The 70,506-nt window shown below is 56.9% G+C and overlaps 1 protein-coding gene across 1 annotated transcript; it reads left to right on the top strand.

Moving 5' to 3' along the window:
- Positions 1-59,562: 59,562 nt before the first annotated feature.
- LOC148162007 (testis-specific Y-encoded protein 1-like) lies at positions 59,563-62,018 on the top strand. Its single transcript, XM_088020451.1, has 6 exons — positions 59,563-59,666; positions 59,953-60,067; positions 61,169-61,275; positions 61,472-61,548; positions 61,876-61,895; positions 61,998-62,018. The coding sequence occupies exons 1-6, from the start codon at positions 59,563-59,565 to the stop codon at positions 62,016-62,018; spliced, it is 444 nt and encodes a 147-aa protein (XP_087876577.1).
- Positions 62,019-70,506: the final 8,488 nt, after the last annotated feature.

Raw genomic sequence — 70,506 nt, 5'->3', positions numbered from 1 at the left:
AGAACCAGCTCCTAGTTTCGTTGATCTGTTCTACTGTTCTTTTGGTTTCTAGTTCATTGATTTCTGCTCTGATCTTTATGATTTCTCTTCTCCTGCTGGGTTTAGGCTTTCTTTGCTGTTCTTTCTCCAGCTCCTTTAGGTGTAGGGTTAGGTTGTGTATTTGAGACCTTTCTTGTTTCTTGAGAAAGGCTTGTATTGGTATATACCTTCCTCTCAGGACTGCCTTTGCTGTATCCCAAAGATTTTGAACAGTTGTGTTTTCATTTTCATTGGTTTCCATGAATTTTTTTAATTCTTCTTTAATTTCTTGGTTGACCCATTCATTCTTTAGTAGGATGCTCTTTAGCCTCCATGTATTTGAGTTCTTTCCGACTTTCCTCTTGTGGTTGAGTTCTAGTTTCAAAGCATTGTGGTCTGAAAATATGCAGGGAATGATCCCAATCTTTTGGTACCGATTGAGACCTGATTTCTGACCTAGGATGTGATCAATTCTGGAGAATGTTCCATGGGCACTAGAGAAGAATGTGTATTCCGTTGCTTTGGGATGGAATGTTCTGAATATGTCTGTGAAGTCCATTTGGTCCAGTGTGTCATTTAAAGTCTTTATTTCCTTGTTGATCTTTTGCTTAGATGATCTGTCCATTTCAGTCAGGGGGGTGTTAAAGTCCCCCACTATTATTGTATTGTTGTCAATGTGTTTCTTTGCTTTTGTTATTAATTGCCTTATATAATTGGCTGCTCCCATGTTCGGGGCATAGATATTTACAATTGTTAGATCTTCTTGTTGGATAGACCCTTTAAGTAGGATATAGTGTCCTTCCTCATCTCTTATTACAGTCTTTGTTTTAAAATCTAGTTTGTCTGATATAAGGATTGCCACCCCAGCTTTCTTTTGGTGTCCATTAGCATGGTAAATGGTTTTCCACCCCCTCACTTTCAATCTGGGGGTGTCTTTGGGTCTAAAATGAGTCTCTTGCAGACAGCATATTGATGGGTCTTGTTTTTTAATCCAATCTGATAGCCTGTGTCTTTTGATTGGGGCATTTAGCCCATTTACATTCAGGGTAACTATTGAAAGGTATGAATTTAGTGCCATTGTATTACCTGTAAGGTGACTGTTAACTGTCTGTTGTCTGTGTTCGTTTCTGCTCTTTGCTGCTTTTAGGTTCTCTCTTTGCTTAGAGGACCCCTCTCAATATTTCTTGGAGGGCTGGTTTCGTGTTTGCAAATTCCTTTAGTTTTTGTTTGTTCTGGAAGATTTTTATCTCTCCTTCTATTTTCAGTGATAGCCTAGCTGGATATAGTATTCTTGGCTGCATATTTTTCTCGTTTAGTGCTCTGAAGATATCTTGCCAGTCCTTTCTGGCTTGCCAGGTCTCTGTGGATAGGTCTGTTGCCAATCTAATGTTTCTACCATTGTAGGTTACATATCTCTTCTCCCGAGCTGCTTTCAGGATTTTCTCTTTGTCTCTGAGACTCGTAAGTTTTACTATTAGATGTCGGGGTGTTGACCTATTTTTATTGATTTTGAGAGGGGTTCTCTGTGCCTCCTGGATTTTAATGCCTGTTTCCTTCCTCACATTAGGGAAGTTCTCTGCTATAATTTGCTCCAATATACCTTCTGCCCCTCTCTCTCTCTCTTCTTCTTCTGGGATCCCAATTATTCTAATGTTGTTTCGTCTTATCGTATCACTTATCTCTCGAATTCTGCCCTCGTGATCCTGTAGTTGTTTCTCTCTCTTTTTCTCAGCCTCTTTATTTTCTATCATTTGGTCTTCTATATCGCTGATTCTCTCTTCTGCCTCATTTATCCTAGCATTTAGTGCCCCCATTTTTGATTGCACCTCATCAATAGCCTTTTTGATTTCGATTTGGTTAGATTTTAGTTCTTTTATTTCTCCAGAAAGGGTTTCTCTAATAACTTCCACGCTTTTTTCAAGCCCAGCTAGTATCTTTAAAGTCATGATTCTGAACTCTAGGTCCGACATCGTACTAATGTCCGTATTGAGTAGGTCCCTGGCTGACGGTACTACCTCTTGTTCTTTTTGCTGAGGTGATTTCTTTCGTCTTGTCATTTTGTCCAGAGGAGAATAGATGAATGAGAGAACAAAAGGCTAACAGGTTTACAACGTCCCCAGCAAATATACTGTATACAAATCAGAAAAGACCTGAAACCCGGGGAAAAGAAAGGGAAAGAAAGAAAAAAGAAAGCGAAAAAGAATAAAAAAAGAAAAAAGATAAAAACAAAAACAAAACAATTCAAAAAAGGCAGAATATGATCAAATATGATCAGGCTAGTGCATAGATCAGTGCCACACACTAGATTTTGGGCGTATTTTGGTCTGTTAGAAAAAAGTGCCTCCTAAAATTTTAAAGGAAGAAAGACATATATGTACAAAATAAGGGTTGATACAATGAAGGGATGGAAGATGACTGTAAAGATGAAAATTATAAAAGATTTTATAAAAGGACTTGGTAAGATAAGTTGTTTGAAAAAAGAAAGGAGATTTAAGGAAAAAAAATAAAGGAAAAAGGGAGAGAATGTGATCAGGCAGGAGACTAGAACAAAGCCATACACTAGTGGTTTAGGGTATATTTTGATCTGTTAGAAGAAACTGTACCTCAAAATTTTAAAGAGAGAACAACTTATATATATATGCCAAAAACAAGGATAACTACTATGAAGGGATAAAATATGACTCTAAAAATGAAAAAAAAATAATAAATGTTTTTTTTTTTAAAAAAAGGGATTTATAAGATGTTGGTTGAAAAAGGGAAAAAGAAAAATAAAAAAAAAAGTCAACAAAAATTAACTTTGATGAAATAATGAATCATGGTAAAAAAAAAAAAAAAAAAAAGAAGCCATGAATCTATGTGCAGTATTCCCCTAGCGCTGGAGTTCTCCTATTCTCCTTGATCGATCAACTTGGTCTTGGCTTGCTGGCTGTTTGTGTTGATCTTCTGGGGGAGGGGCCTGTTGCTGTGGTTTCCAAATGTCTTTGCCGGAGGCGGAATTGCCCCGCCCTTGTCGGTCCGGGCTAAGGAAGCTGCTCCAGTTTGCTCTCAGGAGCTTTTGTTCCCTGCAAGCTCTCGGTACAGCTTTGGAGGACCAGGGCGAAAATGGCGGCCTCCCAGTCTCCGCCCGGAGGAGCCGAGAACTCGGGGCCCCACTCCTCAGTGCGCCCCCAGAGAAAAGCAGTCACTCCCGTGTCCCCGGTCTCTGGCCGCACTCCGTGCTCACCCGGCCTGTGATCGAGCGTTGCTATCTCTGGCACCTGACCCCGCTCGGAGTCTCCAAACCCAGCAGATCCCTGCAGTGTGTTCCCGCACCGCTCCTCCCCGGGAAGGAAGGGGAGTCTCCCCGGATCTGCTGCTTGTTGGGTCCTTGCTGGGGGAGCCGTGCCCCGACTGGGCCGCAGGTCACAGTTTATGGCAACCCCAAGCTGAGAGCCCGCGACTCTGCTCCGTATCTGCAGCCGGCTTCCCTGCTCTGATACCTGGGAGCTCTGCCGCACTCAGGCACCCCTGGTCTCTCTGTGATCCCAAGGGTCCTGAGACCACACTGTCCCGGGAGCATTCCACCCCCCCGCTTAGCCACTGCAGCGACGTCCCTCCGCCGAGCCAACTTTTAAAAGGTCCGATTTTGTACTCCGCGGCTCTAGCACTTGCCAGAAGCGGCCGGCAGAGGCCCCTACCCCGCCATCTATCCTCCCGAATATCGCCTCGGATTCACTTCTCCGCACGTCCTACCTTCCAGTAAGTGGTCGCTTCTCTGTTCAGAGAGTTGTTGCTACTCTCCTGTTTGATCTCCTGTTGAGTTCGTAGGTGTTCAGAATGGTTTGATCCCTATTCAGCTGAATTCCTGAGACCAGACAAAATCTAGGTCTCCTACTCCTCCGCCATCTTGCCGCTCCTTCCGTTCGCATGGATTTTAAAGCTGAAATAAAAACAAGGGTAAAGTCTAAGCCCGGTGCTCCTATGTCTGTAGGACCGCCGTCAGGGACGCAGAGCCGCGACATGGGCGTTCAGCAGGGCAAATTTTATTGAGCCAGAGTACAAAGCACCGTGAGACGGCTGCCTGGTTCCCGTTCAGACTTGGGGGTTCGTATATGCTCTTTCCAGGACCTTGAGAGTGGGCCCCCTGTGGATTTGCTGCCAAGGTGTTGCCATTCAGGGCTTGGATCACGCACCTGTCTCCCATGCTGATGGGTCTTGTGGGCTGACATCTGGAGATTTAGTGCCTCAGCTTGTGACAGTGACTGATGTTTCATGGTTAGTGGCTTTGTTTGGGGCCGTACTGCAAATGTCACCCCTGCAGAGCCTGCCAGACAGGATGCTATTGTGGTCTTGTCCTAGCAGTCAAACAGGTCGCTAGCGCGGTTTTTGTCTGAGCTGTCCTGGCTCCCCACTTACCTGTTGGGGACCCTGGCCCTGACGCCCTCAGTGTCCAATTGACTCCTGACACCTTGTGCTCCCTGATCTCCCAAAGCATCACCCCACCACCGCCTCACCCTTCTCTCTGGGCTGGGCCTCAACGTCACACCGTTCCCTGAGCGCTGGCCAGAGATTCTAAGAGGGGGGCCCTGTGCCCACCTCTCCCCCTAATCTTTACATCCTCAGCAACACCCTACCAAACGGCACAAGGGTAGAGGACTACCCTGCGGTCCCCTGAAATGTCCCAGCCTAGGACCCTTTCAGACCATGTGCCAACATGGGAGCTGTCCCGTTCCCGCTGCAGATTTTGATGTCACACTTTCATCTGAGCCGCTCAAGCAGAGCCAGTGGCCAGCAGGCGGGTACCCCAGCATTTACAGACCGAGAAGCTGAGAAGGCCAGTCTCCCCCGTAGTACAAGAGAGCCAAGCCTTCCCTCCTAGAGCCTCAGGTGCCTCCACACGCCCTGAAAGGGGCAAGGCTAGGGCCTACAGATCATCAAATCCACAACCTGACTCCAGACAGGCGATCTGTCCTGCATATTGAAAGGGACAAGGAGCATCCGTGCAGTTTGACTGCCAAACCCTCTGCCAGGAAAGGGCCGCCACACTTCCCGGAAGTTGTGGAGAGCGGAGCCTCATGGGGTGGGACACGGTGGGTGGCAGAAAACTTAGTACCACCCCGTCACCCTCTGGGCTGCTGCCCTTGTAGCCACTTTAGCTGGGGATGTAGAAGAGCCCCGTGGGGCAAACACTCATATCTCCCTACTCTACTGGCAGCGACTGGGTCTCTGCCAGCTTCCCTAGTCAGAGGCATCTCAGGAAAGCAGACGACTGCTTGGGGGAGGAGCACCCCAGGGGCTCACCTCACCGCCTTCCGGGTGCAGCTTGCAACAGGTGCTCTGTATGCTCCAGGTCTTTCCATGGACCTACACACAGAAGCCTAAGGGATATCAGCCCCAGAATCATCATGGGACAGACAGCCCACGGGTGCATGGCCTGGCCCTTGCACTTACCAACCATGCTACCCCGACCCCTCCCCTCTGATTGTCTGCAGTTTGGTGGACCCCAAATCAGGGCCCTAGGGAAACAGGGGGCTAGGGATCCTGGGGAAGCGTGGGTGCGTCAATGTGTGAGTGTCAGGATATGTGAGTGAAGGAGCCTGTGGGTGGGTGGGTGGGTGGGTGAGTGATTGTGTGCCTGAATGAGGGACTGAGTGGGCATATGTAAGGGTATGTGTGTAAGTGAAGGAGTGGGTGTGTGGGCGGTGAGTGAGAGTATGTCTGTCAGTGTGTGGGAGTGCCTAAATTGTGTGTGTGTGAGGGGGTGAATGATTGTGCACCTGAGTATGCATGTAAGAGTGTGTGTGTGCGTCTTTCCCCACAGATTAGACCCTCGCCCTGGCTCCTGTGCCCAAATGAGTGGGTCATCCTTCCTACCTTCCCACCTCACTCTGTCCCCTCTCCCACCATCCCTCCATAAAGCCTGATCCACACTCACTATCATTGCTGCTGGTCCTGAGAGGCTCACCTTGTCAGCAAGAGCCTGTGCGTGTTCATAGGACCAGGAGGAGCATCAGCCCTGGGTTCTACGGAGTAATAAAACGTGGGGTCTCCCCCTGCCTCCCCCATGGCGTGTGCAGTGGATGTGTCTGAGGACACCCACCAGGGAGCATCCCTGGATGACTGTCATCGCCATCCAGCAAACCTGGGTCCTGGACGCGTTCGGCCCTGTCTTGTCACTCCTTTTCCTTGAACTCTCTCATTCCCCAGGGAAGAAAAGGGCCCCAGCTAGATGGCCTTGGTCTCATTTCCTCTCCCTACCCAGCAGCCCCGCACCCCCAGGGGAAGGACCTCTGTCCCCTGGGATGCAGTCCCCAGGCGTGTGTTACTTAACCCTCTCGGCAAGCATACAGTCCCAGCCGTTCCACGGGCTGGCGATGCCCAGGCAGAGAAGTCAAACACCCACACAAGGCTGATGTGCTCACGCACTCCACCAACCCCCTTCCAAAATGGGACCACGTGCACCCAAGCGCCAGTGTGCATGCCCACACACACACACACACACACACACACACACACAAATACATGGCCCCTCCCACACAACGACACTCAAGGAACAAACACAGTCGTCAGTACACAGGCCTACACCGCTGGTCCCACAACCACAGACATGCACACACACACGAGCATATGCCAACACACGTACAAGCAATGAACACACAGCCACATGTGTTTTTGGCACCCAAGTTTGCACACATGAACACCCAAATACACATGCACTTGCTAAGACAACACACACCCAACAAGCATGCACACAGTCTCCAAATCTCCACACATGCACACACACACACAATCACCCAAAGGCCTGCAAACACAGACACATAACAGACGCCCTTGCGTATGCAAGCACACATACACTCAACTCTCACATGGAAGGTCTCTGGCACACGTCCACACATATGGAGCCCTGCAGATAATCACAAATCCAGGTGCACCTGAAAACACAGACACGCGCCATACACGCATGGACTAGCACACACAGCCAGGCAGAATTCTGTTCACATGCACACACACGTTCACGTGCACTGGGAAACACACACACCATGCAATACACACAAGTTTCCTGCACAGAGGCATGCACACTTGGCCGCACAAACACAGGCCACTGTGCGGGGGCAATGTCACACTCAGGAAATACACACCTAACACATTTGATCTCCAGTGCACAGCCATGCACACTTGACAGGAACACATACTGAGGTGCACAAGAAACACACAGAAACACACACTCACACAACACAGGGGAAATCATATTATCACTGGCACACAGACACACACACATGGCCACATACATACACACATATGCACACGTGTAAAGCCACACACACATGAAATAGAAACACACATGGTGCCCGCACAGTTATGTGCACTTGGTCATGCACACACACACACACACACGCACATCCTTGTACAAAAACACACTCAGGCAACACCCACCAACTCACAACGCCTGTGGCACACAAGCATGCACACGTGGCCACACACAACATGTACGTGGGCATGCAAACATGCAACACATAAACACCCAGAGTCCCTACACAGTGGCACACACATGTGGCCTTGCAAACACAACACCCGTGCACCTGCAAACACACCTTCCTGATACACACACCAAGACACATGGTCTTCGGTCCAGAGGCATGCACACTTGCCACACACACACGTGCGCATGCAAACTCCCATACACCGCACACACACACATGATCGCCGGCACAGAGGCATGTTCAGGTGGCCGCACGTGCAAGCAAACACACACACACAAACACACGCACAGCTGACGGCAGACCTACCTCACCCAGCCCACTCCCAAAGCCGCATTGCCTTCCACCACTCACACGAGCCTTCCCTCACACGTCCATGGATCTGTCACCTGTGAGCAGGTTTTGTGGTGTGGGACGGCGTGGGTCAGCAGGGACCACGAGGGATGGTCTCATCCTTAGTCCTCTTGGGACATGTGTGTTTTGCTGTTCTCCTGACTGAACGCATGCACAGCACCGCATCACTACAGTGTGGGGCATGCTTCCAGGAGAAAAGGTACTAGGACAAGCTCCCTAAGTGGTGTCAATGTGGAGGGACCAGGAGCCACCAGGCCACGATGGCCCCACTTGCGAGGACCCTTCCCCACCTGTGTGCCCTGACCTGAAAAATAAGACACCGTGAACAGAGCTGCCTTTTCCCGTCCTCCTCCTAGACGCTGCCTAGGATGTCCTCATGCCATGCCCCTCCCTGCCCTGCACCCACGCTGAACATCACCGCCACTCATACAATCCAACACTTCAGGAGTTGGTGGTTCCCACCAGGCATTCGCCTCTTTGCCATGTCCTGGGACCAAGAACAAACCCACACACAGATGCAAAGCCCTTCTTAACTTGTTTATGTCTCCTTTGCCGTCCCTTCAGATATGTGCTGGGTGAATATGAGGGAGCATTGCACTTGACCAACGCCAGTCCAAAAGCTTCAGATGGAGCCGAATGGTCGGGCAGTTTCCTCTGCACGGGAAGTAACTGAAGACTGTAGCTGGGGTGAAACATAGGGCAGATTGAGGCACCAGGAGTCCTGGAAAAATATTGAAAGGTTGATAAAGAAGGTCAAGTGTGCTTGTGTGTGTGTGTGTGTGTGTGCGCACGCGCGCGCGTGGGTGCGGGTGCTCAGGTGCGCACGCTCCCCTTAGTGGAAGGGGTTCAGGGGAGTGCCTGAGCACATCGGCCTCGTGTGGGTGTTTGACTGCTATAGATGGGCATCTCCAGCCCGTGGAATGGCTGGGCCTGTATGCTTGCCCAGAGGGCTAGGTCACACACACGCAGGGACTGCATCCCAGTGGGCAGAGGTCTTTCCCCTGGGGGTGCAGGGGCGCTGAGTAGGGAGAGGAAATGAGACCAAGGCCAGCTACCCGGGGCTCATCTCTTCCCTGGGGACATAAGGGAGTTCAAAGAAGGAGAGCGACAAGCCAGGGCCGAACGTATTCAGGACCCAGGTTCGCTGGATGGCGATGACAGTCCACCAGGGATGCTCCCTGGTGGGTGTCCTCAGACACATCACTCCACATGCCACGGGGGAGACAGGGGGAGAACCCAAGGTCCTTTATTCAGTTGTACCCAGCACCGTTGCTATTCCTGGTCCTAGAAATGCACACAGGCTCTTGCTAACAGGGTCAGCCTCTCAGGACCAGCAACAATGATAGTGAGTGTGGGTCAGGCCGTATGGAGGGACGGTGGGAGAGGGGACAGAGTGAAGTGGGAAGGTAGGAAGGATGACACTCTCATGTGGGCACAGGAGCCAGGGGAGGGTCTAATCTGTGGGGAAAGACACACAGACACACACACAGACACTCTCATATACACACTCAGGTGCACAATCACTCACCCCCCACACACACTCTTTCAGGCACTCCCACACACTGACACACTCACGCTCACTCACCGACCCCACACACACTCCTTCACTGACCCACATCCCCTGACATACGCCCACTCGGTCCCTCACTCAGGCACACGCTCACTCACCCACCCACCCACAGGCTTTCACTCACATGCCCTGACACTCACACACTGACCAACCCATGCTCCCCCAGATTCCCTAGCCCCCTGTTTCCCTAGAGTCCTCGTTAGGGGTCCACCAGATTGCAGACAGTCAGAGGGGAGGGGCAGGGGTAGCACAGTTGCTAAGTGCAAGGGCTGGGCCAACCTCGCGTGTGCTGTCTGTCCCATGATGACTCTGGGGCTGATATCCCTTAGCCTTCTGTGCGTAGGTCCATGGAAAGACCTGGAACATACAGAGTACCTGTCGCAAGTTGCACCTCGGAGGCGGTGAGGTGAGCCCCTGGGGCGCTCCTCCCCGGAGCGGATGACTGTTTGCCTGAGATGCCTCTGCCTGGGGAAGCTGGCAGAGGACTGAGTCCGCTGCCAGTAGAGTGGGAGATGTGAGTGTTTGACCCATGGGGCTCTTCTCCATCCCCAGCTAAGTTGGCTCAAGGGTAGCAGCCCTGTGGGGGACAGGGGAATACTAAACTTCCTGCCCCCCACCGCGCCCCACCCAGTGAGACTGCCCTCTCCACAACATCTGGGAAGTGCAGCGGCTCTTTCCCAGGGGAGGGTTTAGCAGTCAAACCTCAACCATGCTTCTTGTCCCTTTCAATATGCAGGACGGATCGCCTGTCCAGCGTCAGGTTGTGGATTTGATGATCTGTAGGACCTAGCCTTGCCCCTTCCAGGGTGGGCGGAGGCATCTGAGGCTCTAGGAGGGAAGGATTGGCTCTCTAGGACTGCGGGGGACACTGGTCTTCTCAGCCTCTTGGTCTGTAAGTGCCGGGATACCCGCCTGCTGAACACTGGCTCTGCTTGTGCGGCTCAGATGATCGTGTGATGTCAAAACCCACAGCAGGAGCAGGACAGCTCCCATGTTGGCTCATGGTCTGAAGGGGTCCTAGGCTGGGCCATTTCGGGGACCGCAGGGTAGTCTCTACATTTGTGCTGTTTTGGAGGGTGTGGCCAAGGACTAAAAGCTTGTGGGGAGAAGTGGGCACTGGTCCACCACCTCTTAGCATCTGTGGGCAGCGCTTGGACAACGGCGTGACGTTGAGGCCCGGCCTGGAGAGAAGGGTGAGGCATGGTTTGGGGCAGATGCTTTGGGAGATCAGGGAGCCCCAGATGTCAGGACTCAATTGGACGCTGAGGACGTCAGGGCCAGGGTCCCCAAGAGGAACACGGGGGGCCAGGATAGCTCAGACAAAACCGGGCTAGCGTCCCATTTGACTGCTCAGACAAGACCAGGATAGCATCCTGTCTAGCAGGCTCTGCAGGGGTGACCATTGCAGCACAACCTGAAACAAAGCCAGTAACCATGAAACATCAGTCGCTGTCACAACCTGAGGCACTAAGTCTCCAACTGTCAGTCCTCAAGACCCATCAGCACGAGAGATGGGGGCGTGATCCAAGCCCTGACTGGCAACACCTTGGCAGCGAATCCACAGGGGGCCACGCTCTAGGTCTTGGAAAGAGCTTATAAAAACCCCCAAGTTTGAACGGGAACCCGGCAGTCCTCTCGGGTCGCTTGGTACTTTGGCTCAATAAACTTTGCCCTGTTGTCCAGTGCTCTTTGTTTGGTCTTCCTCTCTCTTCCTCGAAGTGGCACGGCCAAGGCCCCAGGCACTAAGGGAACAAAACTCCTGTAACCCAGGGTGCTGTCTGATAGGAGAGGACCGCCTCAGGAGCTCATGAGCGTTCTGGCTCCATGGGTCTGTCCCATGTGCTTCAGTCCCTGGCATCTCTGGATCTTCGAGTTCTTATCTGCGTAAAGGGTGGATCGTGGGCGTCTCACTTTGCCCATGTTTCGGTGTCTTCCTGAGCGTGTCTTGCCTTGGCGTGTCTTGGCCTGGACCTGCCTGTGCCATCACTCTCTGTTCTCGCATCGGTGCCTGAGCCCTGGACGGGCACATCTGTGTCCCCATAAGTGCCTTTGCCTTTGCGAGTCTTGCGGCTTTCTTCCAGCTGCCGGGCTGTTGACCTGACTTGGGTCTGTTGTGAGAGTTCCTGTCTCTGAGTCTGTCTGCCTGTGGATTGGACCCCGTTCCTTCCATCTGGCGATCAGAATCCTGTCCTCCTCCAATGGGCAGTAGGGGTGGGGGTGGGGGCAGTGCGTTACTAGTCATTGGTGAGCAGCGAGGAGTCCTCCACTGCCCATACCATATCTTGTGCAGTGACGCCTCCTTGGGTACAGACAAGCAGCCACACACAGTACCACCAGTCAGCGAGGGGCAGGGATCCCAGCGGCCTCGCTTAGGGCATAAGGTCACTCCTCTTTTCTATCCTCCCGCTTCCAGCCACTCTGTGGCCTCGGGCCTAAAAGGTCAGTCTCTTACACAGAGCATAGACGTGGGCAGCTTTTCAAAGGCAGAACATTCTGCTGTCATGCAAACCTTACCGGGTTGCCGCCTAGTCACTTTGCTGACCAGGGCAGAGTGGCATCCGCCGCTGCACTACTTGGTTTCTGCGTACCCCGCCCCCTTTCCCATCCTCAATTCCTCTGTTACTTCCTCCTCTGGTGTCTGATTCATGTTTTCGGGACATGCGAACGCTGACACCTTTGACATCAATGGATTGAGCTCCGCTCGGCCTAGAAGTTAATTGTGTGCTGTGCGTGAGGGAGGTACTCAAGGTAGCATCAGGGACGTGTGGGTGTCCATCACGTACACGGGGTCCTTCCTGCCCCCTTCGTTCTGAAATCTCTCTGCAAACGCTTGGCTAATCCATACACTAGGGACACAGCCAAGTACGGTTTCCTGCAGGCCCCGGGCTCCTTAATTCAGCAGACCTCCTGAGCCTGGCGGAACTGGGTCTTCATATCCTTGGGCGACACCTCCCCCTAGCGCCCTCCCCCCCTCCCCCACCCCGTTCACACTGTAACCACAACTCTCCCCTCTGGTTGCTCGCATGCCTCGGACTTAACTTTCAGCTTCCACACACATGGGTGGTCCCTTCCAGTAGGCCTCCTTCTGGGGCTGGCTTCTTTTATTTTAGCACAGTGCTTTATTGCATCTACGTTGAACACACCTTCTTCGGGGCTCTCCCCACTCACAGTTGCAGCGAACACCTTAGCCTGGGGTGACCCAGTTTGGCCGATAACACGGACTTGGTCAGTGTAAGGCGCGAGGGGCCTGCACCCAGCTGGCTGTCATGATTCCATGGAAAGGCATTCTACAGCTTACAAGATACAGCTCTGTGCGTGCTCAGTCGAGGAACGCAAACAGATGCCTGCATGGACGCATTTGTCTTTGGGGCCACATTGGCAAAGCAGAGTACTTCCATACGCAAATCCTGCTCTGGTGTTTGTTATGTGTGTACTTTACAGGGATGTAAAGTACCAACTTCAAGGATGTGCTGTTTTTGGTGCACTATTTCCTCAGAACCCTCCTTCAGTGTCTTGGGCAAGTTTACAAGAGCTAATTCAGTTTGGACTGTAGCAGTAAACCCACTGACTGGGCTAGTCAGGGACAGTCTCAGAAAATTGTACTTCTCCCCCACAGACGGCAGGGCGTTCCTACCGTGCAGGGTCCCTCATTTGCGTTGACAAGTAGAGTTTGTAACAATGACACGCTACCACCCAGAGTCCTGCACTTCACCCCAAGGGGACTCCTCCGGCCTCTATCCCGTCAAAATCCCCCCTCCTGCCACGGGTGGCCGACCCATTCCTCTTACGTATGTGAGGCCCTCCCACGATGCAAAACCAAGGCCCTCGACCTTGCCATTCCCCACTGGGCCTTCCTCGAACCTCATGCAGCGTGCATCGTACACATTCCAGTATGCCTCCTTGCAGCAGACCGGCATGAGGTGTGGGACCTTCGCAAAGGACCTGGTGAGTACCGGAGAGAGGGCAGGGTGTCCTGCCAGTACTCACTTTGCCATCTCCTCCCTGGGTGGCACTCCAGTGACAGACAGACCAAGGAAGGACTTGCAGCAGGGCTGGGGCAGCCAAGAAAGACACAGCTCCACAGGAAGGCGGATAAAAGCAGGCTCCGCGGACCATTATGCTGGAGCTCGGACATCCCTGGCAGTTATGGTGAGGCGGGAAGGAAGACACAGGGAAAGGGAGCGCGGAAGTCAGACAAGGAGGGAGAAAGCAAAGATGAAGGGCCGGCAGAGGAAAGTACGGTGGGAACGAGTCCTACCAGTGGCTTTTACGAAAGAACACACCCAGAGTTACTCTTTCGGCTACCTTGCCAGCCCATTAGCATGCCACCGAGTCCCAATCGCGGACCTCACCGGGGCTGTGCCAGTGGTTGTGTAAGCACGGAGGTGGTCTTGGACATTGGCTCCTTGTTAATTTCAGGCCAATATCTGTGTGCAGTTCCTCTCTTTGTAGGAGAGGCGGGTCATTGGGGCGGGGATGTCCCTGCATCCCGGATTCTGCTGGGCCGCCTCCTGACTGCCTCCCGCATGGGCAGTTAAAGGGGGGAGAGCCATGTGGACAGCCATGTAGCAGTGGTTGGAGCACCAGCTGATGACTTCAGGACTTTCCCCCACTGTAAGAATGGGCCAGGAGCGGTTTCCAGGCAGGCGGCGGTAACCCTATTGAGATGCTGGGTTTGAATTCCCCGGTGGCAGTAGCTTGTTCCCAGGGGAACTGATGAGAAGGTGTACATGAGGTTTGTGATAGCAGGGACCTCCCAGGAATGGTCTGGGAGGTGTCAGCGAAGAAAATGGCCAGGGTCCAGGCACGGATGCCCCTGAGAGGATGCATGGGCGGGCTGGCCACGGCAAGGGCGAGGGCCGGGGCCGGCTGTGGCCACGCTCACCGCCAAGCCACTGATTGGTTCCGGGGCCAGTCAGCATCCTGGGATTGAGTCCGGGGTTGCATCCCGCCAAGGCCATTGCCCCCCCAGCCCCGCCACCCAGACGCCAAAAGGCCCCAAGACTTTGTGCGCATGCGTCCCCCAGGCCAGCAGCCTCGGCTAGGTGCTTGCCTCCAGCCGAGGGCACTAGAGTGTCACCTGTCGGCCGCTTGTGGGAGCCGCATGCTCACCCCGCCAGCTCCTTCCTTCCGTGGCTGCCACCTATCGGGTCCATGGCCCCATGGAGAGCGATCCTCGGCACCACCTACAAATAGAGAGCGAGGCGGGGTCCGGGAAGGCGGGGCATTCTTGGGAATGGCACTGGGCCATGGGCTGGGGGCTCGTGAGGCTCTCGCTGAGGAGGAAGACGGATCCCACCAGGACAGAGGACACCCTCAACACCGACTTGGCTATCATTGGCATTATGCAATTTCACGAATCCCTAACGTGTGTGTGTTTGTGTGTGTGTGCGTGCGTGCGTGTGTGTGTGTGTGCTTGCGCATGCAGCCACCTGAGCATGCCTCTGTGCCGGGGATCATGTGTGTTTGTTCGGTGTGTGTGAGTTTGCATGTGCACGTGTGTGTGTGGCAAGTGTGCATGACTCTGGCCCGAAGACCATGTGTCTTGGTGTGTGTATCGGGAGGGTGTGTTTGCAGGTGCACAGGTGTTGTGTTTGCGAGGCCATGTGTGTGTACCACTTTGTCAGGACCCTGGGTGTTTATGTGTTGTATCTGTGCATGCCCATGTATGTGTTGGTGTGTGTGGCCATTTGTGCATGCTTGTGTGCCACAGACGTTGTGAGTTGGTGGGTGTTGCTTGAGTGTGCGTTTGCACACAGATGGGCATGTGGGTGTGTGCGTTCACGGCCCAGTGCACATACCTGTGGGCGGGCACCATGTGTGATTCTATTTCATGTGTGTGCATTTTACATGAGTGCATATGTGTGTATTTCTGTGGCCATGTGTGCATGCCTGTGTGCCGGTGACAGTGTGTTCTTCCCAGGGTTGTGTGAGTGTGTGTTTGTGTGTGTTTCTTATGCACGTGAGTGTGTGTTCCTGTCAAGTGTGGATGCCTGTGCCCTGGAGATCATATGTGTGTGTTTCCTGAGTGTCTCATTGCCTGCGCACGCTGGTCTGTGTTTCTGTGGCCAAGTGTGCATGCCTGTGTGTGGGGACCTTGTGTGTGTTGTGTGGTGTGTATGTTTCCCAGTGCACGTGAACCTGTGTGTGCATGTGAGCAGAAATATGCATGGCTGTGTGTGCTAGTCCATGGGTGTATGGCATGTGTGTGTGTTTCCGGTGCACCTGGGTGTGTGACTCTCTGCGGGGCTTCATATGTATGGACGTGTGCCAGAGACCTTTCATGCGAGTGTTGAATGTGTGTGCTTGTGTGCACAAGGTGTCTGTTGTGTGTCAGTGTTTGCAGGCCTTTGAGTGTTTGTGTGTGTGAGTAGTGGGGGGGATGTGTGCGCACATCTGTACCACCTACTCATTCCTCAGTTTTGGAGACTGTGTGCATGCTTGGTGTGTGTGTGCTGTCTTAGAACATGTGTGTGTATTTGGGTCATCATGGGTGCAAACGTGTGTGCCGAAAACACATGTGGCTGTGTGTGTTTTGCATGTATGTGTGTTGGCATGAGCTCGTGTGTGTGTACGTGTCTGTGGGTGCGGGACCAGCGGTGTATGCCTGTGTACTGATGACTGGGTGTGTTCCTTGAGTGTCTGTGTGCAGTAGGGCCGTGTGTTTGTGTGTTTGTGTGTGTGTGTGTGTTTTTCCTAGCCCGATTGTGTATTCTTCTGTACTGGGGAATGTTTGTGTATGTTGTGGGTGTGGGACCTTATGAGCAAAGTGTGTGTGTGGGTTGGGAATGTCAGCGCATATGCCTTTGAGCCAGTGAGTTTGCTGGAGTGCGTGAGTGCAGGTTTGCGTGAGCACATGCATGTGTGTGTTTTGGTGCAGAGCAGTGTGCATTCCTGGGTGATGCAGACCGTGTTTCGGTTCCCTGTGGTTATCCTGATGGCAGGTGTGTGTGCGTGTGTTTCAGTGAGGAACGGTTGTGTATGCATATGTGCCTAAACCCATGTGTATTTGTTGAGCATGTGTGTGTGTGATTTCTAGGTCGGAGGGGGCATGTGTGATAGTGCCAGGTCACGCGTGTATGGCTGTGCCAGAGAACTTCTGTGAGTGTTGTGCATGTTTTCGCAAGTGCCACTTTGTATTTGCATGGGTAAGTGCACATGCCTGTGTGCAGGACGTGTGTGTTTGTGTGTTATGTGTTCTGAGTGTGTGCATGCACATGTGTGCTTGTAAGTGGGTGTGTGCAGCCATATGCATGCCTGTGGGCCGGAGATTGTGTGCATGTGTATGTCGCGTGAACATCTGTGGGAGAGAGAGAGAGAGCAGAGCCTGTCTGCGTGGGTTTTTGTTTGTGTGTGTGTGTGCGGCCATCTTCTTTCCCGTGTGTCGAGCCCGGGTGTGTGGGTGTGTGTCGTGTGCGTGCGTATGCATGAGCTCATGTGTGTGTTGTGTGTCTCTGAGTGTTTGCAGTCACGTGTTATGGTGATAGTGTGTGGCCACCAGTGCTTGCCTGTGTGTGGAGACCGTATGCATGTGTGTCATGTGTCCACATGTTTGAATGTGCACACGTGTGTATGAGTGTGTCTGTAGGTCCCGGGCAGTGAAGGAGAGGGACTTCGTGTTTTCCATCTCTGACGATAATGGAGAAAGAAGTGAGAGGCCGAGTGCATCCAAGTCCCCCTGAAACACAGGTCTCGTTTGCATTCATTGTTCTTCAGAGGTCTGTCTCTCCTGTCGATGCACAGATGCACAGGGGCCAAGGCAAGGAGGGACGGGTGGGAGTTGGCAGGTGGGTGTGAGGCACACGACCCTTCTGTGCTGCTTGCACGGATGGTCCCAGGTGTGGGAAATAGCTGGGGTTTCAGTCTCCTTCCCGGCCCGGACACCTCTAGTTGTGTTGCCCCTCTCACCTCCCATCCCCGGCAAGCACAATGCCAGACGTCTGTCATTACACGAATATCACCTGGGAGTGGGAGTGGACGTGGACAGCATCCACATGAAGGCCGAACAGATGGTAACCACGGTCCAAGACCGTGCGGTCGCATATGAAATCCACACTGGGGAAAACACATGGAGATCCCGGTGGGGACTATGCCTGTATATATGTGCACACGTCCCCTGACTGAAACGGGGGAGTGGGGGGCAAGAAAGAAGACCCTGCTTGTCCGTGATGCCTGGAGAGACTGGCTTGCCTTGGTGCCAGACCAATAGCCCCAAGTCTACTTTGCTGCCTCAAATACTCTCCAGAGCTGCCACTTGTGATCCTTTCCCCCATTTCTGTCTGTGCATTTCTGTGCAGGCAAAGCACCACCTACACTCGTCCACCCATCTCTCATAGCGGTGAATGTTTCCTCGACTTCATCTGGTTGGTCAGACTCTGATCTCTGCGTGGTCCACATCCACACAGCTACCGTGCCCCAGGTGCGCACGTACGTGTGCACAAACACACACACACAAACACACACACATGTTAGGGATTCGTGAAATTGCATAATGCAAAGGATACCCAAGGAGGGTTAAGGGCATCCCCTGTCCTCGTGGGATACTGTTCCTCCTCCCCTAGAGACTCAGGAGCCTCCAGCCCATGGCCCAGTGCCATTCCCAAGTATGGCCGTGCGGCTGTGGGAGGCCACGGGGTGGTCGGGAACATGGAGGGAAGTGGGGAACTCACGGCACAGGAGCGGGTTGGGACAAGGGAGCCCGGCTGTCTAGGGAACCAGCACTGGCTCTTCCGGTGGCAGCTCCTGCTGCTTCTCGTCCTGCTCGCCTCATGCCTCCTCCTCATCTTCCACCGCCACGACCTCCACCACCGCCATGATATCCTCCACCACCACGACCAACTCCTCCCCCGGGGCAGCCACGCCTCTGCACTGCCGGGGGTTACCTCTCGCACAGCCCGTGCCACCATGCCCCCTAACGTAGGGTGTTCGGCTCCCCTGCCTCGCCTCAGGCGCCTGCCTCCCCGTCGGCCCCCACCTCCCCACGACACCCTCCAAGGACTAAGGTGGTCCAGGATTCCGGGGCAGCCCGGGATGCCACAGACCACGCCTCGCTCTCCATTTGGACGTGGAGTCAAGCTTCAGCATCCAGCCGCGGCATTGGCCGCGGGAATGAGATGCAGGTGCGAACACGCAGCTTCTGCAAACAGCCGGCAGGTGGAGATTTGGTTACCAGGCCTAGAGGCGGGCACCTCTCACAGGCCGTATTCCTGCGGCATGCTTGCACACACTAGTTTGGTGCCAGGTGGCTTCTGCGTGGCGGGGGTGTGAGCTCCCGGGAAGCGACCATGGCTGGATGGAACCCCATGGCCAAGTCCAGGATGCTGACCAGACCCCGGGACCACCTAGTGGCAAGGCGGTGGTTGTGGCCATAACAGGCCCCTCCCCTCGCCCCAGTGGGAACCAGACAGCTGGGCAAGGAGCCCGACCATGTGCACCCACATGGGTGGCCTTGGCCTCCCAGTCGCACAACCACCCCTCGCACATGCACTCCCACGCCGCAACCCCACCCCCACCCACAATGCCGGCACGATCTGTTCCCGTGGCTCTGTCAGCTGCACCGTCTGCCTGAATTTGTACCGCCAATGGGAAGTGGTCCCTCTCCCTTCCCGAATAGATTCCTGTAAGACTCAGGACACTGTAAATAGCAACAGGAAGCCTGGTCGAGTGTACATGGAAATGTTCAGCCCAGACCCTGGAGTATGAATAGTGTGATACCAGGACAGAGGCCCAAAGCCATCTGTCTGCAAGGGGGAAATGTGCAGTTACATTTTGCCAGCAGGGTGAGACCTTGATCAGAACATCAAGCTGGGCATCCGCGTCCCCAGAGCTGGTAAGACATGTGGTGAGAGAATGCCCAAGTGTGGTTTCGAGCCCAGAACTTAGGATTGGGGCTTTTGGTCTGGGGCAATGAAGCCAATCTCTCCAGGCATCACCGACATGCTGGGGCTCCTTGCACACCCCCCACCCCCATCTCAGTTTGGAGAAGCGTGCACATATATCCAGGCATAGTCCCCGACAAAATCTCCACAAGTTTCCCCCTGAGTGGATTTCATATGCGCCCCCACGGGCTTCACCTTGGTTTCCATTTGTTCGACCTTCATGTGAATGCTGTCCACATCCACTCCCACTCCCAGGTGACATTTGTGCAATGAGAGACATCTGGCATTGTCTTTGCCAGGGAGGGAAGATGAGATTGGCCATAGGACAGGAGGTGTGCGGCCTGGGAAGGAGACTAAAACAAATAGCTATTTCCCACACCGGGGACAATTTGTGCAAGAAGTACAGATGGATGGTGCGCCTCACACCCACCAGACAACTCCAGCCCCTCCCTCCTTGCCTTGGCCCCTGTGCGTCTGTGCATCAACAGGGGAGAAAGACCTCTGAAGAACCACGGAATGCACATGAGACCTTTGTGTCGGGAGGGACGTGGCTGCACCCGGCTTCCTGCCTCTTTCCCCATAATCGGCAGAACTGGAAATCCTGCAGTCCCTCTCCTTTGCTGCCCGGGGCCTACACACACACTCATACACACGTGTGCACATGCCCACGTGTGGCCACATGACACACACGCATTTGGTCTCCACACAACGGCCTGCGCTGGTGGCCACACAATCTCACAATCACACGTGACTGGAAACACACAGATACATGCAACACCCACATGAGCTCATGCATACACACGCACACGACACACACCCAACTCGACACATGGGCAAGAAGACGGCCGCACGCATGCCCGCAAACACAAACCCATGCAGACAGACCCCCCCCTCTCTCTCTCTCTCCCACAGATGTACACATGCACACACACATGAACACAATCTGCGGCCAACAGGCATGCATGTGGCTGCACACACCCACTTACACGCACAAGTGTGCATGCACACACCCTCAGATCACATAACACACAAACAGACACGTCATTCACACAGGCATGCGCACTTGCCTATGCAAACACAAACAGCTGCGCTCACGAACACACGCACAACACTCACAGAATTCTCTGGCACAGCCATACAGTGTGACCCGGCACTATCACCCACACCCCCTTCTGTCCTAGAACTCACGCACACACAAGCGCAACAAATACACACAGGTTTAGGCACATATGCCTACACAACTGGCCCTCACCGAGACACAGGCACAACACCTGCCCTCATTATATCCACAGGGAACTGAATCACATGGCTTGCGTCACACAGGAATGCACACTGGTCTGCACCAACACACACAAAGCACATGCTCACGCAAACATACACTCACTCCAAACAGTCAGTGGCTCACTGGAATAGGCGCTGCTATTCCCAACCCACACACACAATTTTGCACGTGTAGTCCCACACCCACAACATACACAAACCTTCTCCAGTACAGAAGAATACACAATTGGCCCCCCAAAAACACACACAAACACACACACAAACACACAGCCTCTACCCCACACAAACACTCAAGGAACACACACAGTCGTCAGTACACAGGCCTATACAGCTGTTCCCACACCCACATAAATCACACACACATGAGCACATGCCAACACACCTACAAGCTATGCACAAACAGCCACACGTGTTTTCGGCACCCAAGTTGCACACATGACCACCCAAATACACATGCAGTTGCTAAGAAAACACACACCCAACAAGAATGCAGTCTCCAAAACTCCACACACACACACACACACACACACACACACACACACACAATCACCCAAAGTCCTGCAAACACAGACACACAAAAGACACCCTTGTGCATGCAAGCAGACATACACTCTACCTTTACACGGAAGGTCTCTGACACACATCCAACATATGTAGCCCCGCACAAAGTCACACACCCAGGTGGGCCGGAAAACACACTCACACGCCATACTCCATACTCCTATGGATTAGCACACACAACCTGCAGATTTCTGTTTGCATGCACACACTCGTTCACGTGCACTGGGAAACACACACACCAAGCAACACACACACACGGCCCCCACACAGAGGCATGCACACTTGGCCGAACAACTCAGACCATTGTGCGCAGGCAATGACAACCTCAGGAAATACACACCCCACATATACGATCTCCAGTGCACAGCCATGCACACTTGACAGGAACACAGACTGACGTGCACAAGAAACACACACAAACACACACTCACACAATGCTGGGAAGCACACACTGTCACCAGCACACAGGAACACACACGTGGCCACACACACCAATGTGTACGTGGGCATGTAAACATGCAACACATAAACACGCAGGGCCCCTGCACACTGGCATACACATGTGGCCTCTCAAACAGAACACACACACCTGTGCCCCTGCAAATACCCACTCTCGAAACACACACCAAGATACATGGTCTCCGGTTCACAGGCATGCACTCTTGACACACACTGATGTGTGCATGCAAACTCTCACACACTGCACAAACACACACGATCCCCGGCAAAGAGGCATGCTCAGGTGGCCGCACACACAGGCACACATACATGCATGCACATGCACATACACACACCCGAACGTGAACCTGGGCATGCAACTCCTTCACACACAGCCCACTCACAAAGCCACAGGGCCCAACACTCAAACCTGCCCTCCCTCACAAGTCCTTGGAACAGTTCCCCGTGGGCGGGTGATGCAGAGTGGGAGGGCACGGTTCCGCAGAGAGCACAAGGAATGGCCTCCTCCTTACTCTCTCTGGGACACGTGGGTTTTACAGTGTTCCTCACTAGACGCATGAATGGGACCGCATCACAGAAGGGTGGGGCACACTTCCAGGAGCAAGGCTATTGTGCCAAGCTCCCCAAGTGGTGACAAAGCGGCAGTACCAGGAGCCAGCAGGCCACGAGGGCCCCGCTTGCCAGGACCCTTCCCCGCCTGTGTGCCCTGCCATAAAATACAAGGCTCCCATGAAGAGAGGTCTGCCTATTTCCGTCCTCCTCATAGACCCTGCTTAGAAAGGGCGATGCTCTGTCCGCATGCCAAGCCCTGCCCTGACGTGCCCCCATGCTGAACATCACTGCGCCACATGGAATCACACAGGCCATGGTTTGGAGGGTCCCCCTAGGCTGACCACCTCCTCGTGATGTCCTGGCTCCGTGTACAATCCCACACACAGACACAAAGAGCTTCTTAACTTGTTTATGCCTCTCTCGTCATCCCTACGTAGGTGCTGGTTACTCTCCAGAGCAGCCACTGGTGATCCTTTCCCCCATTCTGTCTTGTGCAGGCAGAGCACCACATAGACTCGTCCACCCATCTATCACAGCGGTGGACACCTCCTCGACTGCTAGTTAGTCATATTCTGATGCTCTACAGTGTACACGTCCACACAGCTGCCATGGCCCCAACACACACACACACACACACACACACACACACACACACGTTAGGGATTCGTGAAATTGCATAATGCCAAGGATAGCCAAGGTGGTGTTGAGGGTCTCCTCTGTCCTCGTGGGATCCCTCTTCCTCCTCAGCTAGAGCCTCAGGAGCCCCAGCCCATGGCCCAGTGCCATTCCCAAGAATGGCGTGTGGCTGTGCGAGGCCACGGGGTGGTCGGGAACATGGAGGTAAGTCTGGGATTCTGGGCACAGGAGCGGGAATGGAGCAAGGGAGCCCCACTCCAAAGAGCGGCAGGAGGTCCCCAACTCAGCAAGTGGCAGGAGGCCTGAGAGAGGGTCGAAATCCAGAGCTGACAGTTCAGAGAACCGGGGTGGAGAACCCTCCCTTCTCCCGAGTGACCTGGAATGTTCCGGCTGCCAGCCTGGGGGGCCTAAACTTGCCCGCGTGGACGCAACAACTCAATGTGTGCCCTGAGTTCTTCCCGGTTCCCTTCTCAACCTGCCATCTGCTCCCTGGCAAGCTGGGGCCCAGGCTGCCCTGAGCCTCAGTTTCTCTGCTGCTAACCTGCCTGTCCCCCAGCAACTTCCACACACACATGTCAGGCCCTGCCCCCTGGCTCCTCACCGATAGGCCCTCCTCTCAGTTCATTCCCTTTGGCTGCCTTCCTGCCGTAGGTAGTACTGCAGGGGATTGGGCCACAATTCTTCGATGATGACCTGATAGGGGAAAGAGTCCAGCTGAGCGCAGGGCCCGGGCCCCATTCCCAAGCAGCTGGGCTCGGGCATCACCCCTGCTGAGAAAGGCCACAGGGGCCCCACCTCAGCGATCCTGTTAGACCCTGGGGAGCTAGGGTCAGACAACCAGTTGAAGATTTAAGGCTGGTAAGAATACTATATCCAGCTAGGCTGTCATTGAAAATAGAAGGAGAGATAAAATGCTTCCAGGACAAACAAACCTAAAGGAATTTGCAACCATGAAGCCAGCCCTCCATGAAATATTGAAAGGGGTCCTCTAAGCAAAGAGAGAGCCTAAAAGCAGCATAGAGCAGAAGGGAACGCAGACAATATACACTAACAGTCACCATACAGGCAATACAATGGCACTAAAATCCTATCTTTCAATAGTTACTCTGAATGTAAATGGGCTAAATACACTAAACAAAAGACACAGGCTATCAGATTGGATTAAAAAACAAGACCCATCGATATGCTGTCTGCAAGAGACTCATTTAGGACCCAAAGACAAACCCAGATTGAAAGTGAGGGGGTGGAAAACCATTTATCATGCTAATGGACACTAAAAGAAAGCTGGGTGGCAATCATTTATCAGACAAATTAGATTTTAAACAAAGATTGTAGTAAGAGATGAAGAAGGACACTATATCCTAATTAAAGGGTCTATCCAACAAAGAAATCTAACAATTGTAAATATCTATGCCCCCTAACATGGGAGCAGCCATTTATATAAGGCAATTAATAACAAAAGCAAAGAAACACAATGACAATGATACAAAAATAGTGGGGGACTTTAACACCCCCCTGACTAAAATGGACAGATCATCTAAGCAAAAGAACAACATGGAAATAAAGACTTTAAATGAATCACTGGACCAAATGGACTTAACAGACATATTCAGAACCTACACAGGGAGGAACGGACACAAGGGGAGGTGAGTGAGGACAGAGGGAGAGGCCGAGCGAGGACACAGAGGGGGAGAGAAGGGGAGGGAGGAAAGGCAAGTGTAGGCGCCTGGGCCTGGGACCTCATCCTGGCTGCCTAGGGCATGTAGAGACAGAGTTTGCAGCACCCCAGCAGCCTTGTGTCTGCGTTCCCGCGGTCTGCCAGGGTGAGGCGGCCCGCTGACTGACTTGGCAACCTGCGTGCGGACGAGAGAGTGGGTCTGCCCTGAACACTTTGGAAAACCGCGCAGGCTCTGAAGGACAGGGACGGGGGCAGGCAGCCTCTCCGCCTGGCCAGGTACCCATCAAATATTTCCTTCCAATATGTGCTCTGAGCCAAGGGTGCTTTGGGCTACACTACTTGGTGTAGAGTGTTGACCTGTGTTCCCTAAAGCCCGTAAGGCTGTCCGGAATGCTGCAGCCCCAAAGCTTTGGCCCACAATTTCTGCTCAGACACGGTCTGGACAGGTCTGAGAATCTACGTTCTCACCCCCACCGTACCATGTGCCTCGCCGCCCTCATTTGCTGTGAATTATAGGGATCATGGGCCCACACCACCGTCTTCCTGATGGTGGAGGGCAGCGCCCTTCTCCCCAGCGCTCATGGCCCTGGCTGTGTCTCTGCTCCTGCCCTCCTCCCGTCGTTCCTCCACAGCAGCCAAGCCCCAACATCTGGAGGAAGGATACGTCCGGGGCCCAGGATCTGGGGATGCACTGGATGATGGCCCTCCGGCGAGCCAGGTGAGAACTTCGCTTCTGATTCATCCTGCGCTTGAGCTGCACGTAGGCCCTTGTAGCTTGGGCATCCACTGAGCCCAGCGCTAACAGAGCAACGTCCAGTGTGGCAAGGGGGGCCCCAGCTGTCTTGGAACCAGGCACTGCCTCTTCCTGCGGGATCTCCTGCAGCATTTCATCTTGCTCGGCTTGGGCCACCTCCTCGTCTTCTGCCGCCACGAACTCCAAAACCACCATGATATTCTCCTCCGCGACGACCAACTCCTACCCCGGGCCGGCCTCACCACTGCACAGCCAGGCCTCAGCGTCCTGAATATCCTCTGCCACAATGCCCCATACCTACGCCCTGCGGCACCCCCTCCTCACCTGAGGTGCCTGCCTCCCCTTGGGTCCCCGCCTCTTCAGGTCCCCCTCTGCGGACTACGTTGGTCCAGGATTCTGGGGCAGCTCCGGTGTCCCCGGACCACGAGTCGCTGTCCATTTGGACGTGGAGCCCATCTCGGCACAGAGCCGCAGCAGCGGCAGAGGGAATGAGCTAGAGGTGTGAGCACGCATCCCCCGTAAGCAGCAGGTAGGTGGATATCTGGCGCCCAAGCCTAGAGGCAGGCAACACAAGAGGCTCTGTCTCTGGTGGTGAAGGCATTGGTGCTGCTTGTTCCCTGGATGCCGTCCTCAGCTCCTTGCCACCTGGGCTTCCAATGAGTGGGCACTGAGGTCACCGAGCCGGCGGACAGCATCCACCTGCCGCCCTCTCCAAAGGTTTGCCCAGAATTCCTCTTTAGGGAGGGGCATCTGGATCCCTTGGCTGTATTCTCTTGGCTCCAGGAAATGTATGCGTCCCTCTGTCCCCAATGCCAAGCACATTGCGTGTCATTGTGAGCGTGTGAGCGTGGGTTTGTGTCGCACCCAGCATGGCACCTTTTCGAGGCTCACCGGCCTGGCTACTGGTCCCAAAGCGGGAGAGGGATTTGAATTCCTGGGAAAAGAGCTGCTCAGAGACGCATCTGCATCTTCCTTTCCGGAAGCCTTTATGTTCCAGAGGCCGTGTGGCCCAAGGGGTTAGAGAAAAAGCGCCGGAAGAGAAATCAGAGAGGAGGATGGAGAGGAGAGCGTGAGGAAAGGAGAGTGAGACCAATGGCCAGAGAACTCGTTGTCGCTCTCCTCCTGACCAGCAGAGGGCATGCGCTGGGACAAAGTTTAGCCACACATTTTCCCCGAGCAGACAGACAGCTTCCGGGCCTCTGTGTCCTGGAATCGCACTATGAATACTCCAGGGCCTGGGCTCACCAATTCCACGCACACTGGACCAGACTTCCCGATGGTGCACACGGTGTCCTCAGTCTTAATGTAGTCTATTTCTGAAGGTACAAATACCAGGCAGGTGGCGTGCCCTACGGGGCCGTGGGAGCGTTTCACACGGGCTGTAAAGGTGGGGGTGCTGGTGCGGCATGGGAGGGGTGTGTGAGGGGTGTTCCATGGGGTAAAGGGGCGGGATCCCTGGCTGGCTGGCTGGCTCCTGCTAGGGCAGGGGCGGGGCCGGGTAAGGCCCCAACCACAGCCTTGCCCCTGGGTGGTCCCGGGCTCTGGACAGCATCCTGGGCTAGGCCATGGCGTTCCTTCCAGCCAAGGCAGCGAGCCAGGAGCCCACGCCCCTGCAACCCAGAAGTCACCTGGCCCCAAACCATTGTGTGCATGCATCCTACAGGTGCGTGGGCTTCAAAGGTGCCCGCGTCTAACCCTGAGCACCAGATCTCCACATGCCTGCTGCTTGAGGGATCCATGTACCCACACCTAAACCTCATTCCCTCTGCTGCTGCCGCGGCTTAGTGACGAGGATCGGCTCCATGTCTAAATGGATAGCAAGGCATGATCCAGGGACCCATGAGATGCCCCGGAATCCTGGACTACTTTAGACTGCGGAGGGGGCCATGAGGAGCCGGGGTCCACAGGGAGGCAGGCGCCTGGGTTGAGGCGGGGTGCCACAGGCTCCAGGTGAGGGGGGATGGCGGCACAGCCTGTGAAATATTCTGAAGCCCTGCAGCGCAGAGGCGAGGCCGGGCCAGGGGAGGAGTTGGTCGTCGTGGTGGAGGATATCTTGACAGTGTTGTAGGTCATGGCGGCAGAAGACGAGGAGGTGGCATGTGCCTAGCAGGAGTAGAAGCTGCAGGAGCCTCTGCAAGAGGAGCCAGGGCTGGGTCCCAAGACTGCCGGGGCCCCAATTGCCGCAATGGCTGTTGTTCCATTAGCACTCAGTGAAGTGGATGCCCAAGCTACCAGGGCCAGTTATGGCTCAATCGAAGGATGAATCAGAAGCGAAGTTCTCACCTGGCTTGTCAGAGGGCCATCATCCAGTGCATCCCTGGCTTCTGGGCCCAGGCCATATCCTTCCTCCAGGTGGTGGGGTGTGGCTGCTGTGGACGAGCACCGGGAGTAGGGCAGGAGGAGAGCCACGGCCAGGGTCATGAGCCTTGGGGTGAAGGGCTCTGCCACCCATGCCCAGGCCCCCGGTGGTGTGGGCCCACGATCCCTATAATACCCAGCATAGGAGGGTGGGGAGGGGCAGGGCGGGGAGGGGGTGATAAGCAGGGTTTGAGACCTGTCCAGACCATGTCTGAGGAAAAGGTGGGGGCCAAAGCTTTGGGGCTGCAGCACGCCCAACAGCCTTGCGGGCTTCAGGGAACAAGGGTCAACACTCAACAAGTAGTGTAGCCCAAATCACACTGAGCTCAGAGCAGATATTGGAAGGAATAGTTTGCTGGGTACATGCGGCAGTTGGATGGTCTGCCCACCCCCCTTCCCTACATTCAGACCCTGCGTGGTTTTCCAAAGAGTTCAGGGCAGACCTACACTGTCGTCCACACGCGGGTTGCCAAGTCAGTCACCTGGCTGCCTCGCTTCGGCAGACCGCGGGAACCCAGACACGGCACTGCCGGGGTGCTGCAAACTCTGTCTCCACAAGCCCCACACAGCCAGGCCGGGGCCCCAGGCCCAGGCGCCTACCCGCAGGTTTCCTCCCTGCCTGTCTCTCCCCCTCTGTGTCCTCGCCCACCCTCTCCCCCTGTCCTCTCTGCCCTCCCTCTGTGTCCCTTCCTCCCAGTGTGGGGTCTCTCTGTCCCTCTCTCTCTCACTTTCCCTCCTGCCCCCAACTTCCCCTTTCCCTCCATCTCTCGTTGCCTCTGCCAGGACCACCCTTTGCACTGTGGGTGCGCCATCGTGATCCAGGTGAGCCGAGCGTCCCTCTTCTAGGCACAGGAGGCCCCTCAAAGGCACGGGGCTTTAGACAAACACACAAGGAAACAAAGCCGTCTGCGTGGGACGGAGCACATCCAGCCATCCAAAGCTGTGACTGCCTGCCAGCCGCACGCATAGGCCAGGGAAATTTGGGAATGGAGAGCAATCAGGCCCTCTGCCTTGCCCTGTTGGGCGCAGGCAGCCTCTGAGGTGCTCGAATCCAACGGACACCCCAGGGTGGAGCTGGTGGGAAGAAAGTGCAGGAGCTGAAGAATTGGGAGGGCGGAATTGCGTGGAGTTTCTGCACTTTTGCATGTTGTGGTCGCTCGCTCTCAGCCGGGAAGGGCTGTGTCGCTCCTGGTCTCCTTCTGTAGCACGTGCTGGCGAAGCTCCTTGCCCCAAGACAGATCCTGTAACACCCCAAGATATCAGCCATGACGGGTGACCAGGGCAGAGTCAAGCTCAGCTACATGACCAATTTGTTGGTGAGTCCTGGGAGACGGAGGCTGGGGGAGGCCCGCTTGGCTTGGGGTTTGAGCTGGAGGGGGCCTGTCAAAGTCGTTCAATGCCTCAGCCAGGCACGCAGCTCGGGACACCTAGATGACACGTTCCCCTTCCCCTCCTCTTTCTTCATCGGGGCCGGTGGAGGAACTGGGCTGTCCCACTTACCACTGCAGGTTGATGTTTTCCTTTGGGAGCAGCCCCTACTTCCAGATCAAAGGGATCGCTAAGGTGTATTGGCTGAGCATTGCTGGTAGGAGTGGGCTGGAGCTTCATGGATGCTGCGGGCAGGCAGGGGGCACTTGGGAGCAGAGGGGAGAAGCGCGAGGTCCCCGCGTGGGGGCAGGACCAGGCCCATAATGGAGAGAGCCTGGGAGGTTGAGGAGAGAAGGCAAGAGAGCGTGGGTCCAGGCTGTGGAGAGCATCTCCTAAATTTACCCTTCCTGCAGGATCGAGGGCAGTTCGTTCCACTCCACTCCAGTGGTCCTGTGGCTATGAAGGTTGAGCTGCCAGCTGCAGGCACGACACCAGCAGCCGTAACTTCTTCAACTGGTTGTGTGACCCATGCGGCCCAGGGTCTAACAGGATCGCCGAGGTGGGGCGCTGCGTCCTTCATCAGCCGGAGTGATGTCCAAGCCCCTGCTGCTTGGGAGCAGGGCCAGGGCGCCATACTCAGCTGACCTGTTTCCCCTACCAGGTCATCATCGAGGACCTTTAGCCCGATCCCTTGGAGTACTACCCACGGTAGGAATGCACCAAAGGTCATGAACTGAGAAGAGGGCCTGTCAGTGAGGAGCCAGGGGGTTGGGTGTGTGTGTGTGTGTGAATGTACCGGGGACAGTCAGATTTGGGGTGGGGAAACTGAGGCTCAGAGGAGCGTGGGCCCCAGCTGGCCAAGGGAGCGGTTGGCAGGGTGAGAAGTGAACCTGGGGGAACTCAGCACACATCCAGGTGTTTGTGTCCATGCCGGCAAGTTCAGGCCCGCCAGGCTGGCTTCCAAAACATCGTAGTTCACTCGGGAGAGGCGAACGGTCTCCAACCGATTTCTCAGAACTGTCAGCCATGCCCTTCGTCTCCTCTGTCAGGACTCCAGCCTCTTGTTCTGTTGGGAATGACCTGCCAGTCTTTGGGAGTGGGGCTCCCTTGTCCCAACCCGCTCCTATGCCACGAATTCCCCACTTCCCTCCGTGTTCCCGACCACCCCGGGGCCTCCCACAGCCACATGGCCATTCTTGGGAATGGCACTGGGCTGTGGGCTGGAGGCTCCTGGGTCTCTAGGGGAGGAGGAACAGGGATACCACAAGGACAGAGGACACCCTCAACCCACCTGGCTACCCTTCGCATTATGCATTTTAGCAAATCCCTAACGTGTGTGTGTGTCTGTGTGTGTGTGTGTGTGTGTGTGTGTGTGTGTGTGTGTGAGTGTGGGCACCCCGGGCACGGCAGCTGTGTGGATATGGACAGTGCAGAGCATGAGTCTGACCAACCAGAAGAAGTCGAGGAGGTGTTCACCGCTGTGAGAGATTTGTGGACGAGGCTACGTGGTGCTTTCCCTGCACAGGAGAGAAATGGGGGAAAGGAGCACCAGGCGAGCTCTGGAGGGTATCCAGCACGTATCTGAAAGGATGGCAGTAGTGACAGAAGCAAATTAAGAAGTGCTTTATGTCTGTGTGTGTGTGTTTGTCCTTGGAGCCAGGACATGGAAAGAGGCAGTCTGCCTGGGGGGGCCCTCCATCTTTCAAATATGGGATTGTACGAATGGCGGTGATGTTCAGCATGGGTGCAGGGGAGGGGAGGGCATGGCATGAGGATCTCCTAGGCAGGGTCTAGGAGGACAACAGGAAAAGGTAGAGTTCTCCTCATGGGTGTCTTATCCTTCAGGGCAGGGAAACAGGTGGGGAAGGGTCCTGGTGAGCGGGGCCCTCATGACCTGATGGCTCCCGGTCCCGCCGCAATGACACCACTTAGGGAGCTTGGCCCAGTACCCTTGATCCTGGAAGCATGCCCCGCACTGCTGTGATGTGTTCCCTGCCTGCGTCCGGTAGGAGCACCGCAAAACCCACATGTCCGGGAGGACTAAGGAGGCCGTCACTTGTGGTCCCTGCGGACCCAGCCATCCCCAGCCTCAAATCCCTACCACAGGGGACAGTTCCAAGGAAGTGTGAGGGAAGGCAGGTGTGAGTGGTGGAAGACACTGCTGCTTTGTGAGTGCGCTGTGTGAAGGAATTCTGCGTTCTCCTGTGTGAGTGTGTGGGTGTTTGTGTGTGCGTGCGTGTGTGTGAGCTTGCACGTGTGGCCACCTGAGCTTGCCACTCTCCTGTGGATCGTGTATGTTTGTGTGGTGTGTGTCAGTTTGCATGTGCACGTGCGTGTGTGGCAAGTGTACATGCCTGTGGACCGAAGACCCTGTGTCTTGGTGTGTGTATCGGGAGAGAGTTTTTGCAGGTGAACGAGTATTGTGTTTGCAAGGCCACATGTGTGTGCCACTGTGTAGGGACGCTGGGTGTTTATATGTTGTGTGTTTGCATGCCCACGTATGTGTTGGTGTGTGAAGCTATTGTGCATGTTTCTGTCCCACAGACCTTGTGAGTTGGTGGGTGTTGCCTGACTGTGTGTTCCACACGGATGGGCATGTGTGTGTGTGTGTGCACATCTGTGGCCCAGTGCACATACCTGAGTTTGGGCACCATGTGTGTTTCCATTTCATGTGTGGGCATCTTTACATGGTAGCGCATATGTGTATGTATCTGGTCATGTGTTCGTGCCTGTGCGCCTGTGACAGTTTGTGCTTCTCATTGTTGTGTGTGTGTTTGTGTGTGTTTCTTGTGTACGTCAGTGTGTGCTCCTGTCAAGTGTGCATGCCTTTGCACTGGAGATCATATGTGTTGGGTGTTTATTTCCTGAATGTGTCTTTGCCCGTGCACAGGGGACTGTGTTTGTGCGGACAAGTGTGCATGCCAGTGAGCGGGGACCGTGTGTCTGTCACGTGGTGTGTGTGTTTCCCAGTATACAGGGACGTGTGTGTGCGGGTGAGCACCAATCTGCCCGGGTGTGTGTGCTATTTGCAGAATGCAACGCAAGACACTCCGTCTCTGGTGGGGCAGGCGTTCGTTCCTGCTGCCTGTCGCCTCGGTGCCATTCTCAGCTCCTTGCCGCCTGGCCTTCCAAAGAGTGGGCACTGAGATCACCGAGCCGGTGGACAGCATCCACCTGCCAATGTATCCACAGAGTTGGCCCAGACTTCGTCTTCAGGGAGGGAATCTAGGTCCCCTTTGCTGTATGCTCTTGGCTCCAGGAAAGGCATGCCTCCCTCTGTCCTCCATGCCAAACACACTGCGTGTCTCTTTGAGGGTGTGATTTGGTGGGCACGCAGCTTGGCACCTTTTTGAGGGTCACTGACCTGGCAGTCCCTGAGGGGCAGAGGGCTTTGATTTCCTGGGAAAAAGAGATGCTCTGACACGCATCTGCATCTTCCATCCTGAAGCCTTTGGGTTCCAGTGGCCGTGTGGGCACAGGGGTCAGAAAAAGAGTGCCGGAAGAAAATTCAGAGAGGACGACAGAGGAAGAGGCTGAGGTGGAGGAGGTTAAGGATGAGGACGAAGAGGAAAGCATGAGGAAAGGACAGGCGGACCGGTGGATAGAGCACTCTTCATAGTTTCCTCCTGACCAGCAGAGGGCATGCACTGGGACAACCTGTAGCCGCACATTTCCCCTGAGGAGGCAGATGGCTTCGGGGCCTCTGTCCCTGAAATCACACTATGAATATCCAGGGTCTGGGCTGACCATTTCCACACACACTGGACCAGGCTTCCCGGTGGTGCACACAGTGTCCTGGATCTTACAGGAATCTATTCAGGAAGGGCGAGGGACAGCTTCTGGTTGTCCATACAAAATCCAGGCAAGGGCACGCCCGACGAGGACGCGGGTGGGGCGGGGGCAGGCGGGTGGGCTGGGGGTGGAGTTGGGGGGGTAAGCGTGGCGGTTAGAGGGGGTTTCGGTGCGGCTGCGAGCCCGAGGCCACCCCGGAGGAGGCGCGCCCGCGGGCTCTAAGCCTGGCTGGCGGGCTATGGCGGGGGCGAGGGGCGGGGCCGCCGGCGGACACGCCCACCGCCGTGCCACCGGATGGACCCGAGGGCCGTCCCGCGTCCTGGGCGTGGCTCGCAGACTCAATCCCGCTAGATCTCATACATGCCCCAGCCACCTCTGCCACTTGGACACCTTGCTCCAGGCCCTTGTGCACGTTCGTCTCAGAGTCCAGTGTCCTCCGGGAGGAGACTGCTATCGGTCGCCGTCCGTGGGCACCAGAGCTCCATTTGCCGTGCTGCCTTCGGAAGTCTGCGCTCACATATGCAGCCCCTCCCTCCACAGCAGACCCAGCGAGGCAGGGTCCTGGGGTGTTGAGGCGGGGTCCGGCGGAGGCGGGGCGGTCCCCAGAATCCTGGAGCCTCCTCAGGCAGGAAAAGGGCCGTTTACGAGGCGGCTGTGCACCGGGATAGAGGCCCCCGGGCTAAGATGGTGGCGCTGGAGGCCCTAGGTTTGGGGATGGCGGAAAAGGCTGTGCGGGAAGGGGAGGAGCGATGGGAGAGAGAGGATGCCATCCTGGTGGTGGAGCTGGTCCTAGTGGGGGCTGACCTGAGGTTGGTGCTGCAACTGGCCGTGTTGGAGGGGGAGGACCGAGAGGACGAGGAGGACAGGGAGGAGGCCGTGGAGGAGGTAGACGAGGCTGACACGGAGGAGGAAGACGAGGCTGGGGAGGTTGAGGAGTCCGAGGAGGAGGGGGAGGGGGATGGTGAGGGAGAGGAGGCGGAGGAGGAGGGGGAGGAGGCTGACAAGGCTGTGGAGGAAGAGGGCGAGGAGGCTGTAGAGGCTGAGCAGGAGCAGGGCGAGGAGGAGGAGGATGTGGACAGGGAGGAGGAGGGGGAGCCTGAGCATGCGGAGAAGGAGGAAGTTGAGGAGGCTGAGCAGGAGCCAAGGGAGGAAGAGTAGCCCGAGGAAGAGGAGGAGGTGGAGGGGCCTGAAGAGGCTGAGGAAGAGGAGGGGGAGGAACAGGCTGAGGAGCAGGCTGTTGTGGAAGAGGCTGAGGTGGAGGAGGCTAAGGAGGAGCATGTTGGAGAGGAGCATGTTGGAGAGGCAAAGGAAGAGGAGGCTGGGGAGTGCGAGGGCCCTGAGGAGGGAGAGGAGGCTGAAGGGGCTGAGCAGGAGGCTGAGCACGAGGACCAGAGGGAGGAGGGCCAGAAGGAGGAAGAGGGGCTCAGGAGCTGCAGGAGAAGTGGAAAGGGGAAGAACAGCCAGAGGGGCGGCGGGGTCCGATTCTGTCCTCGCTCGAGGCTCTAGAGGCCCTGCAGTCAGAGCTGGAGAGCATGAAGAAACAAGCCATCAGTTCCTACTCTGGGCTCAGGCTCAGGTGTTGTCGGAGGCAGCAGCGTCCCCTGGAACACCGAAGCGCCCTTATCCGGGGCATCCCTGGCTTCTGGGCCAAGGCTGTATCCTTGACGCTGTCATGGAGGGACCCCGATGTGGCTGGGCTAGAGCAAGAGGAACCGAATGGAGGGGGCCAATGTTGAGTATCAAAATACATCAGTTGGTGAACCCCCCCCCCCCAGCCACACCACAGCCCGCCAGGTTGTGGTTGCCATGCTCATGACCTGGTGATCCAGACAGGCTGAACATACTCGTTCTAGGTGGGGGTGGGAGCTGGGTGCCTCAGAGTGCTCTTGATGTCTCACGAGGCACTGGAAATACATGGGGTTTAGGTGCAAAGGTGCAGCACAGAATTAGGAATTAGGAGCCGCAGCAGGGCGTCTTCCCACAAAACGGCTCCAGCCAAAGCTCGGGTTCCCCTTGGGTTATCGGGGGAGGCGCACGGGGGTGCGTGCCCAACTGTTTGGCATGAGACAGGAATGTGTGCTTGTCCGGAGATGAGCTGGTTGGGTCTGGCTGTCAGCACAGGAAAATGGGCTGGGGAGGGGGGTGTGGGGCGGGAGGGATTTCCCTGAGGATGCACAGATTCCTGTGTGAGTGTCAAGATCTGTAGGATCCCGTGCAGGGGCCCAGCGGGTCTTGATGCAGGCCTGCAGGGGCGTGTGACCCAGGAGAGCAGAGGGGAGGCAGTGCCCGGCCGCTGTCCAGACTTACTATGTTGTTGTAGCTCTATCATCTCAAGCCCTCAGAGGATCCTTGACTTACTGCAGTTTGTGAAGAACCCCAGATGTCAGCCGTGATCAGGAAGCAAGATGAAGGCCACTTTGCCTACATGAGAGATTTGAAGATCTGGCCTGGCAGACTGAGGCCGGGGCGGGGAACGGGAGAGGGGAGCGTGCCGAAGAGATCCAGCCCCGAAGTCAGCACGGGGAGGTTCTCCTGGACACAGGTTTCACCCTCGTCTCCCCCACTCTGCCACCCGACACGTGGAGGAACTCAGGTTCCCCGTGATTGCTGCAAGATCCTGCTCTTGTTTCGCAAGAACTCCTACTTCCGGAATGAAGTTGTTGTGAAGGAGTATGTCCTCAGCGCTGCTGGTAAGAGGCCGCCGCCTGGATGGGCGGCAGCAGGTGCCAGACGGAGGGTCAAACCTGAATCTTTACCTGGCGCCATCTCCCATTCTCATCTTCCAGCAGGGTACGGACCGGCCCATTCCACTCCCATCCAGTGGCACCAGAATTATGAACGGGAGGCCTACAGTCGCAGACACCACGACACCAGTCTTAACTCCTTCAACTGGTTCTCTGACCACAGCTTTGCTGGGTCTAGCACCATAGCTGAGGTGGGGCCCTGTGACAAACAGCGGGAAGGACCCCATGAGTTCCCCCGGCTGCTTGGGATGGGCCTCTGAGCCCTGCACCATTTCTCCTGCCAGATCCTCACAGACGACCTGTGGCCCAACCCCCTACAAAACAACATGAGGAAAAGGTCTTAGGAGAGGCATCCGAGAGGAGGACAGGTGAGGGGCCTGGGGTGTGGGTGTTAAATGTGCTCCGTGGGGCTCCATGGGACCTCGGCTCCACCAGTGGAGACACTGAGGCTCCGAGGAACTCTCCGATGCAAGGACCCTGGGTCAAAAGGGCATAACTATGAGACAGGTAGCTTGGAAAAGTACAGTGCTAAATGGCTTCTGCATGAGGTGGTTTGAGGCAGGCGGGGCCCAGCAGCGTCAATGAGCAGACGTGGGGAGGCAAAGCCGGCTCGCAGCTGCACTTCTGGGAATTGTCATTCCAGGGCCATGAGCCCCACCCTAATGACTCCTAGCACTGCCTTACAATTGGGGCCCGCGAAGCTGCCGCCTGCCACCCTTGGCACAGTCATCTGGGTATGCTGGCGCAAAGGCACACCCCGCCATCCTGTCACACTTCTGTGTTGGTCTGGAGACCACAGTCAACCCCTTGATTTCCACAGGCAGCTCCTTTCCCACCGCCCCCAGCCACGCTGAGAACACTGGCCAGCGTGCACAGATTATTTGAATACATGGGTGGAGGATTGGTAAGGCAATCACAGTGAGCAGCGACGAGTGGCATGGGAGAGTGACCGCCGTTCCGGGGAGGGCTTTCAAACACTGAAGCCACCCTACCTATGGCCCAGAGGGTACACAGTGTTCTCCTAATATGTGCCTGTGTGCATGTGTGTCTGTCTGCGTGTCTGTGTGTCTGTCCCTCCCTGGGAGCGTCATGCATTTGAGATGAATATGAGGGAGCATTGCATTGGCCGAATCCAGTCCAAAAGCTTCAGGTGGACCCGAATGGTCAGGCCGGTTCCTCTGCGTGGGAGTAACCGAAGACTGGTGCCCGGCGAAACAGAAGGCAGATTGAGGGCCCAGGCAACCTGGAAAAATATTAAAAGATTGAAAAACAAGGTCAAGTGACCTTGTGTGAATGTGTGCGTCTGTGTGTGTGTGTGTGTGTGCATGCAGGCACTTGGTTGCGCACTCCCCTTTGTGGCAGGGGGTCGGGGGAGTGCCTGAGCATATTGGCCGCTTTTGGGTGTTTGACTTCTCTGACAGTGCATTGCCAGCCCATGGAATGGCTTGGTCTGTAGCTTGCCCAGAGGGCTAGGGCACACAGGCTCGGGGACTGCATCCCAGGTGTCAGAGGTCCTTCCCCTTGGGGTGCGGGGGTGCTGGGTAGGGAGAGGAAATGAGACCAAGGCCAGCTCCCTGGGGCTCATCTCTTCCCTGGAGAAATGAGGAAGTTCAAGGAAAGGGAGCGACGAGCAAGGGCCGAACATGTCCAGGACGCAGGTTCGCTGCATGGTGATGAGAGTCGTCCAGGGATGCTCCCTGGTGGGTGTCCTCCGACACATCCAATGCACATGCCACGGGGGAGGTGCGGGGAGAACCCAAAGTTCATTACTCAGTTGAACCCAGCGCTGGTGCACTTCATGGGCCTAGGAACAGTGCACAGGCTCTTGCTGTCACAGTTGGACTCTCAGGACCAGCCACAATGATAGGGAATGTGGGACAGGCCTTAAGGAGGGTCGTTGGGAGAGGCAACTGAGGGAGGTGATGGAGGGAGGGCGGAAAGATGACACTCATTCATGCACAGGAGCCAGGCGAGACTCTAATATGTGGGCAAGACTGACAGTCACACACACAAACACAGACACTCTCAAATGCACACTCAGGTCCAAAATCACTCACCCCCCATACACACACATTCAGGCACTCACACACACTGAAACACACTCAGTCACCCCCGACATACACACTCCTTCACTTAAAACCCCTAATATACGCACACTCGCTCCTTCACTCAAGCACACACTCACTCACCCACCCACACACATGCTCTTTCACTCACATGTTCTGACACTCACACACTGTCGAACTCACGCTCCCCCAGGATCCCTAGCCTCTTGTTTTCCTAAGGCCCTAGTTTGGGGTCTGCCAGAATGCAGATAGTCAGAGGGGTGGGGCAGGGGTAGCACGCTTGCTAAGTGCAAGGGCCTTTCCACCCACCCATGTGTTGTCTGTCCCATGATGACTCTGGGGCTGATATCCCTTAGCCTTCTGTGCGTAGGTCCATGGAAAGACCTGGAGCAAACCGAGTATCTGTCGCGAGCCGCACCTGGGAGGCGGTGAGGTGAGCCCCTTGGGTGTTCCTCCCCCGAGCGGGTGTCTGCTTGCCTGAGATGCCTCTGGCTAGAGACGCTGGCAGAGGACCGTGTCCGCAGGCAGCAGAGTGGGGAGATATGAGCGTTAGCCCCACGAGGCTCTTCTCCATCCCCAGCTAATGTGGCTGCATGGGCAGCAGCCCTGAGGATGAGGGGAGAATACTAACTTTCCTGCCCCACAACGCACCCCAGCCAGTGAGGCTCCTCGCTCCACAACTTTCCGGAAGTGCAACGGCACTTTCCCAGAGGAGAGTATGGCAGTGAAACTGCAAGGATGCTACTTGTCCCTTTCAGTATGAAGGACGGATCTCCTGTCTGGCTTCAGGTTGTGGAATTGACGATCTGTAGGTCCTAGCCTTGCCCCTTCCAGGGCGGGCAGACGCCTCTGAAGTTCTAAGTGGGAAGGTTTGGCTTGTTCGGCCTGCGGGGAGATCGGTCTTATCAGCCTCTTTTCTTTTTAGGATTTTATTTATTTATTTAAGAGAGAGAATGAGAGATAGAGTGTACAAGAGCAAAGAGGGTCACAGGGCGAAGCCGACTCCCGCTGAGCAGGGAGCCAGACGTGGGACTTGTTCTGGGACTCCAGCACGATGACCCGAGCCGAAGGCAGGTGCTTCAGCAACTGAGCCACCCAGGTGTCCTTCTTTTCAGCTTCTTGGTCTTTAAATGCCGGGGTACCCGCCTGCTGGACCCTGGCTCTACTTCTGTGGCTCAGAAGAACGTGTGACTTCTTAATCCGCAGCGGGAATGGGACAGCTCACATGTTGGCCCATGGTCTGAAGGGGTCCTAGGCTGGGCCATTTCGGGGCACCGCAGGGTAGACATCTATGTTTGTTCCTTTTGGTAGGGTGATGCCAAGAATGTAAAACATGGGGGAAGAGGTGGGCACAGGATCCCCCACCTCTGAGCAAACCTCCCCTTTGCTCGAACAATGGCGTGATTGAGGCCCGGCCTGGAGAAATGGGCGAGGCGGGGCGGTCAAAAGCTTTGGGAGATCAGGGAGCCCCGGATGTCGAGAGTCAACTGGATGCTGAGGGCGTCAGGTCCAGCGTCCCCAACGGGAAAGCAGGGGGCCGGACAGCTCAGACAAAACCACGCTACCGTCCCGTTTGACCGCTCAGAGAAGACAATAGCATCCAGTCTAACAGCCTCTGCAGGGGTCCATGTTGCAGCACGACCCGAAATAAAGGAACTAACCATGAAACATTGGTCGCTGTCACAAGCTCAGGCACTTGGTCTCCAGATGTCAGCCCACAAGACCCATCAACATGGGAGAAGGGCGGCGTGATCCAAGGCCTGACTGGCCGCACCTTGGCAGCGAATCCACAAGGGGCCCACTCTCAAGGTTCTGGAAAGAGCTCAAAAGAACACCCAAGTCTGAATGCGAACCCGGCAGCCTTCTCGGGGCGTATTGTACTCTGGCTCAATAAACTTTGCCCTCCTGCCCAGTGCACTTCGTCTGGTCTACCCCTTCCTTCCTCGACGCGGTGCAGCCAAGAACCCGGGCACTATGGGAACAAAACTCCTATAACCCAGAGTGCTTTACCGCATCTACGTTGAATGCGCATTCTTCGGGGCTCTCCCCACTCACAGTTGCAGTGAACACCTTAGCCTGGGAGGCCCCAGGTCGGCCGATAACAGGGACAAGGCTGGCGCAAGGCGCGAGGGGCCTGCTCAAGGCTGTCTGTCATGACTCCACGGAACGGCACCCTGCAGCTTCCAAGATATAGCTCTGTGCCTGCTCACCTGAGTATGCAAAGGGATGCCTGCTTGGAAGCATTTGTCTCTGGGGCCCATTAGGCAATGCAGAGTACTTCCATATGCAAATCCTGCTCTGGTGATTGTTATGCGTGTACTTTAGGGGGATGCCTTATTTCAGGCTAGCACCTTGACTTAAGGGACTCACGTACCTGCTTCCTCTTGGCCCGCTGGCCTCTCTTTACCATAGGGCCCGCCTCCCACCAGCATTGCACCACACCCTCATGACCCACGGCTCATCCTCCCATTCCTACTCCTTATGTCTGGTGAACATTTTCTGGGTCATTGGTGCCGAACATCGACTGCACTTTACAGGAGTTTTCTCTCTGAACCGGTCGAACGTATCACGCAGTGACTTCTGGACTCCGTGCATCCAAAGGGGTAGCAGGCTCTTCCTCTCCCAGAGGATCCCGGTGTGTGGTGGGTCACTCCCACCTCTGTAGGCTGCCAAGAGATGCGTCTTTGCCTCGCTGGCCCAGTGGCCGGGCCACACTTTGGAGCGTACCTTCTGCTAGGAGTACATTGGGCTCCTTGGATGTGCAGAGTCAGCGTTGTCAGGCAACTTGCAAAGCCCTGTCACGTTAGGTCTTCGTGCACTTGCTGCATGAATAACTCCCTCCCTCCTCTCTCTGGCATTCCGGATTCGCGCATGTCGGTGGTGGGCATGAGAGTTTCCCGCAGACCTCTTTGGAACCCTTCACTTCATTTCTTTGTGGCTTTGCCTCTCCATCTCACCCGCATGACGTTGTGGGATCTGTCTGCAGGGCCACGGGTGCATTCAGATCTCCTCCTGACGTCCAGGAGGGAATGTTTTCGTTCAGGCTGTGGGCTTTGCAATGTAGAGAATTCAGCCTCCGTCCCTGCCTCCGCCCGTCGTCGCTCCCCCCCTCTCCCTCCTCCTCCCCCCCGTCCCCATGCCTGCCTCCTCCTCTGCCCTCCTCTCTCCCTCGCACCCCCTCCTCTCCCTCCCTGTTCCTCTCCCTCTGACCACCCTCTCTCTTCTTCTCCTTCTCCACACCGCTCCTGCTCTTCACCCTCTCCCTGTGGAACACCCCTACCCCGGTCTTCCCTATCTCCAAGGATGTGCTCTATTTGGTGCACTATTTCTTCAGCACCCTCCTTTAGCGCCCTGGGCAAGTATACAGGAGCTAATTCAGTTTGGACTGTAGCAGTAAACCCACAGTCTGGGCTGTGTCAGGGACAGTTTCAAAAAATTGTGCTTCTCTCCCCACCCCAGACGCCCGGGCGTTGTTATCCCTGCAAGGTCACTGGGTTCGTTGACGAGTAGAATTTGAAACGGTGACGCGCTACCACCCAGAACCCTGCACTTCACCCCAAGGGGGTTCCAACTGCCTCCTTCTGGTCAAATCCCACCCCCCGCCACGGGCGGCCCGACACATTCCTCTTAGATACGTGAGGCCCTCCCACGATGCAACACCAACGCCTTCGTGCTTGCCGTCACCCACTGGGACTTCCTGGCACTTCAGGTGGCATGATTCGTATACATTTCGGTATGCCTCCCTGCAGGGGACCGGCATGAAGTGTGGGATTGTGGAGAAGGGCCTCGTGAGTACCGCAGAAGGGGCAGGGTGTGCCGGCAATGCTCACTTTGCCATCCTCTCCCTGGCTGGCACTCCACTCAGGGACAGACAGACCAAGGAAGAACTTGCAGCAGAGCTGGGGCAGCCGAGACAGCCACAGCTCCTCAGGAAGGCAGATTAAAGCAGGCTCCGTGTAGCATTATGCTGGAGCTCAGACATCCCTGGCAGTTATGGTGAGGCGGGAAGGCAGACACAGGGAAAGGGAGCGTGGATCAGGCAAGGAGGGAGAAACAAAAGATGAAGGGCCAGGCAGAGGAAAGTACAGTGGGAGCGAATCCTACCAGTGGCTTTGACGAAACAACACACCCAGAGGTACTCTTCAGGCTAGCTACCCGGCCCATTAGCATGCCAAAGAGTCCAAATCCTGTACTTGACAGTGGCTGTGCCAGTGGTTGTGTGAGCACGGGCGTGGCCTCGGAACTTAGCTCCTTGCTCCTGCTAGGCCAATTATCTGTGTGCGGTTCCTCTCTTTTTAGGAGAGGCGGGTCTTTGGGGCGGGGAGGACCCTGCATCCCAGATCCTCCTGGGCCGCCTGCAGACTACCTCCCGCACCGGGTGGCTAAAGTGTTGGAAGCAATGTGGAGAGCCGTGTGGCAGTGGTTGGAGCAACAGCTAATGACTGCAGAGCTGACCCCCAGTGTGACGAAGAAGGGGCCGGGTGAGGATCCCTGGCGGCGGGGGTCACCCTTTGAGCCGCTGGCTTTGAATTCCCCCGTGCCAGGAGCGTGTTCCCAAGGGAACTGGTAAGAAGATGAACACGAGTTTTGTGATAGCAGGGACCTCCCGGGAATGGACTGGGAGGTGTCAGCGAAGAAAATGGCCAGGGGCCAGGCACGGACGCCACCCCTGAGGAGGTGCAGTGGCGGCCTGGCTCCCCCGGGAACAAGGGGTGGTGCCGGCCGCGGCCACGCCCACCGCCCTGCCACGGGTTGGTCCTCGGGGCCGCTCAGCATCCTGGGCGTGAGAGGGGTGGTAATATCCCACAAAGCCCACATGCGTGCGAGGAGTGCAACCCCCAACGCCACCCAGAAGCCACCAGGCCCCCAGTATTTGTGCGCATGCGTCCCCCCGGCCAGCGGCCTCCGATAGCTGTCCGCCTCAGAGCGTGGGCGCCATAGCTCCAACTACCCGGCGCTTGCCGGAGCTGCGTGCTCGCCACTCCAGCTCCTTCCGTCCGCGGCTTGCGCGGTTGCTGTGCAGTGCCCCATGGAGTTCGAGGCGCGGTCCGGGCAAGGCGGGGCTGCCCGGGAATCCTGGGCCACCTTAGTCCGTGGAGGGGCCGGTGAGGATTCGGAGGCCCGTGGGGAGGCGGGCGCCTGGGGCGAGGCGTGGGCGCCACGGGCCCTAGGTGCGGGCGGCATGGTTGCAGAATCTGTGCAGGAGGCTGAGACTCGGCAGGGCAGTGGCGAGGCCGTCCGGGGGGAGGATTTGGTGTTCGTGGTGGAGGATATCATGGCGGTGGTGGAGGTCGTGGCCGTGGAAGACGAGGAGGTGACTCAAGCGGAGCAGGACGAGAAGCTGCAGGAGCTGCGGCAGGAAGGGCCAGGGCTGGGTCCCGAGCCAGCCGGGGCCCCACTGGCCGCGCTGGAGGTTGTTCAGGTGGCGCTCAGCTCTGTGGATGCCCAAGCTACCAGGGCCTACGTGCGGCTCAAGCGCAGGAGGAATCAGAAGCGGAGTTCTCACCTGGCTCGCCGGAGGGCCATCATCCAGTGCATCCCTGGCTTCTGGGCCCAGGCCGTATCCTTCCTCCGGCTGGTGGGGCTTGGCTGTGGTGGAGGAGCACCGGGAGGAGGGCAGCAGCAGAGCCACGGCCACGGGCGCTGTGGGGAAGGGTTCCTAACCCCCTTCCCGGGTGGGAGTGGGCCCACGATCCCTATAAGGCAGAGCAGACGAAGGCGGTTCGGGGCGGGGCTGAGAACGCAGGGGCTGAGACCTGTCCAACCATATTTGAGCTGAAGCTGCAGGCGAAGCTATGGGCCTGCAGCTCTCCCAACAGGCTTGCAGGGTTCAGGGAACGTGGGTCAACGCTCTTCGACAAGTACTGTAGCCCAAATCCCACTTGGCTCAGACAAGATATTGGAAAGAAACATTTATTGGGACCTGGGGCAAACGGGGAGGCTGCCCGCCCCCCTTCCCTACCCTTCAGAGACTGTGTGGTTTCCAGAGTTCAGGGCCGACCCACAATGTCGTCCACACACGGGTTGCCGAGTCCATCAGCGGGCCGCCTCGCTTCAGCAGACCGCCAGACCTCAGACTCGGCCCTGCCGGGGTGCTGCAACCTCTGTCTCCACCAGCCCCACACAGCCAGGCCGAGGCCCCAGGCCCAGGCGCCTACATGCACCTTTCCTCCCTGCCAGTCTCTCCCCCTCTGTGTCCTCGCCCGCCCTCTCCCTCTGTCCTCTCTGTGCCCCCCTTGTGTCCGTTCCTCCCGGTGTGGGGTCTCTTTGTCCCTCTCTCTCTTTTCCTTTCCCTCCTGCCCCCACCTACTCCTCACCCTCCCATTAGCTAAAACTGTCTGTATCACCCTTTGTGTCGTGGGTGTGCTGCCATCCTCCAGGTGAGCCGCGTGGCCCTCTCCTGGGCACAGGAGGCCCCTCAAAGTTATGGAGCCTCAGGGAAACACCCAAGCAAACAAGCTGTGAGAGTGGGACGGAGCACATCCAGCCGTCCAAAGCAGTGACTGCCTGCAGGCCCCAGGCACAGGCCAGGGCACTTGGGAACAGAGAGCAATCAGGCCCTTGGCCTTGCCCTGTTGAGTGCAGGCAGCGTCAGAGGTTCTGGCAGCCAAGGGACTCCCCAGGGTTGAGCAGGTGGGAAGAAAGAGCAGGGGCTTAGGAGGTTGGGAGGCCTGCAGGCCCTGGTGTTTCTGCACATGCGCTGTTCGGATACTTCGTTCTCAGCCAGGAAGGGCTGGGTCGCTCCAGGCTCTCCTTCCGTAGCACGTGCGAGGCTCCTTGACACAAATTAGATCCTGAATCACCCCAAGATATCAGCCGTGATGGGTGAACAGGACAGTGACATGCTCAGCTACCTGACCAATTTGGAGGTCAGTCGTGGGAGATGGAGGCTGGGAGAGGCCCGTTGGGAGAGGGGTTTGAGCATGAAAGGGCCGGCATAGTGGTTCAGAGCGCAGCCAGGCAAGCAGCTAGGGATAGGTAGAGGACACGTTCCCACGTGCCCTACTCTTTCTTCGGCGGCGCAGGTGGAGGAATTGTGCCGTCCCAAGTACCGCTGTAGGTTGATGTTTTTCTTTGAGAACAACCCCTACTTCCTGAACAAAGTGATCATTAAGGAGTATCATCTTAGCATTGCCGGTAAGAGTGGGCTTGAGCTTTGAGGATGCTGGGGGCAGGCAGGGGCGCTCTTGGGAGTGCGAGGGGAGGTGCGCGCGGTGCCCCCGTGTGGGGGCAGGCCCGGAACCCTGCCCAGGAGGGAGAGAGCCTGGGAGGTTGACAGGGAGAGTGGGCGAGGTGGCGTGGGTCCCAGGCCTTGCACAGGATCTTCTAAATTTTCCATTCCTGCAGGCTATAGGGCGTCTCGTTCCACTCCAGTGCAGTGGTTCTGGGACTTTGAACGTGGAGCTCCCAGGCGCAGGCACGACACCACCAGCCTTAACTTCTTCAACTGGTTGTGTGACCCCTGCTATCCAGGGTCTCACAGGATCGCTGAGGTGGGGCCCCTGCGGCATTCGTCAGCCGGAGTGATACCCGAGCCCCAGCTGCTGGGGAATGGGGCCCGGGCCCCGTGCCCAGCTCCCCTCTTTCCCCTACCAGGTCATCATCGAGGACCTGTGGCCCAATCCCCTGCAGTACTACCCGAGGCAGGAAGGCAGCCCAAGGGAATGAAGTGAAAGGAGGGCCTGTCGGTGAGGAGCCAGGGGCGCTGGGTCCTGACGTGTGTGTGTGGCAGGTGCCGGGGCACAGGCAGGATGGCGGTGGGTAAAATGAGGCTCAGGGGATCCTGGGCCCCAGCTTGCCCAGGGAGGGGGAGGCAGGGTGAGAAGTGACCTGGGGGAACTCAGGGTATACATCCAGGCGGGTGTGTCCATGCGGGCAATTTCAGGCCCCCCGGGCTGGCAGCCGGAACGTCCCAGGTCACTCGGGAGAGCCCAGACTTTTCCAGCCCGTTTCTCTGAACTCTGAACCCTGCCCATCGACCCTGTCTCAGGCCTCCTGCCATTCGCTGATTTGAGGATGTCCTGCCAGTGTTTGGGAGTAGGGGTCTCTTTTTGCATTCCCGCCCTGTGCCCAGAATCCCTGACTTCCTCCGTGGTGCCGACCATCCCTTGGCCTCCCTCAGCCACACGGCTATTCCTGGGAATGGCACTGGGCCTTGTGCAGGAGGCTCGTAAGGCTCTAGCTGAGGTGGACGAGGGATCCCACGATGAGAGAGTAAACCCTAAACACCGCCTTGGCTATCCTTGGTACTATGCAATTTCAAGAATCCCTAACGTGTGTGTGTGTGTGTGTTTGTGTGTGTGTGTGTGTGTCGGGGACATTCCAGCTGTGTGGACGTGTAAACCGCACAGCATCCGAATCTGACCAACAAGAAGCCGTCGAGGAGGCCTCCACCGCTGTGAGAGATGTGTGGACGAATCTACGTGGTGCTCTGCCTGCACAGGACAGAATTGGGGGAAAGGATCACCAGTGGCAGCTCTGGAGAGTATCCAGCACCTATCTAGGGAAGGCGAGAGAGGCATAAACGAGTTAAGAAACTCTTTGTGTCTGTGTGTGCGTCTGTACTTGGAAGCAGGACATGGTGAGGAGGCAGTCAGCCTAGTGGGACCCTCCACCCCATGGCCTGTAGGATTCCATGTGTGGCGGTGATGTTCAGCATGGGGGCAGGGGAGGGGAGGGCAGGGCTCGGCCTGCCGACAGAGCACCGCCCATCCTAGGCAGGGTCTAGGATGTGGTCGGGAAAATGCAGACATCTCTTCAGGGAGTCTTGTACTTTAGGGCACCGCACACAGGCGGGGAAGTGTCCTGGCTAGCGTGACCCTCATGGCCAGGTGGCTCCAGATACCGCCGCATTGACACGGCCTGTGGAGCTTGGCCCAGTAGCCTTACTCCTGTAAGCGTGCCCCACACTGCTGTGATCAGGTCCCATGCATTCATCCGGTCAGGAGCACTGCAAAACTCACGTGTCCAGGGAGGATTAAGGAGGAGGCCATTCCTTGCGTTCCCTTGGACCCACGCCCTCCCGCGCCACACCACCTGCCCACAGGGAACACTTTCAAATGTGTGTGGGAACAAAATTGTGAGTGGTGGGCACTGTAGCTTTGTGAGTGTGCCGTGTGTGAAGGAGTTCTATGCCCAGGTGCACGTTCGGGTATGTGTGTGCTCATGTGCCTCCGTGTATATGTGCTTGCGCGTGCGGCCACCTAAGCATGCCTCTTTGTCAGGGATCGTGTGTGTTTGTGCATTGTGTTTGAGTTTGCATACGCACGTGAGTGTGTGGCAAGAGTGCATGCGTGTGGACCGAAGACCATGTGTCTTGGTGTGTGTTTCGAGAGTGTGTGTTGCAGGGAGGCAGCCGAAGGTAACGAACTGAGAGGAGGGCCTGTTGCTAATGAGCCAGGGTGGCTGGGCCCTGACATGTGTGTGTGGCAGGTGTCGGGGAACAGGCAGCTTGCCCTGGTGGGGAAACTGAAGCTCAGGGGAGCCTGGGCCCCAGTTCACCCAGGGAGCGGGCGGCCGGGTGAGAAGGGAACCTGGGGGAGGTCAGGCACACATCCAGGCAGATGCGCCCTGCAGGCAAGTTCAGGCCCCCAGCCTGTCTGCTGGAACGTCCCAGGTCACTCGGGAGAAGCAAGGCTCTCCAGCCCATTTCTCTATACTCTCACCTGTGCCCGTCAACCCTCTCTCAGGCCTCCTGCCACTCGTTCAGTTGGTGAAATCTTCCCAGTCTTTGGGAGTGGGGCTCCCTTGCTCCATTCCCACTCCTGTGCCCAGAATCCCAGACTTCCCTCCATGCTCCCGACCACCCCGTGGCCTCGCACAGCCACACGGCCATTCTTGGGAATGGCACTGGGCCTTGAGCAGGAGGCTCGTGTTGCTCTTGCTGAGGAGGAAGAGGGATCCCACGAGGACAGAGGACACCCTCAACACCGCCTTGCCTATACTTTTATTATGCAATATCACGAATCACTAAGGTGTGTGGTTGTGTGTGTGTGTGTGTGTGTGTGTGTGTGTGGCATAGCAGCTGTTGCACGTGTATACCACAGATGATCAGAATCTGAGCAACAAGTAGAAGTTGAGGAGGCATCCGCCCCTGTGAGAGAGGGTTGGAGGAATCTACGTGGTGCTCTGTCTGCACAGGACAGAATTGAGCGAAAGGATCACAAGTGGCTGCTCTGGAGAGTATCCAGCACCTATCTAGGGAAGGCGAGAGAGGCATAAACGAGTTAGGAAACTCTTTGCGTCTGTGTGTGCGTTTGTACTTGGAGCCCGGACATGGCGAGGAGGCAGTCAGCCTAGCGGGACCCTCCAACCCATGGCCTCTGGGATTCCATGTGTGGCGGTGATGTTCAGCATGGGGGCAGGGCAGGGCAGGGCTCGGCCTGCCGACAGAGCACCGTCTATCCTTGGCACGGTCAAGGAGGAGGACGGGAAAAGGCAGACCTGTGTTCATGGGAGCCTTGTCCTTTAGGGCAGGGCACACAAGTGGGGAAGCGTCCTGGTGAGCGGGGCCCTCGTGGCCTGGTGGCTCCTGGTACCACTGAGTTGACACCGCTTGGGGAGCTTGGCCCGGTAGCCTTGCTCCTGGAAATGTACCCCACACTCCTGTGATGCCTTCCCATGCATTCATCTGCTCAGGAGCACGGCAAAACCCACATGTCCTGGGAGGAGTAAGGAGGAGGCCATTCCTGGTGCTCCCTGTGATCCACGACCTCCTGCGCCGCACCACGTGCTGACGGGACAGTTCCAAGCACGTGTGAGGGAAGGCAGTTTGAGTGATGTGCACTGTGGCTTTTTGAGTGGGCTGTATGAGGGAGTTGCATACCCAGGTACACGTTCGGGTGTGTGTGTGCGTACGTGCATGCGTGTATGTGTGCTTGCACATGCAGCCACCTGAGCATGTCTCTTTGCTGGGGATCATGTGTGTTTCTGTGGTGTGTGTGAGTTTCCACGCACATGTGACTCAGTGGCAAGAGGGCATGCCTGTGGACCGGAGACCAGGTGTCTTGGTGTGTGTTTGGAGAGTGTGTGTTTGCAGGGCACAGGTGTGTGTGTTTCGAGGCCACGTGTGTGTGCCAGTTTGTAGGGACCCTGGGTTCTTATGTGCTGCACTTGTATGTTTGCATGCCCACTTATTTGTTGATTTGTGTTTCTAGGGGTGCATGCTTGTGTGCCATAGACCTTGTGAGTTCGTGTGTGTTGCCTGAGTGTGTGTTTGCACACAAATGGGCGTTTGTGTGTGCGCGCGCGTGTGTGGGCCCAAATGCACAAACCTGTGTGCGGGCACCCACTGTGTTTATATTTCATGCGAATGCTTGTTTCCATGCATCACATGTTTGTATGTGTGTGGCCAAGTGTGTGTTTCTGTGTATCGGTGACAGTGTGTAAGTCCCAGTGTTGTATGTGTGTGTGTGTGTATTTCCTGTGCACATCTGTGTGTTTTCCTGGCAAGTGTGCATGACTGTGTACTGGAGATCAAATGTTTTGGGTGTGTGTTTCCTGAGCGTGTCTTTGGCATGCGCAAGTGGTCTGTGGGCGGCCAAGCGTGCATGCCTGTGTGCTGGGACCGTGTGTGTGTTGCACGGTGTGTGTGTTTCCCAGTGCAGGTGAACCTGTGTGTGTATGTGAGCAGAAATTTGCCTGGCTGTCGGTGCTATTCCATGGGTGTATTGCATCTGTGTGTGTTTTCGGGCGCACCTCGGTGTGTGATTTTCTTCTGGGTACGTATGTATGGAAGTGTTCCAGAGACATTCCATGTGAGTGTTGAATGTATGTGTGCTTGCATGCACAAGGGTTTCTGTTGTGTGTCTGTGTGTTTGCAGACCTTTGGGTGACTTTGAGTGTCTGTGAGTGTGAGTGTGCATGAGCACTCGCCCGCGCGCGAGCATTCTATAACCACCTGCTCATGCCTCTGTGTGGAGATTGTTTGCATGGCTGGTGTGTATGTGTTGCTGTAGCACATGTGTGTGTATTTGGGTGGTCATGTTTGCACACCTGGGTGCCCAAAATCGTGTGGGTGTGTGTGTGCTGCAGGTTTGTGTGTTGGCATGAGCTCTTGTTGTGTGTGTGCGTGTCTGGTTGTGAGACCACCGTGTATTCCTGTATACTGATGACTGTGTGTTCCTTGAGTGTCTCTGTGCTGTATGGGCCGTGTGTGTGTGTGTGTGTGTGTTTGTGTGTGTGTGATGGTGTGTGGGTGTTGTTCTGGGGTCAATTGTGTATTCTTCTGTCCTGGAGGACGTTTGTGTATGCTGTGCGTGTGGAATAACATGTGCAAAATGTGTTTGTTTTGGGAAGCTCACGGTACATGCCTGTGAGCCAGAGACTTTGTGTGTGGTGCGTGTGGGCATGTGCGTGAACACGTGTGTGTGTGTGTTGGTGTGGATCAGTGTGCGTTCCTGTGCAACGTAGAACATGTGTTTGTGTTCTGTGTGGGAATCCCAAGAGCAGGTGTGTCTGTGCATGTGTCTGGGGAGGGCAAGTTGTATATTTATGTGAGCCTAAGACCAGGTGTATTTGTTCCGTGTGTGGGTGTGCGTGAGATCCTGGGTGGAGCGGGCTGTGTGTGATCGTGCCGGGCCACGCATGTATTGCTTTGCCAGAGAACTTCTGTGAGTGTTGTGCAAGTGTTTGCCAGTGCAGGTGTCTCTGTTTGCACGGGCAAGTGCGCATGTGTTTGCACATGTGCATGCAGGACGCATGTGTTTGTGTATGTGTTCTGAGAATGTGTGCATGCACAGGTGTGTGTTCAAGTGGGTGTGTGCTGCCACATGCATTTCTGAGGGTCGCAGACTGTGTGTGTGTGTGTATGTGCACATGTGATAGAGAGAGAGAGAGAGAACGGTGCCTTCTGCATTGGTTTGTGTATCTGTTTGCGTGAGGCCTCTTCATTCCTGTGTGTCGAGCCAGGGTGGGTGGGTGTGTGTCATGTGTCTGTGTTTGCATGATCTCCGGTGTGTGTTGCATGCCTGCGTTTCCAGGCACTTGTGAGTGTGAGTGTGTGTGGCCACAGGCACATGCCTGTGTGTCAAGATCATAAGCATGTGTGTTGTGTGCCCAAACTTTTGCATGTGCACATATGTGTATGAGAGTGTGTGTAGGCCCCAGTCAGCGAATGAGAGGGACTGAGGGATTTCTAGCTCTACCGATGATGGAGGAAGTGGCAAGAGGCCGAGGGCAGCCACATCCCTCCAAACACAGAGGCCTCATGTGCATTCCGTGGTTCTTCAGGGTTATATCTCCCGTGTCGATGCACAGACGCACAGGGGCCAAGGCAAGGAGGGAGTTGTGGGAGTTGCCAGGCGGGTGTGAGGCACACCACCCATCTGTGCTGATTGCACATATGATTCCAGGTATGGGAAATAGCTAGGGGTTTCAGTCACCTTCCCAGGTCACACACCTCTTGCCTTGTGGCCCCTCTCAGCTTCGCTCCCCAGCAAGGACAATGCCAGACGTCTGTCATTGCATGAAAGTCACCCGGGAGTGGGAGTGCACGTGCACAGCATCCACATGATGGCGAATAGATGAAACCACGGTCTAAAGACTGTGGGAGCGCATATGAAATCCACTCTGGTGGAAAAACGTGGAGACGCGGTAGGGGACTATCCCTGTATATGTGCACACTTCTCCTGACTCAGACTGGGGGGGGAGTGAAAAAGCCCCTTTAGTCGGTGATGCCTGGAGAGACAGGATGTCATTGGCACCAGACCAAGAGCCCCAAGACTATTTTGCTAGCTTGAAACCACACTTGGGGATCCCTCACCACATTTGTGGACCAGCTCTGGGGTTGTGATGGCCTGTCTGGATGATCCGCTCACGGTCTGACCCGACTGGCCCAGAGCAGAGAAGGCTCAGGAGGATGTGCTCTCCTCCACAGCCCAGACGAGCCGGGAGCCCCTGTCCGGGGCATTCGTCCTATTTGCAGAATGCAAGGTAAGATGCTAGGTCTCTGGTGGGGCAGGCTTGGTTGCTGCCTGTCGCCTGGGTGTCATTCTAAGCTCCTGTCCGCCTGGCCTTCCAACCAGTGGGCACTAAGGTCACCAAGCAAGTCGGCAGCATCCACATGCCACCCTCTCCACAGGGTTGGCCCAGACTTCTTCAGGGAGGGCCATCTGGGTCCACTTTGCTGTATGCTCTTGGCTCCGGGAAAGGCATGCCTCCCTCTGTCCTTCATGCAAAACACAAGGCGTTTCTCTGTGAGTGTGTGAGTGTGTGTTTGTGTCGGCACCCAGTTTGGCACCTTTTCCAGAGTCACCGGCCTGGCTGTCGGTCCCTGAGGGGGAGAGGGCTTTGATTGCCTGGGAAAAGAGATGCTCTGAGACGCATCTGCATCTTCTATCGGCAAGGCTTTAGGTTCCAGAGGCTGTGTGGCCACAGGGGCAGAAAAAGTACGCTGGCAGACATAGTCAGAAAGGAGGACGGAGAGGAGAGCATGACGAAAGGGCAGGCGGAACGGGAGACAGAGCGCTCTTCATCGTTTCCTCCTGACCAGCAGAGGGCATGCACTGGGAAAAACTGTAGCCGCACATTTCCGCCGAGGATACAGACGGCTTAGGGGACTCTGTCACCTGAAATCGCTCTATGAATATTCTAGTGCCTGGGCTGACAATTTAACGCACATGGACCAGCTTCCAGCTGGTGCACATATTGTCCTGAGTCTTACAGGAGTCTATTCGGGAAGGGCGAGGGACACCTTTGAATTGTCGGTACAAAATCCAGGCAGAGGGCGCACCCGACGAGGATGCGGGAGGGGGCAGGGGCTGGGGGGTGGTGTGCGGGAGGTGCTGCGGGGGGAGCGTGGGGGTGGGACGGGGTTTCGCTGCTGCTGGGATCCCGAACCCTCCCTGGAGGAGGCGCACCTGCAGGCTCCCTGGCTGGCTGGCTGGCTCCGGTGGGGGCGATGGGCAGGGCCGGGGGCGGGCACGCCCAACACCTTCCCACTGGTTGGATCGGAGGGCCGGCCCGCGTCCTGGGCGTGGCTCGGGGACTCCATCCCGCCATGGCCGCGTGCGAGCCCCGGCGACCTCTGCCCCTTGGACACCTGTCCCCAGGCCCTTGTGTGCATGCGTCCCAGAGTCTGGCGGCCTCCGGGACGAGACTGCAATCAGTCGCCGTCCGTGGGCGTCAGAGCTCTCCTTGCCGAGCCGCCTGCGGTGGCCTACGCTCACACCTCCAGCCCTTCCCTCCGCAGCTGCCCCGGCGAGGCAGTGACCGGGGGTGGCGTGGCGGGGTTCGGGGAGGCTGGTGGTGCCCAGGATTCTGGACCCGCTTCCGTCGGGGAAGGGGCCGTTCACGAGGCGGCTGTGTGCGGGGATAGAGGCCCCCCGGGAGCCCCGGGGACGCTGAAGGCCCTAGGTGTGGGGATGGCCGACGAGGCTGTGCGGGAAGGGGAGGAGCGATGGGAGAGAGAGGATGCCATCCTGGTGGTGGAGCTGGGGCTAGTGGTGGCCGACTTAAGGTTGGTGCTGCTCACTTGCCGTGTTCGAGAGGGAGGAAGGAGAGGATGAGGAGGACGAGGAGGACATGGAGGAGGTAGATGAGGCTAAGGAGGTAGAGGAGTCAGAGGAGGTGGGGGACAGGGATGGTGAGCAAGAGGGGGCTGAGGAAAGGAGGAGGGGTAGGAGGCTGACAAGCCTGTGGAGAGAGAGGGGGAGGAGACACAGACCACCGAGCCTCGGCAAAGACACATTCAGGAAACACGTACACAAAACATATGATCTCCAGTGCACAGGCATGCCTGCTTGACAGGAAGACACACTGACGTACACAAGAAACACACACAAACAGAAACTCACACAGCCCTGGGGAGCACACACTACCACCAGCACACAGGCACGCACTCATGGCAACACACATACACATATACGCACGCAGGCAAACACGCACACACAGGAAAGAGTAACACACACGATGTCCGCACACTGGTATGTGCAATTGGCCGCACACGCGCACACACACACAGAGGCCCATCCATATGCATAAACACACTCAGGGAACACACACCAAATCCCAAGTTCTGTGGCACACAAGCATGCACACTTGGCCACACACACGAACACAAATGTGGGCGAGCATACACGCAACACATAAAACCCAGGGTCCCGAAAGAGTGGCACAGAGACATGGCCTCACAAATACACACCCGTGTACCGGCAAACAGGCCCTCCCAATACACACACCAAGACACCTGATCTCCGATCCACAGGCATGCGCTCTTGCCACACTCACGTGCACATGAAATTCACACACACCGCACAAACAAAATGATCCCTGGCACAGAGGCATGCTCAGGTGGTTGCACACGCAGGTACACAAACACACACACAGGCACACGCACGCACACACACACACACACACACACACAGCCGGACGCAGACTCCCCTCACACACAGCCCAATTACAAAGCCACAGTGCCTTCCACCACTCACACCTACCTTCCTTCACACGTCCTTGGAACTGTCCCCTGTGGGCGGGTTTTGCGGAGGGGACGGCGAGTGTCTGTCGGGACGGTGAGGAATGGCCTCATCCTTCGTCCTGGCGGGATACTTGGGTTTGCGGTGCTCCTGACAGGACACATGCATGGGAGCGCACCACAGCAGGGCAGGGCCCGCATCCAGGGTACTGGACCAAGCTCCCTAAGCGGTGTCAGCAGGCCGGGACCCGGAAGCACCAGGCCGCGGGGGCCCCACTTGCCAGGACCCTTCCCAGCTCTTTTCCTGGCCCTGAAGAATAAGGCACACATGAACAGTAGTCTGCCTTTTCCGCTGTCCTCCGAGAGCCTCCCTCGGGTGTCCTCATGCCCTGCCCTGCCCTGCCCTGCCCCCATGCTGAACATCACCGCCACCCAGGCAATCCCACACGTCAGGGGCTGAAGGTTCCCACCAGGCAGACTGCCTCCTCGCCATGTCCTGGCTCAAAGGACAAACCCACACGCAGACGCAAAGCCCTTCTTAACTTGTTTATGTCTCCTTTCCCGTCCATTCAGATCCGTTCTGGATACTCTCAGAGCTGCAACTGGTGATCTGTTCCCCCATTTCTGTCCTGTGCAGGCAAAGCACCTAGGAGACACGTCCACAAAGTTCTCAGAGGGGTGACCGCCTCCTGGAATTCTTGTGGTTGTCCAGACTCTGATGCTCTGCCGCGTCCACGTCCACACAGCCGTCGGGCCCGGGCGCACACGCACGTGTACACACACACACACACACACCCGTTGGGAATTCGTGAAATTGCATAATGCCAAGGTTAGCCAATGTGGGTTGAGGGTCTCCTCTGTCCTCATAGGAAACCTGTCCCTCCTCCACTGGAGACTTAGGAGCCTCCAGCCCACGTCCCAGTGCCATTTCCAAGAAAGGCCATGTGGCTGTGGGAGGCCACGTGGTGGTCGGGAACATGGAGTAACGTGGGGGAATCAGCAAAGGGCGGGATGGGACAAGAGAGCGCCACTCCCAAACACTGGCAGGCCATCCCCAAATGAACAACAGCAGGAGTCCTGACACAGGGGCCGAAATGCACGGGTGACAGTTTTAAGAAACAGGGTGGAGACGCATCGCCTCTCCCGATTGACCTGGGACATTCCAGCTGCCAGCCTGGCGTGCCTGAACTTGCCCGCGTGAATGCACCTCCCTGAATATGTGCCTGACTTCCCCCAGGTTCCCTTCTCACCCTGCCACACGCTCCCTGGGCCAGCTGGGGCCAAGGCTCCACTGAACATCAGTTTCCCCAACACTAATCCGCCTCACCCGCGTTACCTTCCACACACACACACACACACACGCGGGCGCGCGCGCGCACGTCCGGGCCCAGCTCCTCCCCTGTCTCCTCACCGACAGGCGCTCCTCTCAGGTCATTCCTTTTGGCTGCCTCCCTGTCTCGGTTAGTACAGTGGGGATTGGGCCACAGGTCCTCGATGAATACCTAGTAGGGGAAACAGGGCAGCTCTACACAGTGTCCAGGCCCCCTTCCCAGTAAGCTGGGGCTCAGGCATCACTAGGGCTGACGAAAACCAAGGGGCACCACTTCGACGCTCCTGTTAGACCCTAGGAAGCTGGGGTCACAGAAACAGTTGAAGAGGTTAGGGCTGGTTGAGTAGTGCCTGCAGCTGGCAGCTCCACCTTCATAGTCTTAGAACCACTGGACTGGAGTGGAACGAGACCCCCCGCCACCCTACAGGAAGGGAAATTTTTGGAGAGGCTCTCCACGGCCCAGGACCCACGCCCTCTCATCGTCTCTCCCTCTCAACCACCCAGCCTCTCTCCCTCATTGGCCCGAATTCGCCCCTAAGCTGGAGACCGCGCGCATCTACCCTCCCTTTCCCAAGTGCCCCCCTGCTCAACCTCAGCATCCCCGAAAATCAAGTCCACTCCTCCCAGCAATGCTAAGCCAATATACCTTAACGGTCACTTTTTTCTGGAAGTAGGGGTTGCTCCCAAAGGAAAGCATCAACCTTCAGCTGTACTTCTGTCGGCCCATTTCTTCCAACTCCCCCACCGACGAAAGAGGAGGGGAAGGGGGAACGTGTCTTCTGGGTGTCCCGAGCTGCTTGCCTGGCTGCGGCAATGAAATTCTTTGCCAGGCCCCTGCTACTCATACCCCACTCCCGCCGAGCCTCCGCTACCCTCCGTCTCCCAGGATTGACCTACAATTTGGTCATGTAGCTTAGCACGTCTCTGTCCTGGTCCCACTCCACGGCTGATATCTTGAAGGGGTGTTGCAGGATCTGCCTTGGGTCAAGGAGGCTCGCCGGCACGAGCTACGAAAGGAGAGCCAGGAGACCCCTGGACGTTCCCGGCAGAGAGCACGTGACCCGAACGTACAAAAGTGCAGAAACTCCAGGCACTGCCGCCCTCCCTGCCTCGTCAGTCCCTGCCCTTTCTTCCCACCTGCTCCACCCTGGGGAGTCCTTTGGCTTCCAGCACCTCTGAGGCTGCCTGCGGCTGACAGGGCACAGTTGAGGGCTTAAATGCTCTCCTGTCCCACGTTTCCCTGTCTGGTCCATGCGACTGGCAGGCAGTTACAGCTTTGGATGGCTGGATGTGCTCTCTCCCACATTGACGGCTGTGTTTGCTTGTGTGTTTGCCTGAAGCCCCGTGACATTGAGGGGCCTCCTGTGCCCAGGAAGGGTCCGCTTGCCTCACCTGAAGCACGGCTGCACACCCAAGGCGCAAAGGGTGATACTGGCTGAGTCCGTGAGAGAGGGAGGGAAAGGGGTAGGTGGGGGAAGGAGGGAACGCAAAAGAGAGAGAGGGACAGAGAGACCCCACACCGGGAGGAAGGGACAGAGGGGGAGGGCAGTGAGGACAGAGGGAGAGGCCGAGCGAGGACACAGAGGGGGCGAGAAGGGGAGGGAGGAAAGGCAAGTGTAGGCGCCTGCGCCTGCGACATCGGCCTGGGTGCGTAGGGCATGTAGAGACAGAGTTTGAAGCACCCGGACAGCCTCGTGTCTGCGTTCCCGCGGTCTGCCGAAGCGAGGCGGCCCGCTGACAGACTTGGCAACCTGCGTGCGGACGAGAGAGTGGGTCTGCCCTGAACACTTTGGAAAACCACGCAGGCTCTGAAGGACCGGGACAGGGGCAGGCAGCCTCTCCGCCTGGCCAGGTACCCATCAAACTTTTCCTTCCAATATCTGCTCTGAGCCAAGTGTGCATTGGGCTACACTACTTGGTGTTGGGTATTGACCCGTGTTCCCTAAAGCCCGTAAGGCTGTTGGGAGTGCTGCAGCCCCAAACCTTTGGCCCACAATTTCTGCACAGACACGGTCTGGACAGGTCTCAGATCCTACGCCCGCCATATGCCATGCCACCCTCATTTGCTGGGAATTATAGGGATCATGGGCCCACAGCACGGCGTGCCTGGTGGTGGATGGTAGCGCCCTTCCACCCAGGGCTCATGGCCCTGGCCGTGTCTCTGCTCCTGCCCTCCTCCCGTTGTTTCTCCACAGCAGCCAAGCCACACCATCCGGACGGAGGATAAGGCCGGGGCCCAGAATCTGGGGATGTACAGGATGATGGCCCTCTGGCAAGCCAGTTGAGAACTTCACTTCTCATTCATCCTGCGCTGGAGCTGCACGTGGGCCCTTGTAGCTTGGGCATCCAGTGAGCCCAGCGCTAACAGAGCAACGGCCAGTGTGGCAAGTGGGTCCCCGGCTATCTTGGACCAGGCACTCGCTCTTCCTGTGGCAGGTCAGGCAGATTTTCGTCTTGCTCGGCTCGCTCCACCTCCTGGTCTTCCGCTGCCACGACCTGCACCATCACCATGATATCCTCCACCACGACGACCAAATCCTACCCTGGGCCAGCCTCACCTCTATGCATCCAGGCCTCAGCGTCCTGCACAGCCTGCGCCGCAACGCTGCACACCTAGGGCCTGCGGCACCCACTCCTCACCCGAGGTGCCTGCCTCCCCGTGGGTCCCCGCCTCTTCAAGGCCCCCTCTGCGGACTACGTTGGTCCAGGATTCCGGGGCAGCCCCGGTGTACCCGGACCACACATCGCTACCCATTTGGACGTGGAGCCAATCTCACTATGGAGCCACAGCAGCGGCAGAGGGAGTGAGCTGGAGTTGTGAGCATGCGTCTCTGGTAAGCAGCCGGTAGGGGGAGATCTGGGACCAAGCCTAGAGGCGGGCAACACAGAGGCGCTGTCTCTGGTGGTGAAGGTCTTCGTGCTGCCTGTTCCATGGATGCCGTACTCAGCTCCTTGCCACCTCGTCTTCCAAAGAGTGGGCACTGAGGTCACCGAGCCGGTGGACAGCTTCCACCTGCCACTCTCTCCAAAGGTTTGCCCAGACTTCGTCTTCAGGGAGGGCCATCTGGATTCGTGGCTGTATTGTCTTGTCTCCAGGAAATGTATGCATCCCGCTGTGCTCCATGCCAAACACACTGCATGTGTTTGTGAGCGTGTGAGCTTGGGTTTGTGTCGCACCCAGCATGGCACCTTTTCGAGGCTCACCGGCCTGGCTACCGGTCCCAACGAGCGAGAGGGCTTTGAATTCCTGGGAAAGGAGATGCTCAGAGACGCATCTGCATCTTCCTGTCCGGAAGCCTTTAGGTTCCAGAGGTCGTGTGGCCAGAGGGGTTAGAGAAAGAGCGCCGGAAGAGAAATCAGAGAGGAGGACGGAGAGGAGAGCGTGAGGTAAGGACAGGCAGACCATTGGCCAGAGAACTCTGTCGCTCTCCTCCTGACCAGCAATGGGCATGCGCTGGGACAAAGTGTAGCCGCATATTTCCCCCTAGGAGACAGACAGCTTCGGGGCCTCTGTGTCCTAGAATCACACTATGAATACTCCAGGGCCTGGGCTGACCAATTCCACGCACACTGGACCAGACTTCCCGATGGTGCACACGAGGTCCTCAGTCTTAGAGTAGTCTATTTCCGAAGGGCGAGGGACAGCGTCGCATTGTCGTTACAAATAACAGGAAGATGGCGTGCCCTACGGGACCGTGGGTGCGTTTCACGCAGGCTGTATGGGTGGGGGTTGTAGTGCAGCGTGGGAGGGGTGGGTGAGGTGTGTTCCGTCGGGCACAGGGGCAGGCTCCCTCGCTGAACGGCTGTATCCTGCTGGGGCGAGGGGCGGGGTGGGTAAGGCCCCGATCACAGCCTTGCCAATGGGTGTTCCCGGCCTCGGGACAGCATCATGGCCTTGGCCATGGCGTCCCATCCAGCCAAGGTGGCGAGCCGGGAGCCTACGCCCCCACAACCCAGAAGCCACCTGGGCCCAAACCACTGTGTGCTGTATCCCTCAGGTGCACGGTCTTCAAAGGTGCCCGCGTCTAGCCCTGAGCACAGGATCTCCACATGCCGGCTGCTCAAGGGAGCCGCGTACCCACACCTAAATCTCATTCCTTCTGCCGCTGCCGCGGCTCGGTCCCAACAATATGCTCCATGTCTAAATGGAGAGCGAGACGTGATCCGGGGACCCAGGGATGCCCCAGAATCCTGGACCAGCTGAGACTGCAGAGGGGGCCGTTAGGAGGCGGGGTCCACGGGGAGGCAGGCGCCTCCGTTGAGGCGGGGGTGCTACAGGCCCCAGTTGAGGGGGGATGGCGGCACAGGCTGTGAAGGAGTTTGAGGCCCGGCAGCGCAGAGTTGAGACCAGCCCAGGGGAGGAGTTGGTCGTCGTGCTGGAGGATATCTTGGCGGTGGTGTAAGTCGTGGCGGCGGAAGATGAGGAGGTGGAGTGAGCCTAGCAGGACGAGAAGGTGCAAGAGCTTCTGCAGGAGGAGCCAGTGCTGGGTCCCAAGACACACGGGGCCCCAATTGCCGCACTGGCTGTTGCTGTTAAAGCTCAGCTAAGTGGATGCCCAAGCTACCAGGGCGTACTTGTGGCTCAATCGAAGGTGAATCAGACGTGAAGTTCTCACCTGGCTCGTCAGAGGGCCATCACCCAGTGCAGCCCTGGGTTCAGGGGCCAGGCCGTATCCTTCCTCCAGGTGGTGGGGCGTGGCTGCTGTGGTGGAGCACCGGGAGGAGGGCAGAAGCAGAGCCATGGCCAGGGTCATGAGCCCTGGGACAAGGGCTCTGCCACCCACGCCCAGGCCCCCGGTGGTGTGGACCCACGATCCCTATAATACACATCATAGGAGGGTGGGGAGGGGCAGGGCGGGGAGGGGGTGAAAAGCAGGGCCTGAGACCTGTCCAGACCATGTCTGAGCAAAAGGTGTGGGCCAAAACTTTGGGGCTACAGCACGCCCAACAGACTGGCGGACTTCAGGGAGCAAGGGTCAACACTCTACAACAATAGTGTAGCCCAAAGCACCCTTGGCTCAGAGCAGATATTGGAAAGAAATATTTGCTGGGTACATGCGGCAGTCCGAGAGGCTGCCCACCACCATTCCCTGCCTTTCAGAGCCCGCGTGGTTTTCCAAAGAGTTCAGGGCAGACCTACAATATCGCCCGCATGCGGGTCGCCAAGTCAGTCAGCGGGCCGCCTCGCTTCGGCAGACCGCGGGAACACAGACAGTGCGCTGCCGGGGTGCTGCAAACTCTGTCTCCACAGGCCCCACACAGCCAGGCCGGGGCCCCAGGCCCAGGCGCCTACACGAACCTTTCCTCCCTGCCAGTCTCCCCGCCTCTGTGTCCTCGCCCGCCCCTTCGCTCTGTCCTCTCTGCCCTCCCCCTGTGTCCGTTCCTCCCGGGGTGGGGTCTCTCTGTCCCTGTCTCTCTTTTACTTTCCCTCCCGCCCCCATCTACTCCTTTCCCTCCCTCTCTTGCTGACTCTGCCAGGACCACCCTTTGGGCAGTGGGTGCGCAGGCATGACCCGGGTGAGACGAGCGGCCCTTCCCTGGGCACAGGAGGCCCCCCAAAGCCACGGGGCTTCAGGGAAACACACAAGCAAACACAGCCATCAACGTGAGATGGCGCACATCCAGGCATCCAAAGCTCTGACTGCCTGCCAGCCACACTCATAGGCCAGGGAAATTGGGGAACGGAGAGCAACAGTCCCTCTGCCTTGCCCTGTTGGGTGCAGGCAGCCTCAGAGGTGCTGGAAGCCAAGGGACACCCCAGGGTGGAACAGGTGGGAAGAAAGTGCAGAAGCTGAAGATGTTGGGAGGGCGGCATTGCCTGGTGTTTCTGTAATTTTGCATGTTCGGTTCACTCGCTCTCACCCGGGAAGGGCTGGGTCGCTCCTGGCTCTCCTTCTGTAGCACGTGCTGATGAAGCTCCTTGACCCAAGGCAGATCCTGAATCACCCCAAGATATCAGCCATGACAGGTGACCAGGACATTCTCACGCTCAGCTACATGACCAATTTGTAGGTGAGTCCTGGGAGACGGAGGCTGGTAGAGGCCCGGTTGGATTGGTGTTTGAGCAGGATGGGCCCTGTCAAAGTCGTTCAGTACTGCACCCAGGCACGCAGCACGGGACCCCTAGAAGACACGTTCCCCCTTCCCTCCTCGTTCTTCGTCAGGGCCGGTGGAGGAACTAGGCCGTCCCACTTACCGCTGCAGGTTGATGTTTTCCTTTGGGAGCTGCCCCTACTTCCAAATCAAAGTGATCGCTAAGGTGTATCGGCTGAGCATTGCCGGTAGGAGTGGGCTTGAGCTTCCTGGATGCTGCGGGCAGGCAGGGGGGGACTTGGGAGCGGGAGGGGAGAAGCGAGATGTCCCTGCGTGGGGGCGGTACCGGTCCCAGCATGGAGAGAGCCTGGGAGGTTGGGAGGGAGAGAAGGAAATGGAGCATGGGTCCAGGCTGTGAGGAGCATCTCCTGAATTTACCCTTCCTGCAGGATCGAGGGCAGTTCCTTCCACTCCACTCCAGTGGTCCTGTGGCTATGAAGGTTGAGCTGCCAGCTTCAGGCATGACACCAGCAGCCGTAACTTCTTCAACTGGTTGTGTGACCCATACGGCCCAGGGTCTAACAGGATCGCCGAGGTGGGGCGCTGCGTCCTTCATCAGCCGGAGTGATGGCCAAGCGCCTGCTGCTTGGGAGGAGGGCCAGGGCGTCATACTCAGCTGACCGGTTTCCCCTACCAGGTCATCATCGAGGACCTTTAGCCCGATCCCTTGGAGTACTACCCACGGCAGGAATACAGCTGAAGGTCATGAGCTGAGAAGAGGGCCTGTCAGTGAGGAGCCAGGGGGTTGGGTCCTGATGTTTGTGTGTGGAAGGTGCCTGGTGACAGGCAGTTTCATGGTGGGAACCTGAGGCTCAGAGGAGCCTTGGCCCCAGCTGGCCAAGGGAGCGGTTGGCAGGGTGAGAAGTGAACCTGGGGGAACTCAGCACACATCCAGGGGGTTGCGTCCAAATCGGCAAGTTCAGGCCCGCCAGGCTGGCTGCCAGAGCTTCCCTGGTCACTCGGGAGAGGAGAACGGTATCTACCCCATATCTCGGAACTGTCAGCTATGCCCGTTCGGCTCCTCTGTCAGGATTCCGGCCGCTTGTTCTGTTGGGGATGACCTACCAGTCTTGGGAGTGGGGCTCCCTTGTCCCAACCCGCTCCTATGCCACGAATTCCCCACTTCCCTCCATGTTCCTGACCACCCCGGGGCCTCCCACAGCCACATGGCCACACTTGGGAATGGCACTGGGCTGTGGGCTCGAAGCTCCTGTGTCTCTAAGGGAGGAGGAACAGGGATCCCACGAGGACAGAGGACACCCTCAACCCACCTGGCTACCCTTCGCATTATGCACTTTAGCGAATCCCTAACGTGTGTGTGTGTGTGTGTGTGTGTGTGTGTGTGTGTGTGGGAGTGTGTGCCCCCGGGGCACAGCAGTTGTGTGGACGTGGACATCGCAGAGCATCAGAGTCTGACCAACGACAAGAAGAGGAGGACCGTTCACCGCTGTGAGAGATTTGGGGATGAGGCTACGTGGTGCTTTCCCTGCACAGGACTGAAATGGGGGAAAAGATCACCAGGCGAGCTCTGGAGAGTATCCAGCACGTATCTGAAAGGATGGCGAGAGTGACATAAACAAATTAAGAAGCGCTTTACGTCTGTGTGTGTGTTTGTCCCTGGAGCCAGGACATGGAAGGAGGCAGTCTGCCTGGGGGGGACCCTCCATCTTCCGATATGTGGGCTTGTATGAATGGCGGTGATGTTCAGCGTGGGTGCAGGGGAGGGGAGGGCATGGCATGAGGATCTCCTAGGCAGGGTCTAGGAGGACAACGGGAAAAGGCAGAGTTCTCCTCATGGGTGCTTTATTCTTCAGGACTCAGAAACAGGTGGGGAAGTGTCGTGGCGAGCGGGGCCCTCGTGACCTGGTGGCTCCCGGTCCCGCGGCATTGACACCGCTTAAGGAGCTTGGCCCAGTTCCCTTAATCCTGCAAGCATGCACCGCACGGCTGTGATGTGCTCCCTGCCTGCCTCCGGTTGTTGCACCACAAAACCTACGTGTCCCAGGAGGACTAAGGAGGCCATCCCTTGCGGTCCCTGCCGACCCAGTCCTTCCTGAGCCTCAAATCCCAACCACAGGGGATAGTTCCAAGGACGTGTGAGGGAAGGCATGTGTGAGTGGTGGAAGGCACTGCGGGTTAGTGAGGTCGCTGTGTGAGGGAGGTCTGCGTTTACCTCTGTGTGTGTTCGTGCGTGCTTGTGTGTGAGCTTGCACGTGCGGCCACCTGAGCATGCCACTCTCCTGTGGATCGTGTGTGTATGTGCGGTGTGTGTGAGGTTGAATGTACACGTGCGTCTGTGGCAAGTGCGCATGCTTGTGGACCAAAGACACTCTGTCTTGGTGTGTGTACCGGGAGAGAGTTTTGCAGGTGATCGGGTGTTCTGTTTGTGAAGCCACATTTGTGTGCCTCTGTGTAGGGACGCTGGGTGTTTATGTTTTGGGTGTGTGCATGCCTACGTATGTGTTGGTGTGTGAGGCCACTGTGCATATTTCTGTGCCACAGACCTTGTGAGTTGGTGGGTGTTGCCTGAGTGTGTGTTGGCCCACGGATGTGTGTGTGTGTGTGTGTGTGTGCCCCCGCTTGTGTCGCCCACTGCACATACCTGTGTACGGGCAGCATGTGTGTTTCCATTCCATGTGTATGCGTCTTCACATGTGTGCGTATATGTGTATCTGTGCGGTCATGTGTTCGTGCCTGTGTGCCTGTGAGTGTGTGCTTCTCAGTGTTGTGAGAGTGTGTGTTTTTTTTGTGTTTCTTGTGCATGTCAGTGTGTGTTCCAGTCAAGTGTGCATGCCTTTGCGCTGGAGATCATATGTGTTGGGTGTTTATTTCCTGATTGTGTCTTTGCCCGTGCACAGTGGAGTGTTTGTGTGGCCAAGTGTGCATGCCAGTGTGCAGGGACCGTGTGTGTGTCCCGTGGTGTGTGTCTTTCCCAGTGTACGTGGATGTGTTTGTGCAGGTGAGCACAAATCTGCCCAGGTGTGCGTGCTATTTGCAGAATGCAACGCAGGACGCTCCGTCTCTGGTGGGGCGGGCGTTCCTGCTGCCTGTCGCCTGGGTGTCATCCTCAGCTCCTTGCCGCCTGGCCTTCCAAAGAGTGGGCACTGTGGTCACCGAGCCGCCGGACAGCATCCACCTGCCGCCCTACCCAGAGGGTTGGCCCAGACTTCCTCTTCAGGGAAGGGCATCTAGGTCCCATTTGCTGTATATTCTTGGCTCCGGGAAAGGCATGCCTCCCTCTGTCCTCCATGTCAAACACACTGCGTGTCTCTGTGAGTGTTTGTTTGTGTTGGCACCCAGCCTGGCACATTTTTGAGGGTCACCGGCCTGGCTGCCGGTCGCTGAGGGGCAGAGGGCTTTGATTTCCTGAGAAAAGAGATGCTCCGAGACTCATCTGCATTTTCTATGCAGAAGCCTTTAGGTTCCAGTGGCCGTGTGGGCACAGGGGTCAGAAAAAGAGCGCCGGGAGACAAAGTCAGAGAGGAGGACGGGGGACGAGGCTGAGGTGGAGTAGGTTATGGATGAGGACGGGGAGGAGGCCATGAGGTCGGGAAAGGCGGACCCATGGACAGAGCACTCTTCGTCGTTTTCTTCTGACCAGCAGAGGGCATGCGCTGGGACAAACTGTTGCCGCACATTTCCCCTGAGGAGGCAGATGGCTTCTGGGCCTCTGTCTCCAGAAATGGCACTATGAATACTCCAGGCCCTGGGCTGACCATTCCCACGCACACTGGACCAGGCTTCCTGGAGGAGCACACAGTGTCCTGAGTCTTACATGAGTCTCTTCGGGAAGGGCGAGGGACAGCTTCACAAGTCGGTACAAAATCCAGGCAGAGGGCGTGCCCGACGAGGCCGCGGGTGGCGGGGGCAGGGGGGTGGGCTGGGGGTGGTGTTTCGCGGGAGGCATGGGGGTGAGAGGGGGTTTCGGTGAGGCTGCGAACCCGAAGGAGGTGAGGCCACCCCGGAGGAGGCGCGCTGGCAGGCTCCAAGCATGGCTGTCGGGCTCAGGTGGGGTCGAGGGGCAGGGTTGCGGGAGGACACGCCCCCCGCCGTGCCACTGGTTGGACGCGACGGCCGTCCCGCGTCCTGGAGGTGGCTCGCGGACTCTATCCCGCCTAGGCCGAATACGTGCCCCAGCCACCTCTGCCCCTTGGACACCTGGCCCCAGGCCTTAGGGTGCATTCTTCCCCGAGTCCAGCGTCCTCCGGGTGGAGACTGCTGTCGGTCGCCGTCCATGGGAGCCAGAGCTCCATTTGCCGTGCCGCCTGCGGAGTCTGCGCTCACATATCCAGCCCCTCCCACCGCAGCTGCCACAGCGAGGCAGGGCCCTGTGGTGTTGACGCGGTGCCCGGCGGAGTCGGGGCGGTCCCCAGAATCCTGGACCCGCCTCAGTCGGGAAAGGGGCCGTTCAAGAGGCAGCTGTGCACGGGGATAGAGGCCCCCGGGCTACGTACGCCGCGTTGGAGGCCCTAGGTGTGGGGATGGCGGCCGAGGCTGTGCGGGAAGTGGAAGAGCGATGGGAGAGCGAGGATGCCATCCTGGTGGAGGAGCTGGGGCTAGTGGGGGGTGACCTAAGGTTGGTGCTGCAACTGGCCGTGTTGGAGGGGGAGGACGGAGAGGACGAGGAGGACACGGAGGAGGCCGCGGAGGAGGTAGGCGAGGCTGACACGGAGGAGGAAGACGAGTCTAGGGAGGTGAGGAGTCCAAGGAGGAGGGGGAGGGGGATGGTGAGGAAGAAGAGTGTGAGGAGGAGGAGGAGGGGGAGGAGGCTGACAAGGCTGTGGAGGAAGAGGGCGAGGAGGCTGTAGAGGCTGAGCAGGAGCAGGCGGAGGAGGAGGAGGATGTGGACAGGGAAGAGGAGGGGGAGGCTGAGGATGCTGAGAAGGAGGAGGCTGAGGAGGCTGAGCAGGAACCAAGGGAGGAGGAGAAGGCCGAGGAAGAGGAGGAGGTGGAGGGGCCTGAAGAGGCTGAGCAAGAGGAGGGGGAGGAACAGGCTGAGGAGCAGGCTGTTGCGGAAGAGGCTGAGGTGGAGGAGCCTAAGGAGGAGCATGTTGGAGAGGCAAAGGAAGAGGAGGCTGGGGAGTGCGAGGGCCCTGAGGAGGGAGAGGAGGCTGAAGGGGCTGAGCAGGAGGCTGAGCACGAGGACCAGAGGGAGGAGGGCCGAAGGAGGAAGAGGGGTCAGGAGCTGCAGGAGAAGCGGAAAGGGGAAGAACAGCCAGAGGGGCGGCGGGGTCCGATCCTGTCCTCGCTCGAGGCTCTAGAGGCCCTGCAGTCAGAGCTGGAGGGCATGAAGAAACAAGCCAGCAGCTCCTACTCCGGGCTCAGGCTCAGGTGTTGTCGGAGGCGGCAGCGTCCCCTGGAACACCGAAGCGCCCTTATGCGGGGCATCCCTGGCTTCTGGGCCAAGGCTGTATCCTTGACGCTGTCATGGAGGGACCCCGATGTGGCCGGGCTAGAGCAAGAGGAACCGAAGGAGGGGGACGATGAGTATCAAAATACAGCGGTTGGTGAACCCCCAGACCCGCAGACACACCCCCAGCCACGCCGGGGTGTGGTGGCCACGCTCATGCCCTGGTGACCCGGCAGCCTCAACATCCTCGTTCTGGGTGGAATTGGGGGCTGGGGGCCTCAGGGTGCCCTTGATTTCGCACAAGGCACTGGAAGTCCAGTGGGAGAGTAGGAGCAGCGTTCCAGCTCAGAATTAGGAATTAGGAGCCACAGCAGGGCGTCTTCTCTCAAAACGGCTGCAGGCAAAGCTCGGGTTCCCCTCGGGGTTTCAAGGCAGGCGCATGGTTGTGAGTGCCCACCTGGTCAGCCTGAGGCAGGAATGTGTGCTTGTCCGAAGATGAACTGGTTGTGTCTGGCTGTCAGGACATGAGTATGGCCTGCGGAGGGCGGTGTGGGGCGGGAGCGGTTTCCCTGAGGCTGCACCGCTTCCTGTGTGAGTGTTGAGATCTACAGGATTCCGTGCGGGGGCCCAGCGAGCGGGTCTTGATGCAGCCCTTGTTGGGGCGTGCGATCGGGAAGCAGAGGGGGGGCGGTGCCCGGCTGCTGTCCAGACCTGCTCTGTTGTTGTAGCTCTATCATCTCAAGCCCTCGGAGGGTCCTAGACTCACAGCAGTTTGTGAACCACCCACAGATGTCAGCCGTGATCAGTAAGCAAGATGAAGGCCACCTTGGCTACATGACGGATTTGAAGGTCTGGCCCGGCACACTGAGGCCGGGGCGGGGAACGGGAGAGGGGAGCGTGCCGAAGAGATCCAGCCCCGAAATCAGGACGGGGAGGGTCTGCTGGTCAGACATTTCACCCCCGTCTCCCCCAGTCTGCCACCCGGCAGGTGGAGGAACTCAGGTTTCCCCGTGATTGCCGCAAGATCCTACTCTTCTTTCGAAAAAACCGCTACTTCCTGGAAGAAGTCATTGTGAAGGAGTATGTCCTCAGCGCTGCTGGTAAGAGGCTGCTGCCTGAATGGGCGGCAGCAGGTGCAACACGGAGGGTCGAACCCAAAACGTTACCTGGCGCCGTCTCCCATTCTCATCTTCCAGCAGGGTATGGACCGGCCCATTGCACTCCCATCCAGTGGCACCAGAATTATGAACAGGAGGCCTACAGTCGCAGGCACCACAACACCAGTCTTAACTCCTTCAAGTGGTTCTCTGACCACAGCTTTGCTGGGTCTACCACCATAGCTGAGGTGGGGCCCAGTGATAAACAGCGGGAAGGACCCCGTGGGTTCCCCGGCTGCTTGGGATGGGCCTCTGAGCCCTGCCCCATTTCCCCTGCCAGATCATCATGGACGACCTGTGGCCCAACCCCTTGCAGGACAACGTGAGGAAGAAGGCCCCAGGAGAGGGAACCGAGAGGATGACAGGTGAGGGGCCTGGGGTGTGGGTGCTAAAATGTGCGCCATGGTGCCCGTGGGACCTGGCTCCACCAATGGAGACACTGAGGCTCCGAGGAACTCTCCGATGCAAGGACCCTGGGTCAAAACGGCATCACTATGAGACAGGGAGCTTGGACAAGTGCAGTGGCAAAGGGCTTCGGCATGGGGGGTTTGAGACAGGCGGGGCCCAGCAGCGTCCATGAGCAGACCTGGGGAGGCAAAGCCGGCTCGCAGCTGCACTTGTGGGAATTCTCATGGGCCATGAGCCCCACCCTCAGGTGTCCTAGCACCGCCTTACACTTGGGCCCAGTGAAGCTGCCTCCCGCCACCCTTGGCACAGTCGTCTGGGTATGCTGGCGCAAAGGCACACCCTGCCATCCCGTCACACTTCTGTGTTGGTCTGGAGACCACAGTCGACCCCTTGATTTCCACAGGCAGCTCCTTTCCCGCCGCCCCCTGCCATGCTGAAAACACTGGCCAGCGTGCACAGATTATTTGAATACATGGGTGGAGGATTGCTAAGGCGATCACAGTGAGCAGCGACGAGTGGCATGGGAGAGTGACCGCCGTTCCTGGGGAGGGCCTTCAAACCCTGAAGCAACCCTACCTATGGCCCAGAGGGTACACAGGGGTCTCCTACTGTGTGCCTGTGTGCATGTGTGTCTGTCTGCATGTTGTGTGCCTGTCCCTCCCAGGGAGCGTCATGCATTTGAGATGAAAATGAGGGAGCATTGCATTGGCCGAAGCCAGTCCAAAAGCTTCAGGTGGACCCGAATGTTTGGGTGGTTCCTCTGCATGGGAGTAACCAAAGGCTGAAGCCGTGCGAAACAGAGGGCAGATTGAGGCCCCAGGTGACCTGGAAAAATATTAAAAGTTTGAAAAACAAGTTCAAGTGTCCTTGTGTGAGTGTGCGTGTGTGTGTGTGTGTGCATGTGCATGCGGGCGCTTGGTTGCACACTCCCCTTTGTGGCAAGGGGTCGGGGGAGTGCCTGAGCACATCGGCCTCGTGTGGGTGTTTGACTTCTCTGCCTGGGCATCGCCAGCTCATGGAATGGCTTGGCCTGCATGCTTGCCCAGAGGGCTAGGGCACACATGCTCGGGGACTGCATCCTAGGGGTCAGAGGTCCTTCCCCTTGGGGTGTGGGGGCGCTTGGTAAGGAGAAGAAATGAGACCAAGGCCAGCTACCTGGGGCTCATCTCTTCCCTGGAGAAATGAGGAAGTTCAAGGAAAGGGAGCGACGAGCAAGGGCCGAACATGTCCAGGACGCAGGTTCGCTGCATGGTGATGAGAGTCGTCCAGGGATGCTCCCTGGTGGGTGTCCTCTGACACATCCAATGCACATGCCACGGGGGAGGTGCAGGGAGAACCCAAGGTACGTTACTCAGTTGAACCCAGCGCTGGTGCACTTCATGGGCCTAGGAACGGTGCACAGACTCTTGCTGTCATGGTTGGACTCTCAGGACCAGCCACGATGATAGGGAATATGGGTCAGACCGTAAGGAGGGTCGTTGGGAGAGGCGACTGAGGGAGGTGATGGAAGGAGGGCAGAAAGATGACACTCATTCATGCACAGGAGCCAGGCGAGACTCTAATATGTGGGCAAGACTGACAGACACACACACACACACACACACACACACACACACAGTCTGAGAAGCATACTCAGGTACAAATCACTCATCCCCCCACACTCATTCAGGCACTCCCACACACTGAAACACACACACTATCAGTCACCCCCACATACACACTCCTTCACTCACAACCCCTAACATACGCACACTCGCTCCCTCACTCAGACACACACTCACTTACCCACCAACCCAAGGCTGTTTCACTCACATCTTCTTACACTAACACACTGTCGAACCCACGCTCCCCCAGGATCCCTAGCCTCTTGTTTTCCTAGGGCCCTAGTTTGGGGTCTGCCAGAATGCAGATAGTCAGAGCGGTGGGGCAGGGGTAGCACAGTTGCTACGTGCAAGGGCCGTGCTACCCACCCATGTGCTGCCTGTCTCATGATGACTCTGGGGCTGATAACCCTTAGGGTTCTGTGCGTAGGTCCACGGAAAGACCAGGAGCATACTGAGCAACTGTCGTGAGCCGCACCTGGGAGGCGGTGAGGTGAGCCCCTTGGGTGCTCCTCCCCCAAGCGGGTGTCTGCTTGCCTGAGACGCCTCTGCCTTGAGACGCTGGCAGAGGACCGTGTCCGCAGGCAGCAGAGTGGGGAGATATGAGCGTTTGCCCCACGAGGCTCTTCT

Source organism: Eumetopias jubatus, unplaced genomic scaffold (assembly GCF_037043125.1).
Source record: "Eumetopias jubatus isolate StellerSeaLion01/CBP00866 unplaced genomic scaffold, mEumJub1_p1.0 scaffold_27, whole genome shotgun sequence".
Taxonomy (NCBI): Eukaryota; Metazoa; Chordata; class Mammalia; order Carnivora; family Otariidae; genus Eumetopias; species Eumetopias jubatus.
The sequence above is the reverse complement of the archived record's forward strand: the minus strand, read 5'-3'. Positions and strand labels throughout refer to the sequence as shown.

What these genes read in the sequence shown, in the direction of transcription:
- LOC148162007 (XM_088020451.1), top strand. Translation starts at nt 59,563, where the DNA reads ATGGCGGCACAGGCTGTGAAGGAGTTTGAGGCCCGGCAGCGCAGAGTT. An exon ending in CCACGCCCAGGCCCCCGGTG is followed by an intron (nt 60,068 to 61,168) that starts GTGTGGACCCAC and finishes CTCCTTCTGTAG; the next exon opens with CACGTGCTGATGAAGCTCCT. An exon ending in GGTCTAACAGGATCGCCGAG is followed by an intron (nt 61,896 to 61,997) that starts GTGGGGCGCTGC and finishes TTCCCCTACCAG; the next exon opens with GTCATCATCGAGGACCTTTA.